At 36.3% G+C, this 72,089-nt stretch overlaps 4 protein-coding genes across 6 annotated transcripts; 2 read left to right on the top strand and 2 right to left on the bottom strand.

Annotated features, from left to right (window-relative positions):
* Positions 1–863: 863 nt before the first annotated feature.
* On the top strand, positions 864–6,243 carry LOC121976161 (organelle RRM domain-containing protein 6, chloroplastic-like). The gene is made up of 5 exons (XM_042528196.1): positions 864–961; positions 1,082–1,331; positions 5,391–5,459; positions 5,540–5,646; positions 5,728–6,243. The coding sequence occupies exons 2-5, from the start codon at positions 1,091–1,093 to the stop codon at positions 5,812–5,814; spliced, it is 504 nt and encodes a 167-aa protein (XP_042384130.1). The 5' UTR covers positions 864–961; positions 1,082–1,090; the 3' UTR covers positions 5,815–6,243.
* An 830-nt stretch (positions 6,244–7,073) lies between these two features.
* Positions 7,074–20,881, bottom strand: LOC121976160. Of its 3 annotated transcripts, none has more exons than XM_042528194.1 (7): positions 20,761–20,881; positions 19,525–20,056; positions 19,040–19,153; positions 18,572–18,637; positions 18,043–18,108; positions 8,392–8,451; positions 7,074–7,493 (listed from the first exon to the last, which is right to left on the bottom strand). In XM_042528194.1, exons 2-7 carry the CDS (start codon positions 20,044–20,046, stop codon positions 7,326–7,328), a joined length of 996 nt encoding a protein of 331 aa, XP_042384128.1. In that variant the 5' UTR covers positions 20,047–20,056; positions 20,761–20,881; the 3' UTR covers positions 7,074–7,325. The 3 variants fall into 3 exon arrangements, with proteins under 3 accessions (XP_042384128.1, XP_042384127.1, XP_042384129.1); XM_042528193.1 differs by having other exon boundaries at positions 20,765–20,860; XM_042528195.1 differs by lacking the exon at positions 18,043–18,108 and having other exon boundaries at positions 20,765–20,860.
* Positions 20,882–29,597: 8,716 nt separating this feature from the next.
* LOC121976163 (replication factor C subunit 2-like) lies at positions 29,598–52,998 on the top strand. Its single transcript, XM_042528197.1, has 12 exons — positions 29,598–29,751; positions 29,854–29,932; positions 30,030–30,109; positions 31,076–31,198; positions 47,381–47,447; positions 47,548–47,621; positions 47,701–47,821; positions 47,909–47,971; positions 48,202–48,261; positions 50,676–50,801; positions 50,871–50,954; positions 52,665–52,998. The coding sequence occupies exons 1-12, from the start codon at positions 29,708–29,710 to the stop codon at positions 52,764–52,766; spliced, it is 1,023 nt and encodes a 340-aa protein (XP_042384131.1). The 5' UTR covers positions 29,598–29,707; the 3' UTR covers positions 52,767–52,998.
* Positions 52,999–55,144: 2,146 nt separating this feature from the next.
* On the bottom strand, positions 55,145–57,102 carry LOC121976164 (bidirectional sugar transporter SWEET12-like). Its single transcript, XM_042528198.1, has 5 exons — positions 56,972–57,102; positions 56,633–56,877; positions 55,810–55,971; positions 55,542–55,661; positions 55,145–55,460 (listed from the first exon to the last, which is right to left on the bottom strand). The coding sequence occupies exons 1-5, from the start codon at positions 57,021–57,023 to the stop codon at positions 55,320–55,322; spliced, it is 720 nt and encodes a 239-aa protein (XP_042384132.1). The 5' UTR covers positions 57,024–57,102; the 3' UTR covers positions 55,145–55,319.
* Positions 57,103–72,089: the final 14,987 nt, after the last annotated feature.

The raw sequence follows: 72,089 nt of genomic DNA on the forward strand, positions 1-72,089 counted from the left end.
TTCTAATCTATCTTTTGGTTCCTTATTTTCCTGTTCCTGGCTTTTCTTTGATCTGGCGATGGGTTTTATCTGGCTTTTCTTTGATCTGGCGATGGGTTTTATTTAGCTAGAAGCTATCCTCACAAGGATTTGTTCAAAGAGGTCCTGTCGACTTTGTAAATGTCAACTCGGTTACCTCAACAGAGCTTCCTCTCAGCTATTACAGTCTTCCATTCTGCCTCTATGGCCCTCGAGATGGAATCAAGAACAATGGCGAGAATAATCTTAAGTAGGGTTGGGCTACCGTCAGGATAGCTCTGACTATGACAACTTATGGAATCAAGATTTCAAAAGTTAGTTGTCGCCCGTGATTTACCTTCTTCGTGTTAATCCTGAGATAGATTGACGGAGACATTGGGAACGAACGTATTCATCTTTTAATTACCACCAAGAATAATGACGAGAATAATCATAAGTAGGGATGAGCTACCACCCAAGATAGCTGTCTATAACGATATCATCATAAGATTTATAAGATGCAAGCATCAACAATATGCCATGTCAACCATACAAAATGTAAAGTCAAACAAATCTAAACACTTGTATAAAAAAAATAATTTAGAATTTTCATTTAATTTTTTTTTTGTCACTTTGTTGGAATACAATTAAACTCTCTTGATGCTTCGAGTCTCCCGTAACTTTATTCAAGCTCACATCATATAATATTTGATTTGAATCATAACTCTATGTTATTTATTTGGATAAAAAAATTTATATATTCTATATAATGATATGATATTAATCATTTTAAGTCTAATTCATTACGACTTTATTTTTATATTCTATTAAAAAATAAATCGTCATGCCAATATTAAAACTCATATTATTTTTCATATTCTTTTAACCCCGGGTTGGTAGGATCTGCCCAATGATTACTAATCTGGTGATGAATTTCTTAAGTCTAGCATGAGCTTCACCACAGGTACGGTTTCATTTTCTTTTTTTTCACAAGTAAACGCGGGTAACTTCCAAAGTAAACAGCGTTCCTAATACATTTCTGGATTGTTTTTAAATTTTGCATTTATTAACGACGACGGAGAAGAATTTCGCCATGTCTCTGCTCCCACCATCCTCTTCCTCTCTTCTGCAATCGCGCACCTCTGGCAATCCTTCGCCGGCTCCCCAGCCAACGCGATTCCTGCGCCCTCGGCCGTTGCGCTCGCTGTCCACTTCGCTTCAGCCTCATGGAAACGGCCGCAATAAGCCCGCCCTACCAACTTGCGGATGCTCCGCCTCTGACTTGGCGATTTCCCAGGAAGCTCCATCGCCTTCGTCTAGGATCTTCATCAAAGGTCTGTTTCTCTCTGGATGTTGTCTCGAATATCACATGTTTCGTCGGCATACCAACTGTGGATTCAAAAACAACCGCAAAGTCGCACTCATCATGTTCGACATATTGTCTCATAAGCAAAAAAAAAAAAAAAAAACAACTCAAACTATTTGGATTAGGAATTATGTATGCACACTCTGCAATTAGACGGGAACGCTATGATTCAACAGGAATTACATAGAAAACCGTTCTACATGAAAGAATGAAAAATTAAGAGGCCAAAGAGAAGAGTCTATTATGTGAGAGAGAAATTATAACTTTCGACGAGGTTACTCATATTTGTAAACTAACCAAACTAAAATGATAGAGATAAAACAATGTCATGAATATTCTCTTCTAATGGAAATGCACCAAGGATATTAGATGGAGGAAAATAACACCATGCAAGAAAAATACTTCCTTTTTGTCCTCTCTTTTCTTTCTTTTTTTTTGTTTTCCTTTTTATCTCCTCTCCTCCCTCACTTCTTTTCTCTCCATATAATTATAGGGAAGGAGTTCCTTTCAATTTTTCAAGTTATGAATTTATGGTTTAATTAAATTTAATATCTTCTTAGACCCATTTAAGTTGTGTTGGGCATAATAGTGTGGGATTACTAGAAAGGGTAAAAGAGCATTACTATTTAGGATAAATTACCTTAAGGTACCAATAAATAATACAAGAGAAAACATGTTTAAAAGAGATTCATGAATTTGATGAAGTGAATGAATTAGAGTTAAGAGTTTGAGAGGTAAAGGAAGACTAAAGAAATTTGTAACTAATGTGATCAAGTGATTTAGTTGATTTGAATATTATTAGTTATTTATTTTTCTATAGAGTTCAATAAAGGAATAAAACTCATGTGGGGCTTATATAGTTGATGTCAATGCAATCAATCTCTAGGAAGTTTGACTTAAGGGGTGGCTACATACTTGAGTTGGGTTGATTTTGATCTGGTTGACAAAACCATATTTAAGTTAGAAAAAATGATATTTTTTGTTAGACAAATTTGTTATTCTCATTTATGTCAAGTGTACAGATGCAGGATTTTGATTGTAATTGCAGGTACAGTTTTGACTAATTTGGCTGGTAAGAGATTTCGGAGAAGTGAACTTTTGACATATGGAAGTTCTGGAGAAGTGAGTTGATGAAAGTCCCATAGGAACTCTCAACAAATAAAAGTTCCAGAGATGTGAACTCGTGACAGGTGGAAGTCCAAAATGTTTAGGTTTTGGCAATGGAAGTTTTGGAGAAATGAACTTGTAGTAGATGAAGCCTTGGTGAAATGAACTCCTACAGATGGAAGTTCGAAATGTTTAGGTTTTGGCAATGGAAGTTTTGGAGAAATGAACTCCTAGTAGATGAAAGCCTTGGTGAAATGAACTCCTACAGATGGAAGTCTAAAATGTTTAGGTTTTAGCTATGGAAGTTTTGGAGAAAGGAACTCTTAGTAGATGAAAGCCTTGGTGAAAGGAACTCCTACAGATGGAAGTCCCATAGAAGTGAACTCTTGGTAGATGGAAGTCCTAGAGATATAAAGTGGAAGTTCAAGAGGTATTGGAAGGTTGAAGTCTTGTAGGTGTGAACTATTAATGGACCAAATTCTTGGAGGTGTGAACTCTTAGAAGATGGAATTGGCAAAGGAAATGGTAGTTCTAGTATCAAAGATGACGAAGAAATTGCACTTGAATAGGTTTCTCTCAAGCAAATGGTAGTTTTGGTGGTGGTGCAATCAAGTGTTCATAGTATACAGGTGAAACACTAAAAGTGAAAGTCAAATAAATAGTAGTCATGACAATAGTGCAATGTCTAGCCTTGTGAGATTGACTAGGACAATCCCTACTCATTCCACAATTCATTGTAATTTGTTTATATAATCACATGATGCAATTCTTATGGAGCCCTCATGGGAATATGTTGTCTGTAAAAAACTTAAAGTCATCTTGCACTGCAGAAATAAAAATTTGTTATTAAATTTATATAATATATGTAATAATAAAAGGATCATATACTTGAAACTTGCACAGATTAGGAAATGTAGTTGCCTTAAAACTTTTAAACAACCCTAAACTCCTATGAGTTCACTAGAGCCTCTAGAGTTGATAAATGACTTCTTTTTATAATTTAAAGTAGTTTAAGGCCATGTATAGGACTTTTGTTCAAAAAACTGCTACATTGACCTAAACTAGTCTATATTCACAAACAAACAATCCTATGCATTAATTGGACCCTTTGAAGTCAATATATTTCATTTTAAAGTAGGTTAGGACCTTGTGGAAAAGTTTAATAATATTGCTATCTAGCTTGAAGCTATTCTAATTATAAACAAATACTCATATGTAGGAGTCAATATATGCCTTTATTTTTCATTTTAAAGCAGTTGAGGGTCATGTAACAATTTTGAAAAAACAAAACGATTATTGAGAAACACACTGTTATGTGTTCCTTGGACCATCTGAAGTAGATATCTGACTTTGTTTTTTTTCAATTTAGAGCAATTTAGCTACGTGTAGAAGATTTATTCAAAACTCTTACATAGTCCTAAACAGCTGTAAATTTACAAACAAGAGTTCGTATGTGTTTCTTGAACACTTTGGAGTCAATATATGCCATCCTTTTCCATTAACATTTTAGGTTCGTGTAGTAGCTATGCTTAAAATTGTTAAATGATCCTAAACTACTATAAATTCATCACTCTTATGAGTTCACTGGACCTTTTAGAGTCAATATATGACTTTCTTTTTTCAATTTAGAGTAATTTAGGGTCATGTAGTTGTTCAGAACTTCTACATGACCCTAAACTTCTCTAAATTCAAAAACAAACACTTCCATCTATGAATTTACATGACCACCCTTTGGATTTGAGATCTATTTATTTTGTGATTTTTATCAAGATTTATAGAATATAAAAGAGTTTCTGAATGAACAAGATCTTCAAATATATACATGAAAATGGAGAAGAAACAAAAATAGAAATACCACCTGAAGAAGAACGACAGTGTAGATCAGAGAAAAAAGAAGAGAAGTCTAGTGGCAACAGAGATGAAGCGATGCTTGCTGCTTTGTTGGAAATCAATGGGTTGCAATAATATTTGGGCATCTTTTCTTTGATTCGACAGGTCTTAAATCAGGCGAGGATAGATTTAGGTTTATTTGAGCGAGTGGATGAGAATACACCAGTCTAAGAAGGTTGAAAGGGGTATTTTCGGTAGTTTACATAAATAGGGACACCAGGGATGCCCTTTTTATCATAAAATAAAAAAGAATGGTGATTCCTTTAAATGGGATGCCCTTTTGATGTTAAGCATAGACGAGTGAACTGCTATTATTTTAAGCTTGAACATTTTTTGGTAACGGTTGAACTTGATCATTTAAATGTGTTCTTTTATTCAAGTTGTTTGTGACAATTGGTGGTAGAATGAACCTAAATTCAGGCATTGTTAGGTGTTGGAATGGGCTACATGTGTGATGATGTAGCCACCATTAATATCACATTCTATCTATAAGGGATAATTTTGGATTATGTATTGGACCTTAAGTTTTAATAGAGATGTCAAACCTTAAGCCAGGCAAATTTTGACATTCCAATTTTATCTCACATGATAACTTGTTCGTTAATAACACAACTCTATAAGCTTAAATGAGAAATTGCTACTATACTCAGGGGCTCACAGAGTTGATAGTATTTGCATGTATTTTATACAAAATTATCAGTAGTTGTTACAACAACAGGTCGGTTTTATGGATCTCTACACTATTAGGTTTGATCTCCTATTGTATCTTCATCTATATTTAAATGAATTTTATTCTATTTTATTTCTGTTAACCATGTTTTCTTTGGTCTTCCTCTTCCTTAACTAATGTCGTATTTGTCATATTCTCATATCGCCTAACTGGGACATGAAAGTACTATGTTGATATTCTACCATAATATGGTTCCCTTGTAGGTTTCTTCCTCAATATTTTCCGGTCCTTCCTCTCACTCACATGACTGTTTACTTTGACAACTTGCCCATTATTTTGTCATTTTAAATGATAATGCAGGACTATCTTGTTCCACATCGGAGGGGTTTTTGGCAAAGACATTTTCATCCTTTGGTGAGATTAGCAAAGGTAAACCGGCATCAACTTTTGTTTGAAGTTTTAGAGGTACTAATTTGGAAAGCCATCTAACCATTACATTGCTCTTGCAGTAAAGATAATAACAAGCAAAACCTCAAAACAGTCTCTAGGACTTGCATATATTTGGTTTGCTAGCGAACAAGAAGCCCTAATGGCTGTGAACGAGATGGATGGGAAAGTAGTTATCTTTTTTAGAACTTGACTATGGTCTCTCAGAAATACTACTTTTTAAAACTAATTTTGAGCCCTTCTCCTCCAGTTTCTTGATGGCAGGTTCATTGCTGTTAAAATCGCAGATGTTGAATCGCCCTCTAAGCAAGTAAGACCTAGACCATACAGATTCTGATTTGTATTTGGAAATTGCTCCACATACACAAGAAGATTATCAGGAACGATGTTATCTTTGAACTAAGACTACCCATTTCAGGTTGAGATTTTATATCGTTTTGGTTGAACTTACCTTAATGACATAGATCTCGCTTGCATGCGATCTGTTCTTGTTAGCTACTGCCTCAATAGGCTCTTCAGTGTTTTTGTCATATGGATAAAATATGAAAGAAGTCTAAATTATAAGTTTTTTTTTGAGGATTTTGGTCTCTTGTAAACAAAAAGGATTATCGACTAGATTCATCTCTTTGAAGGGGAGTCCAGGCGTAATGGTAAAATTGTCATCATGTGACATTGAGATTATAGGTTCAAGTTGTAGAAATAACCTCTTGCAAATTGTAATGTAAGACTGCATACAATAGATCTAATGTGAACCGACTCTTCCTCATGATCGTACATTGACAGGAGCTTCATATGTTTTTTGTGTGTTTACAAGATTCATCTCTTTCCTAACAGCTAAAAATTTTGAGCTTTGATACAATTGTGTTTACAAGATTTATCTCTTTCCTAACAGCTAAAAATTTTGAACTTAGAATGTATCAAAGCTCAAGAAGTTGGGTCGGAATCTTATTTGTGTCAAAAGAGAGAGAGAGAGATCAGGAGATCTCTATTTAGAATCTTTCATTTGCCAAAAGTATTAGCTTTAGTTCATATGTTAGATTTGGTCCATCAATTAAGTATATTAATCCTCAGATGAAGGAATATTAAGGATGCAATATATACAAATTGATCAGTTTTTTTTACAGCTCAATCCTTTGAGGTAGAGGATTAATCAAATTACTTAAAACAAAATCATGAGTTGGACTAAGTGTGCCGCTTGGAAGCTTACCTGGGAGGATGCCATGTGTGTCAGGTTTACTGATAAGTCTGCTGATGTGGAGATAAGCCATGTCGAATGAGCTCGATGAGTCGGATAGAGGACATTACTTGGGGTATCAAAGCATTACATATAACAAATAAGAAGAAATGAAAAGTTATTATATCCACCATTAGTATACTACAATTGTTAACTTCTTCCAATATTTTCTACCAAAATTTAAACATAACTTTAAAAGAGTTGTTTATGAATGAAACATTGTATTAATTTAATTTTTTTAAAAAAAAAATGCCTAGGATGAAAAAAAGGCACCTTTCATTTTCATTTTTTTTTGTCAGTCGATCCTTCGCATCCATCTATTCAAAATAGCCATCTTCCCACTTGCTTTAAGAAACAGGACCTAATGAAAAACGTATATCGTCAGATGCTAGAAGAAGAGATGTACCAACATTTCATGGTCACAGGCATAAAACATCGCTTAAACCTCTAAATTTAACACCCCTAATTATCAAACACTCCATGCATGTGTATAGTCTCCCTCACAATTTGGAAGTTACGCTTCCATTGTAGTTTAACTAGTACAAACTTTAGAGCCATCAAAATTTTGTATGCTCAAGAGTGTCATTGTAACTCGATGTGGTGTTCCCTGGCTTCTAATCCATCTGAGGAAGGGAGTTTGCCAGAACAGTGGGCAAGACAACTAGACCCTTGCTTCCGAGAAGATCTAGTGATGCCGGCATGTTCGACTCAATCAGATGCCCCATCATTTCTTCAAGTGGTTCACCAGATAAGTTCTCATGGAGCAAGTAGTGTCCGTAGCCCTGCAGAATAACCAAAAGCTTTTTCAGTTCTGGTATATTATACCTTTCAGATGCAATACGAATGACAGTATGAACAAAGTTAAGATTCCACAACATCGTATTCCAGATATCGTGGATGCAATTCACAATGATGAAAGGGGAAAAGGATCTTCAAAGTAAACTATCATGTCATTCAGTTACGAAAATATTAAGCATGTTAGAAAAATAAATGTTAATTTCTTTAACTGCAAGCAAATAGAAATAAGTTATTAGAAGTTTTGAGTTATCCAAGAAAATAGCAAAGTAGATATGACAAACACTGATATGTTGCTATCAAAATAGACAGACAAAAGACCGCTGGTTGATTAGATGCATCTAGGCACTGTTTTCTCATTTAACCTTAATTTGTGATTTCTTTCCTGCCAACAATGTGTGAATAGAACAGTCCAAAAGAAGAAGAAAAATGTGCATAGTATAGATGCCAGAAGACATCTTAGTAACTGCTAGACATGCGTGCATAATTATGCATATGGATCTATGAATCAACATTAAACTAGCAGAGTAACAAGGGTTCATGGAACACTTTGAACAAGGCAAATAGCCGAATAAAACAGCAGCAAAAGTCTATCCTTTTCAAAGATATTCTCATATTAGTTTTGCATCCCAAGAGATGATGTTAAAAAATTTCAAGTTAATTATAACTGAAGTTGTGTCATAGACAAAATGACTTTTGCACATGAATTATTTTGAGCTGTCAAGAAAAGTTTTGCAAATGAACCTATAATCTACCAGTACTTCCAAGAGGATAGAAGAAAACTTAGATTAATTGTGCTAAATAATTTCTCAACTGTACAAGAGTGAAAAGGAGGATAAACAGTTGACATATTAATGGACTAACAACCCAAGAGTAATGTAGCACCTCAACATAAACAAAAGGGTACTTTTCAGCTTCCCCATTTAACTTGTTCTGGCTCAGCACCTGCCATATATCGACATAGAAAACATTCAAACTTGATGACCTCAGCGTTTACTTGAAAAGAATATAAATATTTCGATTCAGAATCCAAAAGGGCATGAACATGAACTCTAAAGACTTGGCTTAGAAAGACAAAAAAATGCCTTTAATATAAACAAGCATACATTTTATAAGAATCCGATTAATGTTTCATTAGTCCCTTAACTACCACTAAATGTACCCTCTACAATATTCATTTTAGGCCGTCACCGATTGACAGAGTTGGTACCTGGATGGGTGTTTGCTCCAATAGGTCTTCGGGTTAATTTCCAACGGATACAAAATACCTCGTTGGATGGCTGACCTTCACCATGCAAAAGGTCGTTGCGTTAGGAAAAAATGCCCCTATGATTTATTGCTTGTCGTGGGACCACTTGGGGTGAGCGATATCATCTTTACTCTAATACAATATTCATTTTAGGTTTCACCCAAGTAACTCAAAATATCATAAAAAATCTGTCTAAGATGTTACTTGTTACGATGAGATTATAATCTGTTATTTAAATATATTTTTAAAAAACACCCATAACTTGCTCCTATCAAAATCATTATCGACTCTAGAAATCAAAACCTGATTGTCTCCTCTCAATATCTCATGGTCATTCAATCAAGTGAACACTACGCCCCATCCTCTTCTCAAGACATAAAATCGATTGAGCCCTCACAGCTTCGTCCATAACCTTTTCATCATGCAAAACCGCTATCCATATGTGTCAGATGCTGAAAAATTGGAGAGCAGCTCACAATTGTTCTCCAAATTCCACCGTCAGACACAGTCAAGCCCTTTATCCTCTACGATCAAAGATTTCCTACTTCCTTTCTCTCTGAGCAAGACTACTGATGGAAACAGTAATCCTTAAACCAGAAGGTGGGATTCCAGATCTCTATCCTCTCCTTTCCTCTTAGGGTGTTGTAGATCTGATGCTTTGTTTGAAATTGGGCATCAATTGTAACTAGGGGATTAATGCCTACTAAGTGTACTATTGCTGACATATTACATTGTATAAAAGCATCAAGCTCAAGAAAACTTTTCTTTCTCTATTTTTTGGAATTCTACCCTACCTGTGAATACTGACTGAAATCCTGCATTTTATCAAGGTGCGAGATGATTTGTAGATTAGCTTGCAGTCAAATTGATAAGATTGAGCTTTTTTGGGTTTTTGATTTTATACAAATCAGCATGGGTTCATGACTACACTTAGTGGGATAAAGGTTTTGGTTATTGTTATATTTTTGTTACGATTTCTTGTTTATCCTAGTGATTATTTGTATGATTCTTGGTTTTCTATTAGTACATTGTCTCCAAGTGGATCTTGATAAGTGGAAATTACACCCTAGAAGTGTGATAATTTAATCAATTGAAGACAATTGGAATACCTTTGTTTTATAAGATCTTGAAGTATTTTGGGCATTAGGCCTGCATAATATATTTTTCCCCCTATGCTCAAAATGATCTAGTGTAGATCTCAGATAAACAAAATTGAATGAGTCAACTCAAGCTCTTGGCAATTTATTTTTCCCTGGTCTTTCATTTACGTCCTTTATAAGACTGAGGGCAACTGAGAGTTGCAGAGGATTGCCCTATTACCTCTAGTAAATGGGTAATATTAGTTAACTTTCGGAGGTAATACATCAAACTCGTCATAGGTCATAGAATAGTAGTGTTTTTGAACCACATTATATTCTTTTTTATTAGTGTTGTCATTTACCTATTATTATTTTCATTGCATATATATTTTGGCACAGTCAACTGATCACAAATGAGCACACTTGAACACACGCACACTTGAACACTAACGTTATTACTCTTTGATCAGATGCTTTAGCTAGAGGTGATGACAGATGTTTATCATTTCGTTATTAGATCGTGTTTGTCCACAAGATGTTAGTGCACAGAAATACAAATCATAACACGAACACAATCAAACAAGCATCAAACCAATTTATGTGGTTCGAAACTCCAATTCCTACTCTACGACTTATGATATGTTGATGGATCATTCCTAGAATCACTGATATCCTTTCTCCTCTTCGAATACCTTACAGAAGAAACAGAGAAACCTCTTACAATATCATATTTTTTATAATAATGCAAAGAAAGATACACGTACAAGAAATAATAAAATGATACAAGTACATAACCTTTTCATAAATGAAATCTTACCTTTGCTTGCCTGGGATTGTTCACAGTAGCCCTGGAATGCAACATTCTCCCTACAATAAATCATAATTGTTGTGTAGAACACCTCCACAAAACCTCTTTTCTAAGGCTTCTGTTCATCCTAGAAGCCATTGATCAGACTAAGGGGGCGTTTGGTTTAGGGAAATAGGAGTGGGGAATGGGAATGGGAATGAGAATCATTGATTGTTATTGTTAATGTTTGGATTATAGGAATAGGAATGCAAATAAGGGAATGAATCCTTGAAATTGGGTAATAACTCATTCCCATGTACCTCCCCTTCAATGAGTCATTACCCTATTTTCATTAATCAAAATATTTCTTTATTCCAAAAATACCCTTGACCTAAAACTAAAATTTTTTCCCTTCATACCAAATATCAAAATATATTTATTTATTTTTTCTTTCATATCACTTCTCTCTCCTTGTTCTCTCTCATCATATTTTCTCTCTTATCTGCCCCCACGGGCGGGATCAACTGGTTATGACATGGATTCTTGCAGCATGGGTCAAGAGGTCGAGGGTCTGCGGCAGCAAATGCGATAACATCAATATCTGTCCGTGCTAAACCCTGAGACCGCCATGTCATAGCTGGGCCCGTATTCACCGTGATTTACTCCCTCTCATACTTGTGGGGCCGGGATGAGGGGGCCGCTGGGTTGGCGGTTCCAACCTTTGCAGCATATTTTCTCTCTTATCATTTTATCACACACTTTCTCTTTCCTTAATCTCTCCTATCACACTCTCTTTCCTCTTTTTTTCTCATTACACTTTCTCTCTCATCATACTTTCCCTCTCCTCAATCTCTCCCATCACACTATCGTTTCTCTTTTTTTCTTATCACACTTTCGCTCTCATCACACTTTCTCTCTCCTCAATCTCTCCCATCACACTCACTGCTCTCTTTTTCCTCATCACACTTTCTCTCTCCTCAATCTCTCTCATCACACTCTCTCCCCTCATTTTTCTCATTACATTTTCTCTCTCTTCATCCTCTCCCATCATACTTTCTCTCACATCATATTTTCTCTCTCATCTTCTTTCATCATGATCTCTCCTATCACACTCTCTTTTCTCATTTTCTCTCATCACACTTTCTCCATCTTTATTCTTTCTCATCACACTTTCTCCATCTTTATTCTTTCTCATCACACTTTCTCTCTCATCAGACTTTCTCCCTCATCATTCTCTTTCATCATATTTTTCTCTCACATTCATCTTTCTCTCACATCTAATTTTTTCTCTTATTTTCCTTTAAGGGTAAAAAGGAAAATTTTGATTTATTCCGATAGAAAATATGGAACTAACCAAACATTACTTTTAAGAGTGATATTCATGCTCATACCCATTCTCATTCCACAATACAATGATTCTCATTCCGATTCCTATTCCTAGGAAAGAACCAAACGCCCCCTAAATTGCTACCCATCAATCGATTAGAGCGTGAGATCCAGTCAAGTCTGAATATTGCAGTTATTTGTTTCTTGTTTTGACATCAATTAACTACTTCATCAATTTCAGTTGATTGATCAACAAAAAACATTCCTATTGCTCGCTTCTATTTGACTAGTGACTTCAACGGAGACAATTCTTGTTGTTTGCTTCTGCTTTACCCTCAATCGGCTGACCAGTTGACTCCTCCACTCAATTGCTATCCAAATCAGTCGACTGCTCTAAACCACAAATCCTAAAGCATTTTGTGGTTTTGGGTTCTTCAGTAGATCCCTTTAGTCGAATGCACCATTAGTTCACTATTGTAACCTTGAATCTGACCAAACCAAAACTTCATAACTTTGAGTTCATCAATCGATTGTTCCATTTCACCCATCAATTAACACTTGAATTCCAGCCGCACAAAGGCTAAATCCGTGTCCTGCCAAGAAACCTCATATCTCTAGAACTCCCTCGTCTACCTAGTACAAGTCACTTCATCCTTGCCTAGTATTCAGTTGACCTTAACCTACTATGACTTATTTTGCCTAGAAACTCCCCGGTATCCAACCGACTTCGATCTATCAAAACTTCCACTTACCCAACCTCAAGTCACCCTTAACTCATCAGAACTTTCAATGCCTAGAATTCACTCCTTGGGACTTCACCGGTCACCCTTGAGTTGTTAGAACATCACCACCACCAAGCATTCAATCCTCATCGACGTGAGTATACTTCACTCACTTACCTAACATGCAGTCCACCGCGACCATAACCTATTAGGACTTCCACAACTAAACATCCAATCACCTTTTGATCTACTCGAACTTCTCTATGCTAACTCATCGTTAGACTTCTCCAATGCGAAGTATTTAGTCTACCCGACCCACTTGGACTTTCTACCTACTAAATTTCTAACCAATCATAACCCATCTGACTTCTTATCAACCATGACTCATTTGGAGTTCTTCCAATGTCAAGTATCCGCAATCAATCTTGACCTACTTGGCACACCATCTCCCATCATCAAATATGTCATTCAAACATATTGCTCGAACATTGAAACCCAACCCAAATGATTTATTTGACTATTTAGATCAACACTTCAAACAATGTATGATATTTTCTTTTATCAATGTCAACCAAATGTGATTGGGAAATTTGGGATCTTGATCACTTTCTTTTTAAGGTATTTAATCTTGAATCTATATCAAATCAACACTATGTGCTTGAGTATTAGATCTAAATCACACCAATATAACTAATGGGTAGAAATCTTAAATTTAAATCACACTAAGTCATAGTATCTAGATTTGTCAGATCTAGATTAAGGTTCAAATTATTGTGGGATTTACATTGAAGAATGAGAGCTTAATAAATTAAGGGTTTTTTCATTGTTTCTGTTTCTCAATTTTCATGGTGCATAGGAGGGAAATTGACTCCTAATTGTGTAAGACGACAATTCCACCAATAAGAATTTTACGCAATTTCTCTATTAAAATTAAGGAGAGGAGGAGCTCTTGTCGTCCAGAAACTATGAGTCACACTTTGGTAACATTATTCAAAAGAATATTTGAAACATCCTATGTGCCACCTAGTAGATGAGATTCAAATGCAATAATTAAAATTCTTCACACCAAGTAGCCAGGGCTCAACCTGCAAGCAACTAACCAACTAAATAAGGTAGGTAGCTTCATCGCTTGTGAATTGTTGTAGCATTAAGCAATTGACATGAAATCTCTAGTGTCCTCATAAGATTGTCATGATACTCCATTTTGTCTAAGAAAGTTAATGATAATTCCCAAGCACACTCACTTTCCATACATGATACATGTCGTGTTTCAGATGTGCCAGAGCATTGCAATTTCATAAGAAATCTGAATGAATACATTATGAGGGTAAGATCATCATTGATAGGACAATAATCATGTGGCTAAAGAATGATATCATATATAAACTCAAAAAAGAAAGGTTTATCGAGGCATGGAGGGGAACATACAATATGCTACATGAAGTCCATGATTACCCCTCATACAAGGAACAAGATAAACACCAAGAAGATAAAAGCCCTTAAAATTTGTTACTGTGTTGAGGAAAAAATAATCAAATTTCCAAATAGCTACACCATATATTGTTAGTGCTCGAGTGGTTTGACCACCAGTTTGATGTCAGGTAATAGATTTAAATTCGACCTTGCGTGTTATCTAATGTATGTGTCTAAGCGTGCTAGGACTTAGGAATATACACAAGGTTACAAAATGACTTAGGGTTCATGGAAGCTCGGAAAAGGGTGGTATAGGTCACTTGAGAGACCAAAGGGCAAGAAATATCAAAGGCAAGTACAACTAGAGAAGAAGACGCAAACAAGCGAGAATGATGGTACGAGAAGGGAGCTAATGAGCTCGGTGCATTCGAGAGACGAGATACTTAACAGAAGAGTATACTAGTAAAGCGAAAAGGAAGCACAAGTGAGCCAAAAGGCTAAAGCATCCGCAAGACGAAACGTTGGATGGAAGATTGCCTAGGTATATTGTTGTGAGATGAGTTGAGTGAACCTATATTTGGGCGACAGGCAGAACTCAACTTAGGTGAACTCAATCTTAATAGACTAGAGTCAAAGTTCTGGGTAACCTGAAGGATTATCCGATCGACTAGAACTTCAATCAACCTAATCTATTTTTTGGTAACCATAATTGGAGTTGACTCAATCAACAACGTGATCTAGACCAGATCCAGATATCGATCAACCTAAATGGCATTCAGTCGACCGGAAGAATTACGCGGGGCGTGATCTAGATGGGAACAAGTGATCAAAGATCTAGATTGACCGGATGATTAGTTGACTTGAAAGGGCATCCAGTTGACCAAATCGTGCCATGTCAATATGATCGGATAAGCGAGACTCTTTCATGGATGAAGCTGACAGAACAAGTCAGCCCCATGTGGTTAACTGGAAGGGCTTCTGATCAATCAAACCTTTAACATGTCAACAAGCTCGTGACAACAATGCACTTTGTGTAGGTCTATAAATGGGACCAGAAAGCTCAAGGCGGAAACAACAAAACGAACAAAAAAAAATCTCATTCTCCTAGTGCCTAAGCTCTAAGTGTTTTTACTTATTGCCTTGTATTACTTGCTGTAACAATTGCTATTGTAAGAGGTTTCTCCACTTTCGACATTTTATTGAAGAGGGGAGAAAGATAGTGGACTTTGTGTGCATAAGACCATGGACGTTGCAAACCTGTGGGCTGTGAATGGCTGTGAACCACGTTAAATCATATCCTGTGGTATGTGTTTTTTATTTACATGTTTACTAATGTGTGTTTGTCCTTACTAAAAGCACAGCAAGAGAAAGAAAAGTTTTAACTTGTCGGTGCACTATTTACCCTTCCCCCTCTAATAATCCTATCTAAGGGTTGTCAACACCCTGTCATATATAAGCCTCCAACATAATAAAAAATAGTCAAATGGGAAATAAAAAATAATTATTTAAATAATTTGTTTTGCAAATCATAGTTTAAAATCTTATGTTGCATCGGATAGGAAAGTTGAAAGATAATTGTAGTAAATTATTGAAGTATAATAGCATGTCGTACTCAGGGTTTCGGCACACATCAAAATGAATTTAGGTAACTTCTTTTTAACTTATTTCACCAAAATTCTAATTCAAATGATTATTTAATTGATATAGCCTTCTTTCTAAAAGTAAGTCATTTAATTGCTATGATCTTCTCTCTAAAAGTAAGCAAGTTATGTAGAAGAATATATGAGCAAATTTTGGATAAATTCAACTTGACAGACCTAATAAAAAAATAACAACGATCATTTTTAATTCAATTATCTAATTAATTTAGTCTAAGTAAAAAATCTAAATGGAAAAGCTTTAAATCATTTAAATTCATATATATTCATTTTATCTGTATTAATATATGTCAAAGTGCATCAAGTGTTGAGAACAAAATTTTAATTCAAATGACCATTTCATTGCTAGTCTTATTTTTAAAAGTAAATAAACTTTCACTAAGTGAAAGGGTATCAAATGAGTAAAACTCATCTAAATTCATCTCGACATTTCAATGTGTATCAAAGTGTACCAAATGTTGGTAAAACACTATACCCCTTAAACTGGGGAAAAAACCTCCAGTACAGAATATTTGAGATTAGATTTGTTATGAAAGATCAGTTAATTTCACAAGCAAACTAAAGTTAATAAGAGTAACCTCATGTGGGCCTCAAATTTTTGTTATGGAAATAAATTAGGGTGAAGCAACTTACCTAACTGTGTTTAAAGGAGATGTTAGTTATCTAAGCATATCTGAATTCTTACATATATCCTTTTCTTTACTTGAGATGAATAAAATAGTGTTTGAGAATGTCAAAGATTGTTTATGATGGTTGCAGTCTCGCACAAAGGTGAAACCTTTTGCTAACGTTTTAACCACATGAACGACAATAACATAAAGGTGGTTGTGGGGAGAAGATGAGTCTACTCTAAAGTTATAACGACCTAGTGTAGGAATTAAGGAAAGTATAGTATAAGAGGATGAAAGTAGAAGGAAAGGATGATTAGAGATATGTGTATTATAGTTGTGAAAGGGAAAGACAATGCAACAATTGGTACACATGTGATATCATGAGAGTAATGAACAAGAGCTCGCTAGGAACAATAGGGATTGTAGCTTGGGCAAGTGACAAAGAAAAGAGCAAGTGAGGGGAGACACTTTGAAATAGGAGGATTTTTTATGGCCTCTATATGATTGTGTTTACTAAGATAACAAGAGGAGTAATTTTTGTTAATTCAATGGAGGATGGTAAGGCGTGAAGCGGGTATCTTTTCTTTGAGAGAAGAACTGGAATGTTTTAACAAAAAAAATTGACCACAAAGTTTGAATGGAATTAGTAGAATTGTAATGGTTTCTGTAAGCATGTACTTTGTCCTAGTAATTTTACATCAATATTATGGCATTGTTTTGACCTATGTTCCTCAGATTTGGGTATGAGCATCTAACACTAGTGCCAATCTGAGTGTCGTATGTGGAGATTTCTAAAAAATTTAGCAGAGTTCTGGTGTCTGACACCAGTGTGGTGAGGTAGTTGAAGAGTCCAAACATATAAAGGTATAATAACTAGCAATTTTCTGAAATTCGCTGGTTTGGTGGAATTTCTGGTCTGTTATCTTTTCCCAGATTCTTCGTGATAGAAGGTGTTCATTTGAGAAACAGAATTCCTAAAACTATACTAATCACAATAAAAAGGTGTTCATTTGAAAATTTAAACTCCTGCAATTGATTTTGTTCATTCCTTTATTAGGATAAAAGGTGTTTATTCTAGCTAAGCTGGTCCAATTAAAATCCAGATCATCCTCCAGTTGGTGCTCACTCTACCTTTTATTGACACTTCTTGTTCCAACTTCCAAGAACATGTCATGTGGCAGTCTCTCCTTCGACCAAATTTTGTTGAAGTTGTTGCATAAGTGTTGAGAATAAAGTCTTAGGCAGATTGAACTTTAGGCAATTATGGTTACATCATCATGCCTCAACCTATCTCAGTGGTTATCAGTAACTATGTTGGATTGCTAATGAGGAAAATTTCATAGTGTAGGTTTTAAGCACCATTTGAACTGCCAGACTTCAAATATATTTTTCTGTGTTCAATTCTCATAAAATTCAAAGAGATGTATCCTACAACATCAAAAAGATGCAATATAAGTTTAAAGATACAAAACTATAGGAATAAGCTCATCTCAAGAATGCATGAAATAAGTATATGCAAAAATACTACCTTGAAGTATATAATCATACAGCTGTTTATCAGAAACTTTAAAGATATGGCACATCATTAATGAACTAAAACAGTGAAATTCACAAATCAGAAATTCTAAAATAGAAAAGCAAGTAATCCACTAACCAGAAATTTTAAACAAAAATAGAGAGAAAATACAAACCTTAAGCTGAAGCTTCAAAAACTTTATATAGTCAATCACGTCATCCAACACGGTTTCATTCGTATCCTATATGAGGTAAAGGTAAGGCTTCCCTTGATTGTCGAAAGAAATGTATAAATCTATCTAAACTTCATAGTTCTTGAATGTCAACCTTTTTCTGTAAATTTCCATTAATTATTAGTGTAAAAAGTATTTGTTGGACTGAGAAAAGTAAAATCCAAATAGGCAATCAGCAGGGAGCTGTAAAACTTTGTACATCAGAGAAACAAATACAAAATAAAGAGAAACAAAGTAAAATAAATATTTAAGTGCCATGTAATATCAGACACACTGACACACACAGGAAACAGAATATGTAAAAATATGAGATTACTAATACATCATAAAACACTTCCAAATGCTGGATATTAAACTTAAACAGTAAAGTCTGCTTGTACACATATGCCATCCAAGCATAAGGCTCCAACACAAATACATGAAAGCAGTATCAATGAAACACAAGTTGCACAATAATTCTAACTTATCTCACCTGGTCAGAGAAAGGCAGGCTATCTTGCAATGCTTTAATTCCTTCAGCAATCCTGGCTTTGCGGAGCTGTCAGTACCATATTATAAGATTTTTCATCAAGAGAAGAAGTTAAGGGCTCATAAAGCCAAGTCAAGTTTCATAACATGTTGAAATCAATCCATCAATTCAAGCAATGAACCTACCAAGCAGGCAATCTGAATGGACAGCCAACCTGGAAACAATTGGATGATCTAATATCTTAGTTAAACTTAGCAAGATATTCCAGCATCATTTCATCAACTTCTTTTTTGGAAAAAGGAAGTTCAGGAAGGTTGATGTATTTCAATTGCAAGTAAAAAGATGTTTGTGTGATTCAAATTTGTAGTTTCAGGTTGCCATGGTTCCATGATCTGTATTACTTAGCATAATTTGATGTACAAGTGCACGTCCAAAGGAATAAATTTCCTAATTTTGTGCAGAGAACAATACCCTGCTATTTGTAGCAGCTCTAGCTCTAGCTTCTGTTGAGTGAGCCTTTTCCTTAGAATGAGTCTCAATGGCATTCTCTCCTCCACCAGAGTCCTCTTCTGTTGAAGCCTTACTCTGTTGAAATCGCATATGTGATTACACAATTGTATAGACAGATAGTTGGTGTGCAATTTGTTTCACTTCTAAAACATGTTGACTCAACTAAAAGAAAATGAGACAACTATGTATGTTGGAGGGAATCAATTACAATTTTATGTCTTATACAAAGGCTTATGAGAGTAAGGATATCTTAGGCGAGGTGATAACAAACCCCAAATAGTTGAAATTCACTGTTTTGTGTTGCTTTTCTAACTTTGTTGCTGTGATAACATTTCTTCTTTGGCAACTTGCATTAGATAGGAAAATTGGTACAAAGTGCTTCTTTGAACCCTTTTTATTTCAATACATCAAGCAAAACAAGGATGTAAAGCAACAAAACATCTTACCAGAGGAACTATGGCACTCATGCTGGCCTCAGCATTTTGAACAAGAGACAATGTTTTATCAAAGTTACTTGCAGATTCACCATCCATATTGCTGATGATGGGAGAGGGCCAGTTGACTGCTGAAGAACTGATTCCACTGATGGATGAGTTTCCCAGTTGATTCAGAGGAGGATTTGTGGAGAATTTTGAATGACAAAGGGTGTTGCATGATCCAAAGCTATAGTATGTTTTAGCAGCATCCATTCTAGAAATGGGCAAAACATCACCTTTTGGAACATCCACAGGGGGAACGACATAAAGTGGCCTTGGGCTTGGATCATAAAGTTGGTTAGCATGATTTGAATATATCTGCATACAATGCACCTCTGAAGAGAGAAAAATCTGAGAAAAAGGACATGTTCCACTTCCTACAAATTGATCTGGTGCTAGTCTTGTTTGATTTGGCAAGTTGAACATGCTGCTGCTCCTGAAATCATTTAGTTTTGCTAATGACCAAAGTGCCTCATTGCTACCCTCCTCCATGATGCTATTTCTGCATAGTCGAGTAAAAGAAACAACATTATAATTCACTTAAACCTAAAATTTATAAAATAAGAATGGGATTTCTTTTGGCTCTTAATTATATTAAAAGAACATTTGTAATCTTGACGTTGGGGAATAATTGATGAAAAGTCGATTTCCATACTGGGTTAATAGGGAGTCAGCAGCAATGTTAAAATAAAATAAAATAAAATAAAAAAGGTTGTCCCATACAAGACCTTAACACATTGAGATTAAAATACAATATCCTGAATTTAACTCTTATAAAGCAAGAACGCATAACAAGGGATACCAATTTCTAGTTAGATATGGAAAATAAAAAACTGTATTCACATTAATTATTTTGCTTAGCCTCCAACTTTTAAGCATGTTTTGATCGCCTGCAACAAAATACCATAAGAGACACTCCCCGTAACAAGTGCTTTACAAATGAATAAAAAAGTACACACAAAATCATGTTATCTAAATCGAGACCAGGGCATCAGAAAGGCACACAGAGAAACAACATCGATTAGAGAACTCTGCGGTTCGCCATCGGGCTTGCCTTCAATGACCGTAACAATGAACACAAACACGATGAGCCAAACGATACTAAAACTTTAGGATCAAAAAAAGGCAACCGTTGGAGGTAATAGTCGATCAAAAAGGAAGATAGATTTTCTATTAAAATGGTAGGAAGAGAGATCGGAGGCGTACGAACGAGAGGGGATGTTCGTTGCAGCGCCGATGGGAAGCTTTCTAGGGTTCTTGCTTGCTTCCTAGACACTCTTCTTTTGGACTAAGCTTGCAGCGTACGGAGCGTAGTGGCTAGCGCACCGTTTATATAGATAGCAGACGTAAATAGACGAGCATGGGAGGGAGGACTCGAGGACGTGGCTTGTTTTTGACTTAATTACCCTCATTTTCTCTATTTTCTCTTAATTTATTTATGATAGCAGGGTTGTAATTATAAATTTTTTAATGAAAAAGGAAAAAATCATGAGAGTAAAAAAGCGGTTTTGTTCAATTGACAGAAAACTCTATTGGACGAACGAAAATAAAAATTATGAAAAAAAAAGAAGAAGAAAAGAGTTCATGATGAATTTATTTTTATTTACGAATTCGTAAAAAAGATGAATTATTTTTCTTTTTTTATTTACTTAATGGATAAACTGATTTATGAATTCATCAGTTAATATGTTTTTTTTAATCATTTTTTAGTCTCCATCGGCAGAAAAGAATTTCCTCGTTCCCAACTCTATACATGTTTTATTTCCACGCGAGGCCACAATTATATTTTTTTCCATTTGTTATTTTTTATTTTGTTTTGACCTTTTTCTTATGGATTTTTTTCTATTCTTTTTCTTTCTCATTCCAGAAACAAAAGGTAAAAGATGCAATTAAGATGTTATAAATAAGTATTTTGCTGATTAATAAATATCTTAATTAGCTGGTGTAAAATTATGGCAATACATATATTAATTTTACAAAAAAAAATATAAATAAAGATATATAGTGCTAAATAATTTAAGAAAAGGTGTAGAGTCGGTAGGATAAAAATCTAATTGTTGTTATTATTATTATAATGAGATGAAAAAAATTAATTCAATTTATTTGTCACTCACGTTTACTATTTGATGCTCGTCCACGTATTATCTAAGCATCATTATAATTGCATGCCTAGACATCGTTGTTCAATATAATTATTGACATATATAGTTACAGTTGTGGTGTAAAAAGATGCTTAATATTTATTTCAGACCCTCCTTTGTTAAATAATAATAAAAAAAATCTCAATTAATTTTATTGATTATTCCTAAAATAATCGATCTAGTCCCACAAAAATTTCCACTAACCATCAAGATAAATCTAGAAGTGCACGTAACAGTCAACCTAGAAGTCCAACATCCTTTGATTACGCCCCCTCCCCATTTGAAGGAAAAATTCAGATTCGAATCTTGGGTATAGGAGGGACAACCTGAATATCCTACTGTGATATTATGGCCCGAGAGACTTTCACTAACTGTCTTATGGTAACAAAAGGTGAATACGTTCGCTCCCAGCTCCCCCGTCAACTCGTCCTGACGTCCCAGGATCAATACGGAGAAAGTAAATCACAAGGACTTTCACTGGCTATCTTAAGATCTTATAGAAAGAAGATAAATTATGGGTATTGAATGGTATCCTATAACTTGTTCGTAGGGAAATAAATCCTTGAAAATTTGAACCTTACTCGATCTTGTGATATAAACCTAACATCTGAGTTAGGGATGTAAATGAACCAAACGGTTCACGAGTTATTCGGAGCTCGATTCAATAAAAACCTCGTTCGAGTTCGTTCATTTATCTTATCGAGCCGAGCTCGATAGTTTTATCGAGCCAAGTTCGAGCTTAAAGATATTCGGCTCGTGAGCTCGCGAACATGTTCATTTGTAGGCTCACGAGTCAAAAAACGAGCCTTAAAACGAGCCTTAAAACGAGTCTTAAAACAAGCCAAAAAATGAACTCTAAAACGAGTTAAAAAACGAATTCTAAAACGAACCTTAAAATGAATCGAGCTCGAGCTCGAATATAACTTAAACAAGTTGAACTCGAGTCTAATACTATTCAACTCGATTCAACTCATTTACATCCTTAATATGCGTGTTAACACAACTACACCTATGAGGGTACCTCGTTAACACCCGCTCGTAGCCTTATTGATGATAGTCATAAATGACCTTGCCTCGCTTGCTTGATGGATTACACATCACATGACTACTTGTAATGCTCATTGCATGCAAATAAGGGATCCCCTCTCTTTGCTGAGAGGAGCCAGCAACTCTCTTTCATCCCTATAATTTCGGATGGATGCGTTAGTTTAATCATGTCCTAAATAGTAAGTGCATATACAAGTATACATTAACTGATTGAGTTTAGTGCTAGAGGAGAGAGTGAATAACACAATAAGAAAAAACAAAGGTTTTAAAGAAAGTTGAGCACAACAAATTAAGCAAATCAATTTGAAATGGAAAATGTAGATGTAATAATAAAAAGATGGCTCGGCTCTTATAACTGAGTTTCTAAATTTTTACTATGCGGTCTATCATTTGTAAGGAAGGTCAACCTTCAAAAGTCACAAACTTTTTTTTTTTTTTTTTTTTTTTTTTGCAAAACCTTTCAAAACGAAGAAACCTTTTTTTAAAAAAAAAACTTTTACAATATGACTAAAAAAAAAAGTGCATAGAAAAGTTTTGCAACAAAATATAGAGCTTTGAAGTATAGTCCTTAGCTTAAAATCAAATAATAAATAATTAATAAATATAAATTTACATCGGAGAAATCCGATAATAAGAACTTTGTTATAGGATAATTGCTCCAAGGGTATCGAATTTTTCAATTTCTAACTATGAAGTATTTGTAAGAATTTTTCTTTTAAATAGGACATGCAAGCACGTGGGCTTTTGAGTTATCCACCATGAATACTTTTCGATTTACCTTTACAATCAGTAAAAAAAATTTCGTAGAACTACATTGAACATTCTATATTTGGTATTACCTTATTCAATATTTTTTTATTATAGAATATATTTGTTTAATTCCCATGCAGGCATGCACCTCCTTTCATAGTTGTCCAAGTAATCATATATAAACTTTAACCATCGTTTTGAATTGATTTCAATTAACTCCTTTAAGTTATCAGTCAATTAGAGCTTAGATTATGCCCCAGTGTGCACAGTAGTAGGGCATCTATATAATCTCTCAAGTACTCGTGATTTGATTTATAACTGTGATATACTATAGGACATTTTTCTCCCGTAAAATTATCTATTTCTGAGCACTAAGAAATCCACTCGAACTCGAGATAATTTCCTGAGAACTTTGCATTACTTCCCGATCGGTCATACATCCTCCCGAGTACTGTGACTTCATTCCCGAGCACTTGATGACCCATTTAGACTCAACTACTTTGATACTCAGCATTCAACAATCGAGCACTTAGTGTCCCGACTCGATAACCCGCTCGAGCAATTCAACATCTTGACTCAGCGCTTAATTCGCTCAGCCTCAGTAGTCGGGTGACATCCTAACTCTAACATGGCTTCCCACTCAGACTCGTGAAGCAAATACTCGACCACTTATCGGTCAGCTTCCCACTCGAACTCGAGAATCACTTGGTAGTTAGCAAGTGAGGTCTCATTCATCCTAAGACATCTCATCCTTTTCATCGGCAACTTAAGATTATCAATTTAGGTTATCTAACAGATAAGTTTAGAGTTAAATTTATTATAATTTTCAATTCAAAATATCTCATATATCTCCTGACAACAAGATTGTCTAACAAACCCCTCACTTATTTAAAAGGAAGAGCCTAAGAAGAAAGGCTCATTGGTTTAAGAGAGGAAATATTTGGAGCTTGAGAGATACTTATCACCCCGAAGTGAAGATCAAGGAACCAACACTTCTTTTAAGAGGGAGAAGAAAAAAGGCTATTAACATCAAACCTATAAGTACCCAGGTTGATTTTAATGTGATTAACCGAGTTAAGTTAGGTCATGTGTCTTTTGATGTCTTGTGTCTAAGTATGCAGGAACTTAGAAATATAATAAGTAGAGCAAAAAATACGACGAGAGAGAAGGATGACACAGGAAATGAATTGACAAGCTCGGTGCATCCGAGAGATTAAAAGCTAGAGAAGAGTACACCGGTAGACAAGAAGGATGTATGCGGAGCGTTCGAGGGACGAGAAGCTGGGAGGAAGTCTACTTGAGGAAAAAGATGAAGCTAGGTTCAAGTGAGTTCAACTCTGGTCAACCGAAATATCACCCAAGTGAGAAGGCGAGTAAAAGAGGTGAACTCAAAGGTTCACTTGAAAACCTGAGGCGCCTCAGCTGTTTGGATGTGCCTCAGATGCCTATCTGTTGAAGCTGTCGAGCAAAGGAGTCGAGGCACCTCACGACAATTAGAGGCGTCTCCAATCTGTGGAGCACGAGGGCTCCTTAGTTGATCCGAGATGCTTCAGATGAATAGTAGCCAAGGCGCCTCCATTCAACCAAAGCACCTCCCATCAAGCAGAGTCATTGGCAGATTATTGTATTTAGAATAAAATTTTATCCACACTGGAGGAGCCTCCGAGCCATGTCAGCCAATGGTAACATTCTCTCGAGAGGCAATAAAAAGTCCTCTAGAGTTAGGAATTAAACAACAACAATGGTATTAATTTCTGTAGCAATTCCTTAGCTTTCAAAGTGTGTAAGAGGCTACTCCGCCTTTAACAAATGAGCCTTTTAGTGAGTTTTTCAATTGTCTTGGATCAACAACCATCTAAATTATAACCAAGTATATTTTGAGTCTTTTTAGTTTTTAAGTTATTGCTTTTATGTTAGTTGTTTATTTTAATTAATATTTTATCCTTGCTCTGTTTAAAAAGTAAAAGATTGATTCTAATTTTCTTTTCAGGGTTATTCACTCCATCTAGCCAACATACCAGCACTCACAAAATCAACAAGAAGCATCGACATCTAAAGTCACTAAAGATGAGTTATCCACATTATCTTCTTCTTTTAGCCATGGATAGGAAGAAAGTTCTACCCCTCCCTACATCAATATTCCAACACATGAAGGTCAACAAATTTCAATTTATAAAAAATAAAAATAAAGTTATATCTTAGAACATTCATCCCTTTCTGCATTTATACAATAATTATTTTAATGAGTTCAACAAATAGTTTGATCCCGTTTGGAGGCGTTGGAGAGTGGACCACCGGTAATGTGACGTGAAAGTTGACTTGCTAAAAGAACTCTGGGAATCACCCTGGCTGAGGAACCCTAGGAATTTCTTATAGACAACAACAAAGAAGAGGGAAGGAAATCGTCTGTAACCAGGACAAGAGGTCTCTGGCGCAACTACTCTAATGATCAAGTCAAAAGGCAGAGATGGTGCAAAAAATGGGAGAAATGAGAACAAGTATGTGGGTGTGCGTCTACATACCTGCACCAGTAAAGAAGAACCTCTCTTATAATGTCTCTCACATTCCCCACATTAATGAGACATTGTTTTATTGTCAGATAATGTGTCCCATCACCATGTTTATACTGTATTTAGTAGTCACATCGTAGGTATGAGGAGGGTATACTGCGTGATGCGGTGAATAAGGTGGGGCATCCCAAAGTCAAGAGAGTCGCTTGAGGTGGTGGTCAAAGTCAAAGAGGGGGTCAACACTCAGGACTAATATGGTCACATGTCTTGGCCATATGGTCTAGCTGATCGGGCATCTGGTCTGATCGGATCCCGAGCCCACATTCAGGGTTACATGGTCACATGTCTTGCCCATATGGTCTAGCTGATCAGGCATCTGGTCTGATCGGATCCCGAGCCCACATTCAGGGTTACATGGTCACATATCTCGCTAGAATGGTGTAGTCGATTAGACCACTGGTCTTGCCGGATCTCGAGTACCCCAGGATGGATGGAAACCCAAATTGTATTAATGTCATTCAGAGACAAGTCCTTTGGGCCTGATCGGATATGCTAGGCATATGACTAGATCGAACTCTTTGGCCGAGAGAAGATCGAGTCCTCGAGAGGGTCCTGTAGGATCGGAAAGGATTTAGATATTTCTATAATGGTATGATATTGTCCATTTTGGACCTAAACCCTCATGATTTTGCTCTTGGGCTCTACCCAAAATGCCTCATGCCAAATGGAGATATCTTTCTCTTATAAACTCATGATTTTTCTCATGTGTTTTCAATGTGGGAATATTGTACCCACATGGTTCAAGCAGATCATAACTCTTGTGCACAGCGGTTAAACCTTCTGGCAATCCAGGCTCTGATACCAATTGTAGGATCGAAAAGAATTTAGATATCTCCATAATGGTATGATATTGCCACTTTGAGCCTAAGGCCTCATAGTTTTGCTCTTGGGCTCTACCCAAAAGGCCTCATGCCCAATGGAGATATCTTTCTCTTATAAACCCATGATCTTTCCCATGTGTTTTCAATGTGGGATTATGTTTGCAACCTTGCAACCCCAACAGGTCCTCATTCCTTAACTCACCCAACCATGTTCACGAACGAGGTTTGATCAGGCAATAGAGAGGACTCAGTCAGCCTACCATCAAAATATATTAATGGCACATCAATCGACCCAACATTCCTTCATGGCATTTTGTGTAACGGTTGTTAGAGAATTAAGGGAATATTCCGTGTTCAAGTTGTACATCGAAAACTTCTATCTTGCCAGACATAGAAACAGTGGATCCATTTTGGGAAAGGTATCAGAATGTATGAATGGTCGGTCATTTTTTTGAAATACATCAATGTTTGTGCATACAGGGAAACTAACACTATAAAAAGAGTCTCCTCCTAAGGGCACAACTATTCAAGATTACGTATTCAGAGTCCGTTATTTATTGCTATTGTTCATTGCATTCCTTTCCTCTCGACCACATGTTTAACTAGAACATTGGAGTACCTATGCCGGAGATCCCTTCCTAGCTTAGTCACTGACATTTTTTTACCTCTACGCTCCTTTTTGACAGATAAGATCATTCAACACCCTCTACTTCCAGCTCAAAGTCTTCTCATGGTCAACATTGAAGTCACCTACCCATCACATCATCTTACCTGATTTCAAACAAGATCACTACATATCTATGCACGGATACTATCCTCTGCTTTTCTGACAAGCTCATATGCTGTATTAATGGTGAGGTGGGCTCATGGGTCAAGAGATCTATTGGGCTGTCTAATCAGAAGATGGACCCTTCACAGAGAGCCTACTGTTTTATGAGGCCTAAATGAGCTGCAATAATATTCCCTGAGAAGGGCATAAAGTCTCAAGAGAACCCAACGAGCTAGTGTGGGAACTTTTATGGCCAGCCCTATCGACAAAGAGTCGAAGGAGGTAATGGAGAACAGAGTCCCATGTGTGTGTGACAGAGTCAAGAGTGGGGCCTTTAAAGGGTTTGTCCAATTAGTGGAGTTGATTGGGATAAGACGGTCCGACAAAGCCGAGAGTGGGGCCTTTAGAGGGTATGTCCTATCGGCAAGATCGATCGGGAGAAGGAGGTCCGACAAAGCTGGGAGTGGGGCCCTTAGGAGGCCTGTCCGATCGATCCTACCAATCAAGAGAAGGAGTCCCGCAGAGTTAGGAGTGGGGCCTTAAAGGTTCTATTCGATCAGTAGGACTGATCGGGAGAAAGAGATACGATAGAGTCAGGAGTGACGCCCTTAAAAGGTCTGTTCGATCAACAAGACCGATCAGGAGAAGGAGGTTCGGTAGAGCCAGAAGTGGGGCCTTTAGAGGGTCTGTCCGATCAGTAGGACTAATCGAGAAGGAGTTCCAACAGAGCCGAGAGTGAGGCTCTTAGAGGGTCTGTCTAATTGGCAGGATTGATTAGAAGAAGGAGGTCCAATAGAGCTAGGAGTGGGGCCCTTAGAGGATCTCTCTGATCGGTAGGACCGATCGAGAGAAGGAGTTCCAACCGAACCGGGAGTGGGGCTCTTAGAGAGCATGTTCGATCAACATGACCGATCAGAAGGAGGAGTTTGGCAGAATCGGGAGTGGGGCCCTTAGGGGTCCTACCCGATCGATAGGATCGATCGGGAGAAGGAGGTCCTATCGATCGGGAGAAGGAGGTCCTACAAGGTCAGTTGCACAACCTTTCGACCCCTCTAGGACTTTGACCCGCACTTATACTGATTTGTTGACCCCTATTTCCCATTGGAGGGTCCTTCCCTATTTCCTGCATCATAGTTTAAGTTAGATTTGTTGTATTAATTGATATGTGTGTGATGCTCGGCATGTCCAAGGTGGTTGATGGTTCACTTGCTCGAGGTCCATAAAGATTGGAAAGGGATGACGAGAGCATCTAAAGAACAACCGAATGAGGAGCATTGAAGCAAGATCGAGCCAAGGAGATGCACTACATAAACGAAAGTGTGAAGGATGACATGATTGTATCGTTCAATCCATCTGAGAGACAATAAGCTTGATGAGAGAAAACCTTATAGTTTGGAAAGATTCTACAGATATGTGAGTAGGATGACCTGTATAACAAGGGATATAGGTAAATGCTAACTTAAATAAACTCGACCTTAGATGTTGTCAAAGTCAGGGTACTAATTGACTAGTATCTAACCATTTAGGGTATGATTGTACCAGCTCAAATTAATGAATCAAAGGAGCCACAAGTTGAATGGGAAGCAAATGAAAATCAAAACTCAATTGTGGATAGGATAGTTAATAATGAAAATGAAAAAAATAAATAAATTTAGTTAGTTTTATTGACTAATCTTGAAGATGATCGATCCGACTTTATAAATTTTTTTAATTGATTATTAGAATAAATCGAGAAGCGCTTAGCTTAGTATTATTTAATTGTACAATAAATAATGAATATGAGAACTACATAGTTAATAATGAAAATGAGTACTACATGGGAGAGATCTTTTTCCCGACTACATCAGAAATTGACAATTTTATTACAGCATGACCAACCTCGCTCAGCCTAGGGCTGCATTATTACATCACGGTGTTTAGGGAAAATTACTAGAACATGATTTATGGCTTTTTCATTGTTATATTTTCAGTGGTGACCATTTTGGGTCCGACCGAATCATGAAGGCGTAAACCCCTGCCGTCGTCGCAAGCCCTTTAGCTCCTGGCGAAAGCGATATGGCACCACTTCTCCCGAGCTCGCAGCCATGGGTGGAGAAGTAGTACGACTCTTTCCTCTCTTCTCTTCTCTTCTCCTCTCTTGCCCCCTTCGCTCTTGTTATTGAACCCCTACTGGCCGTGTTGCTAACGCTCCGTTAACGCAGCCGGCCGAAGCAGGTGAAGGATGTCGCCCACCAGGATGAGGTCGTCCGAGTCCTCACCAACACCCTGGAGACTGCTAGCGTGAGAACTCTTCCCACGACCTTTTATTTTCTTTATCCTGCGAGAAGAAAAAACCATTTTTGATTTGATTCAGAGTGTTTTTTTTTTTAAAATACAGTGCCCTCACATGCTCTTCTACGGCCCACCCGGCACAGGGAAGACCACCACTGCACTCGCCATCGCCCACCAACTATTTGGGTAGTTACAATCTCCTCACATTTTCTTGCATGCTCCTTCACAGAGGTGCCTGGTTAATTGATCTACATTCCCCCCTTGATTGTTCTCTTATGGTTACTAGGATAGCCCTTTAACTACTTGTTTTAACACTGTCTTGATTAATCAGAGATGACATCCTAACAGTAAATTTTGATACATTCCTCATGTTTAGTTTCGAAAGGTAGCTCCATGAACCCTTACACCAGAAAAGGAGGGGCAAAATTTGTGAATCTTCATATGACTAATGAAGTTGCTTTAAGGTTTAACTTAAACACTTGTTTTTTTTAATGCAAGTGATGGACACTTTAGATATCAATCATATTCATATGCATACTACTCGTATATATGATCTATTCTATATTATCGATTGATATTGATTGTTATATTCATTGGGCATTGTATGATTGACATACACTTTTTCTATGTCAAGATATGAATTGAATGCGTTGTGTAATATATTTTATTCATAGGTGTTAGTCATTATTATCAATATAAATATATAAATATTTTCAATATTGATTGAATATGCTTCTGCATATATCTTTGCAAATCTTTATACGCTTTGTAGTGAGTCAGTGCATACTGTGTCTGCCCACTCTTTAAAGTTTGTCTACTTATTTGAAATTAGGGTATAGTTCATGTAGGATTTATGTACTTTTACCTCTCTGTAATCAATCTATCATGCTGGGAATACATCAATTATGTTGCTTTTATTATACTTGGTGAAGGCGTATTCTCTTCCTTGAATTTTGATACATCAAGAGTGAATGCTATGTCAAGCTCTAGGCGTGAGTCATAGAGAATTCTCAAGATAATCATTTCAACTCTAGTTCTTGAATCTACTTGTCAGAAGTCTCTAATGTTTATTTACTTTGATACCAGCATAAATTTTTTTACATTTGCATGAATTATCTAAAGCTACCCCTTTTTCTTCTATGCTGTCAATAGGCCAGAACTTTACAAATCAAGAGTTTTAGAACTCAATGCTAGCGATGATCGAGGAATTAATGTTGTGCGAACAAAGATCAAAGCTTTTGCTGCTGTTGCTGTGGGTTCAGGATCTCATCAAGGGTATACAACATTTTTCTCATTAAGAAAACATAATAAATATAGTCCTCTGTCTTAATTTTTAGCTCTCAAATTTGATTATTCAATTTCTTTTTAAGAAATTAAAGAATGGGTAATTAGATTAGGTTAGTAACTTGGAATTTAGGCACACTTTTGGGTAAATGACTACAATTAACAGAAGCTGCAAGGGTAAAACTTAACATAATTTATTTGAAACAAAGTAGGTTGGAGAAATTGCAAGAAAATAGGTAATGCTAGTTGCAAAATTCTGTACATTGGAGACATTACAATAAAATTGGACTGGGTCTCGTGTTGGATAAGGATTACAAGGATAAGATGGTCAAAGCTAAGAGATTTAGTGATAGAATTATTTTGATAAAATTGATTTAAAAGAAATGAGATACTAAAAATTAGAAGTGCTCATGCCACTCAACTAGGATATAATATATAATAAAAAGGAAATTTTGTGATAATTTAGATAAAATTATTCATTATATGCCATTGTTATGTTTCCTCAACTAACACTTGTGCCTTAGAGATGGATGTGAGCAGGGTTAAACATGCAACCTAGGATGATGATCGTAGTGTTAGAGGTATTAAGAGTAAGTATCAACGTTGATATAAGTGTCATAGACAAAAGGAAGCTTGTGATTATTGTTATATATCAAAGAGTTTAGTTGAGATTGATTTTAATCGAAGTTCATCGTTCTCTCAATACTCTCAACTTTTTATTATAGTTCTGATGCATCACACGGTGATCCATCATATCAGAGGTCCGAACATTTGTTTATCCTTATGAATTAGTTCCAATTTCACTGGTACCCATCTAAGTGCAAGTACAATTCTTAGTGACAAATTGAGACATGTCGATGGATGTGGAGAAATCAATATCAATTCTAAATACCTGACAATAATTATTTGATTTAGGTGTTACAAAATTATGGGGTTGATCTATGTTGGAAGAACTCAATTCTGTTTGATATACAACACTCCTTTTAGTATTAGCAAGGTAATATGTTAAGTAGTTACTAAACTTATCCATTTTTTTTTTTTGTATAAATTTTAATTCAAGTTAGTGATGTACCAATTTTTTTTCGAAAGACAAATATATTTATTTGCTTATATTTAACAATTTTAAATTATTCAATAGTTGAAAATTTATATAAACCATGTTTTAAAATCTTGTGTCATGTCAAGTGATATGAATGAAATATATCATTTCGATAAATTACTGAAATTTGATATCACTCAATATGGACAATGTCTCATTCCTCTACTTTCTCTCTTTTCTCCTTTAATTTCCAATTGGTCACTGACATGTTGCATCGAACTATTAGCACGATACTGAAATAGTATTGTTATAGTCGAAGACGGAAACTCTAGTAAGGCTTAACATTTTGAACCTTGTATAAAATTAATATAAAATCAAGTACACCATAGATTTTTTTTTTAAAAACAAAAAAAACATATAAAGTAAGCACACATTTATATTCGCTTAGGAATTATACACACACATACACAATGTATCACACACACACAATGTATGAATTATATATATGTTTATAACGTATATGATCTCGTCCGGGAGTTGAGAAGGGTGGACCGTCGATGGTGTGGTTGGAATGTTGATCGAACCGGCATGACTCGGAGGGAGAAAGGGGTGTGAGCTGTCATCTGGGTTGACCAAGTCGTCAGAAGGCTTCCTGTCAACGCTACCTGCAAACAACGACCGGGTTGCCCTGCTCCCTAACACTCTGATGCTCGAGGCAGGTCCAAAAAATATATAAGGAGCAATATAAATAGTAGAGTAATGAAATACATGAAGAATAAGCATGGGGAATGTACCCTGGCCTAGGGAGACACCCTCTTGAAGACCGGTGAGCTGGTTGTAACACCGATCGAGTCCTCATGACCCGAAAGAGTAGATGAATGTGAGCTGGATGAGGAACTGGAATTGGGGAGCCGAGTACCGTAGCATAACAGTGGCTCGCAGGCCGGATCATAATAGTGATTCGTAGGCTGGAATGTGTCGTCGGCACACAAGTTGGAACACGACACGCAGGCTTGAACAAAGTGGACAAACAGGCCGGAACACAGGAACGACGTGAAGGCCGGATACAGGTAAGATCGGAGAATAATGGCAGCAGGGGCTCGAAGGCTCGATTAACATCAGAGGTAGACTACAGCGTGGAACTACGCCGGAGATGGTTGGATCTACGCCGGAGACAGCCTGCAGTGAAGCAATAAGAGAGGTGGTGTCTGTGGTGTTGGAATGGAGAGGGAGAGGGTGCCCGGAGGCGGCCGCTGGAGATGGCAATGGTGTTGGCATGGAGAGGGAGAGGGTGCTCAGAGGCGGTCGTTGGAGGTGGCAGCGACCTGGTGCGAGCACTGAGGGAGAGAGGATAGAACCCTACTTAGGCACTGACGGAGGTGTGGAAGACGGGGGCGACGCATGAGCCGTCGTGGAAGTGGCTAGTTGAAGCGGTAGCGGAGATCGACAAGCAACAAGGGAGGCGGTGAGTACCCACTGGCGGCGGCTTGGTCGCGGGGGAGAGAGAGAGAGAGAGAGAGAGAGAGAGGGTGGCGCATGTAGCAGGGGAGATTGTCTCCGGTCTACAGCGTCTTGCGCGTGTGAGGGAGCAAGGAGACGATGCGAGGCGACAGTGTGCCTAAGGCGGTGGCATGCATGAGAGGCGACATGCATGGCGACGGCGAGAGGTTGTCGGTGTTCTTGTGAGGACGCGGCTGCTATGCGGGGGCCATGCGGAGGCTGTGACGAGGCAGTCGATGAGGCGACGCTGGACAAAGAGGTGGTGGCGCAGTGTGATGGCGGCTCCTCTGCATTAGAAAGAGGGAGGATCTGATGGCGTGCATCAAGTCTCATGCGTGAGAGCGAGGGGCTGCCTACATTGGATGTGGTCGACGTTGGAGGTGGTGAAGATGGCGTCAGCTTGCGTGGCGGTGGTGGCAGTTGAAACCACAAAGCCCCTCCCCTTTTTTCTTCCAAGCTCAAAGACCTAAAAAGAGGATGCATGGAATGACTAATATGTCCTCCCTCAGTCTCCCTAATCCCCGTGGGGCCCTTTCGGTACATCTGTATCGCAAGCCTCCCTTCAAGTCTAGTCTAAGGAGGTGCGAGTCTGACTTACTAGACAACCTGTCGTAAAGGCTGAATCGCCTTGAATAGCTCGTCGTATAACATTGAGCGAGTGGTTATGGCGAGGCGGAGCGGGCGACGATAGCGGTGCCGAGCGAGTGATGAGTTTGAGCGATCGAGGATTTGAGATGAGTGCCGAGCATGTGGTGATTTGCGAGCAGTGCCGAGCGAATGGTGATTTGTGAGTAATATTGAACGAACGACAATGTATGAGGAATGTCGGGTAAACGGCGATATACGAATAGTGCTACGTGAGCGGGGTTTAGCCATGAAGAGGACATACCGATAGAGATATTCTGGTTCGAGACTAGTGGCAATACTAAGGTCCAAGACCGGTGGAGATACTCTGGTCCGAGACCAATGGAGATAGCTTGACCTTGAACGGGGGAGGTTGAACCTTGAAGAGGACATACTGATAGAGATACTCTGGTATGAAACTAGTGGCAATACTTCGGTCCGAGACCGGTAGAGATACTTTGGTCCGAGACCAATGGAGATAGCTTGACCTCGAACGGGGGAGGTTGAACCTTGAAGAGGACATACTGATAGAGATACTCTGGTATGAAACTAGTGGCAATACTTCGGTCTGAGACCGGTAGAGATACTTTGGTCCGAGACCAATGGAGATAATTCGACCTCGACGGGGGAGCTTGAGCCCTGAAAAGGACATACCGATAGAGATTTTCTAGTCCGAGATCAGTGGCGATACTTCGGTCCGAGACCGATGGAGATACTATGGTCCGAGACCATTCGAGATACTCCGGTCTGAGAGCGGTGGCGTTACTTCGATCCGAGACTAGTGGCGATACTCCGGTTTGAGACCGATGACGATAGCTCAACCTCGAACGGGGGAGGTAGAGTCCTGATCTTAGTGGATGTGGAGCCCGTAGCAATATGAGAGAGCAGCGCCCCTAGCACACCTGAACCCCTAGTCACTGATCGAAGAGTGAGGCCCCTAGTCCGTAATCGGAGAGCGAGACCCTTAAATCCTGATCGGGAAGCTGTACCGCCAGTCTCTGATCTGGGAGCTGTGCCCCTAGTGTCTGATTAGGGAACTGTGCCTCTGGTGTTTGATCAAAGGAGAGCTGTGTCCCTAGTATCTGATCGGGGAGCTGTGCCTCTGGTGTCTGATCAAAGAGGAGCCGTGTCTCTAGTATTTGATCGGGGAGCTGTGCCCCTAGTCTTTTATCAATGATCTAGGGCCCTAGTCTTTGATCATGGAACTATGACCTTACTTTCTTATCGGGGAGCTATAGCAAATCCTGTGGCCATAAAAAGGGAGCAGAGCTCGTGCGTACCTGATCGAGCCGTACTGAGCGGTTGAGAATCCGCCTTGGTCCCTTGACTCTTGAATACTCATGGAGTCGGGGGGAGAATATAATAGAAAAACTAACTTGTTGACTAACTGAGGATTCAATTCCTCGACTTTCGATTATCCGTGGAGTGAAGAGAAAATAATGTAATCGTCGAAATCCTCTGAGACCATGATGATGGCAGAGAGCTTTCCGGCATCATCTGTCTTCACGATCCAAATCAGACGAAGAGGTTTCCACCGACGACGCTAAATTTGACCCTGTTTGGAAGCTAAGAAGGGTGGACCGCCGGTAGTGTGGTTGAAATGTTGACCGAACCGTCATGACCCAGAGGAAGAAAGGGGGTGAGCTGCCATTTGGGTTGACCAAGTCGTTAGAAGACCTTCAGTCAACGCTACTTGCCAACAACGATCGGGTTGGCCCGGTTCCTAGCACTCTGATGCTCGAGGCAAACCCAAAAATATGTAAGGAGCAAGATAAATAGTAAGTAATCAAATACGTGAAGAATAAGCATGAGGAACGTACCCTGGCCCGAGAGGCGCCTTCTGGTAGATCTGTGGGCTGGTCGTATCGTTGATTGAGTTGTTGTGACCCGGAAGAGTAAATGAATGTGAGTCGGATGAGGAGTTGGATCTGGGGAGTCGAGGGTCGGAGCATAACAGTGGCTCATAGGTTGGACCATAACAGTGACTCGCAGGTCGGAACACGACACGCAAGCCGGAACATAGCAACGACACGCAGGCCGGAACACATCAGCGACACACAGGCTGGAACACAGGAACAATGCGAAGGCTTAAGACAGGTCAGATTGGAGAATAATAGCAGCAGGGGCTCGGAGGCTAGAGATGGTCGGATCTATGCCGGAAACGACCTGCGGTGAGGTAGCAAGAGAGGTGGTGGGCTGTGATATTGGCATGGAGAGGAAGAGGGTGCCTGGAGGTGGCCGCTGGAGGCAGCGACCTCTAGAGGTGGCAGTGACCTAGCGCGACCATTGAGGGAGAGAGGACGGAGCCCTACTCAGGTGCTAGTGGAGGTGTGGAAGAGGGGGCGACTTATGAGCCCTCATGTAGCGGTCGGTTGAAGTGGTAGCAGAGATCAACTAGTGACGAGGGAGGCGGCGAGTACCCACCGGCGACGACCTGGTCGTAGGAGAGAGAGAGAGAGCGAGAGAGAGAGAGGGCGGTGTGTGCAGTAGGGGAGATCGTCTCCGGTCTATAGCGTCTTGCGCGTGTGAGGGAGCAAGGAGACGGTGCGAGGTGGCGGTGTGCCTTAGGCGGCGGCGTGCCTTAGGTGGTGGTGTGCATGAGAGGCGACGTGCGTGGCGGCGGCAAGAGGCTGTTGGCATTCCTGTGAGGATGCGATTGTTGTACTAGGGCCACACGGAGGCTGTGACGAGGTAGTTGACGAGGTGGTGCTAGACAAAGAGGTAGCGTGAGAGGCAGCGGTGCAGCATGATGGTGGCTCCTCTGCATGAGGAAGAGGAAGGAGGATTAGGCCTCATGCGTGAGAGTAAGGGGTTGCCGGCATTGGATGTGGCCGACGTCAGAGGCGGCGAAGGTGGCGTTGGTTTGCGTGGTGGTGGTGGCGGTTAAAACCACGAAGCCCCTCCCCTTTTTTCGTCCAAGCCCAAAGACCTGAAAAAAGGATGCACAATGGAATGACCAAAATTCTCTACCTCAATCTCCCTAATCCCTGTGGGGCCCCTCCGATACATCCGTATCAGTATACATTATATGAGCAAGTCAAAATCTTCGTACTTTCATATGAAATCTAATGTTCTCTACATTTTTTAACCAGATTTAGATGGCACATATTCTTGAAATATAAAAGATTATATGAATAATTTGAAGTTGTGATTATTTGGATTCACTAACATCTAGATAAAATAAGCAAATTCCAGTCATAAAATCACAAAATTTGTGACAATTTGAAATTGAAGATCAATATTCATGGCCTCTATTTGCAAGTCCTCAAACTCAATGTTTTACAATAAAAGTTCAATTGATTAAGACTATTTTATTATTTGCAATAATAATAAAAGTAATTTTTTAAAATTTATACCTTACTAATACAACAACAACAACAACCAAGCTTTTTCCCACTAGGTGGGGTCGGCTGTATGAATCCTTTTACGCCATTGAGCTCTATCTCCTATTATATCATCATCTATATTTAAATAAATTTTATCTTGGTTTATTGTTGCTAACCAAGTCTTTTTTGGTCTTCCTCTTCCTCGTTTGATATGCATGTTTATCATAGTTTCACATCGCCTAACTGGAGCATTTATTGGTCGTCTAAGTACATGTCCGTACCATCTTAAACGTGTCTCTCGGAGTTTTTCCTCAATAGATGCAACTCCGACTTTCTTTCTAATGCTCTCATTTCTTATTTTGTCCATCCTCATATGTCCACACATCCATCTTAACATCCTCATCTCTGCAACTCTCATCTTCTGCTCATGTGCTCGAGTCATAGCCCAACATTCAGCTCCATATAACATAGCAGGTTTAACTGCGGTTTTATAGAATTTACCTTTAAGTTTAAGAGGTACTTTATGGTCACATAAAACACTCGACGCTCCCCTCCATTTCACTCATCCTGCTTATATTAAGACATCTCTCTCAATCCCTCCATCATTTTGCAAAAATGATTTTAAATATTTAAATCTCTCGGTTCCGAGCAACTCGTCCTCTCCTATCTTAACAATTGTTTCATTAGTTCTAATATTGCTAAACTTAAATTCCATATATTCTGTCTTTAATCTACTGAGTTTAAAACCTTTCTCTTCTAGTGTTTTCTTCCAAGATTCTAGTTTAGCATTTACTCACATGTTTCATCTACCAAAATAATATCATCTGTAAACAACATGCATCATGGTATTATGTCTTGAATGTGCGTAGTGAGTTCGTCCATAATTAGTGTAAAAAGATAGGGACTTAGAGTTGATCCTTGATGTAACTCTATCTTTGTTGGAAATGCTTCCGTTACTCCGCTTGAAGTCTTTACTCTGGTCGATACATCCTCATACATATCCTTAATTAGTTTAATATATGTTACGCTAACACTTTTCTTTTCTAAAATTTTCTATATAATTTCTCTTGGGACTCTATCATAAGCTTTTTCTAAGTCAATGAATACCATGTGTAGATCTTGTTTTTGCTCCCGATATTTTTCAATTAATTGTCTAAGAAGATGTATAGCTTCTATTGTCGACCTTCCAGGCAGGAACCCAAATTGATTTTCTGTTACTGTGGTCTCCTTCCTTAATCTTTTTTCTATTAATTTTTCCCAAAGTTTCATAGTATGTCTCATTAGTTTAATACCTCTATAGTTTGCACAATTTTGTACGTCTCTCTTGTTCTTATATAAGAGAAATAGAGTACTTATCCTCCATTTGATCAGACATTTTTTTCGTTTTCAATATCATGTTAAATAATTTTGTAAGTCATTCAATACCTTGTTTCCCTAAGCACTTCCATACCTTTATCGGAATATCATCTGGTCCAACGACTTTTCTATTGTGCATCTCATTTAAAGTTTGTTTTACTTCTGAAGTTTGAATTCTATGATAAAAATTAAAATTTCTATGCTCATTTGACCTACTTAAATTACCTAAGTTAAGTTGGTCACCTAAACCTTCATTAAAAAGGTGATGAAAATACCTTTTTCACCGCTCTTTTATTTCTCCATCGTTTACTAATACCTATTACATTCATCTTTAATACATTTTATTTAGTTAAGATATCTTGTTTTCCTTTCTCTCACTTTAGCTATTCTATAAATGTCTCTTTCCCTTCTTTTGTATCCAATTTTTGATATAACCGTTTAAAAGTTTCATTTTTTGCTTCACTCACTACTTTCTTAGCTTCTTTCTTGGCTATTGTATATTTTTTTAAGTTTTCCTCGTTCTTATAAATATATAATTCCTTATAAGCTATTCGTTTTTCCTTCACTTTCTCTTGTACTTTCTCATTCCACCACCAAGATTCTTACTTAGTGGTGCATGTCCCTTTGACTCACCGAGTACACTCTTGGCTATTATTTTCAACTTTGATGTCATCTTATCTCATGTTGTATTAGAGTCATCGTATATTTCACTTAATGCTTGTACTTTTACCTTCTCCTTAAATATATTTTGTTTTCCATTCTTTCACTTGCACCACTTAATTTTAGGAATTGTATATATTATTTTTCTATTGATACTATGTTTGAGGCATATATCCAACACTACTACCCTATATTGGGTAGTTAAGCTTTCTCCATGGATGACTTTGCAATCTTTACAAATCTTTCTATCATTCCTAACCATAAGAAAGTCAATTTGCGATTTATTATTTCCACTTTTGAATGTGACTAAGTGTTCTTCTCTTTTCTTAAAAAACGTATTAGCTAATATAAGGTCATATGCTATTGCAAAATATAATATAGTTTTCCTTTCCTCATTCCTCGTTCCAAACCTATAACTCACATGTACTCTCTCATATTCCTTATTTTTCACTCTAACATGCCTATTTATATCACCTCCTATTAAAATCATTTCATTTGGTGGAATATTTTGTAATATTTCATCTAAGTCCTCCCCAAACCTTGATTTGGTAACTTAATCTAATCCTACCTGTGGTGCATATACGCTAATTATGTTCATAGTTTCTTTCGTCACTATTATCTTAAGGGCTATAATTCTATCCTCTTTTCTAACTACTCCTACAATTTCATCCTTTAACAAACTATCTACAATAATACCCACTCCATTTCTTGCTTTACTCTTTCCAGTGTACCATAACTTAAAATCCGAGTTCTCTATCATCTTTGCCTTCTCGCCTGTCCGTTTTGTCTCTTGTACACACAAAATACTAATTCTTCTCCTAATCATCATATCTACTACCTCCATTGATTTATCAGTGAGAGTTCCTATGTTCCATATTCCAAATCTTAGATTATTAGTTTTTTTATCATATTTATTCTTATCCAACCTATGGTGTGAGAACGCTTGCCTATTTAACACTACACCAAAGTTCTCATGGAGATGTAGCGGTCCTTGCTGAGACGTTACAGTCGGACCCTCTTGCATATTTAGCACTACACCTGAGTTCTGGAGATGTAGCGGTCTTTGCCGAGACGTTACAGTCGGACTCTGCAATGCGTTCCTTCCGGGGAACAACCTAGCATTAGCACAATAGCTTAATGGATCCATTCATTGAATATTTGCATAGTTTGACGCTAGCTGACAATCTAACGCAACCCTCCTCCTTTATCCGGGTTTGAGATCGGTCATGACCGATTGTCATGGGCGGAGTTTATACCTTACTAATAGCTTTTGTAAAAATTTAGTAGGCATCAAATATCGTAGGAGATAATATCAAAAACATAAAGTGAACCGTCAACACTTGAAATATGACATCAATAGTGAGCATCTATATTAATCAAATATTAATAAAATGTTTTTAAAATAATATACACATAATTAAAAAAATATTAAAATCATATTAGCTTGACACAATATGATTCCAAAATTGTATCATTTTAGTTGAGAATTGAAGCTCCAACATGACTCGAAATTTTGAAACCTAGTTTAAGATGCAACTACATTCATTCTCCAATCTTGGATATTCTAATGGAAGAAGTACAACCAGTGTTCGAAATCTCGGGTTAGGCGGCCGCCTAGGCGCTGCGCGGCATGCTGCCGCGCTGGAAACCTCCAACGCGGGTGCCCTAGGCGGCTGGGCCGCCTAGGCGGCTCTCGGCGGCCCGCGGCGGGCCTCGGCGGAACTCATCGGGCCTCGGCGGGCCTCGACCGAGTTATTTAGGTTTTAAACGTTTAATATTTTGTTCCAAATTTACTGTTTACATCTTCGCCGTGCGCCTTTTCGTCTTCCAAATTTGTTGTTTCGTCCTCATCGTCGCTGTTTCGCGGTGCGCCGCTTCCAAGGCTTCGTCGCTTCGGGCTCCGATAAGTTTTTTCGTTAAGTTGTTAACTGTCGTCGCGCAGTCTCCGGCGACGCCGGACGCGTCCGCAGCCGCCGGAAGCGTCGTAGGACGCGTCCGGCAGCATCTCGTGAAGCTTCCAGCGGCACTGGAAGCTTTCCGCGATGCTTCCGGCGCCGCTGGAAGCAATGTCGGACTTCGCCGGACGCGTCGGACACGTCCGGCGGAGCTTCCGGCGGCGTCGGAGGTCTCCCGCGAGGCGCCGGTGGCGGCCGGTGGCGGCCGGTGGCGTCCGCGCCGTCGTGCGAGTCGCGAGAGGGGGACGGCGTTTTTTGTTTTTGTTTTTTCTTTTTTTTAGATTTATTAAATTAAAACAATTCCTAACGGGGATAATTTCAAATTCAATAATAGGTTGGTTCGTAAAACCTAATAAAAATATCATCCCAATTAAATATATTTTAAATTTATTTTTTTTAAAATAAATTGTATTAATTTTTATAAAAGAATTTTGAATATATAAAATTATATATATAATTAAGATTCCATTATTAATTTTATAACTTATATAATCAGATTTAAATATATAAATAATATACTTAATTTTTTTAAAAAAATAATATTAAATATTAATTTATATATTAACAGATTTAAAAATTATAATAAATATTATCATTTATCAGATTTAAAAAATAAAAAATATAAAAAATATTTTAAATTTAATAAATATAATACATATTATTAATTTATGTTTTATATAAATCATATTTATAAATTTTATATATTATTAATTTATATTAATCGGATTTATAAATATTAAAATTATATTAAAATTTTAAAAATTCTAATAAATATTATTAATTTAATAATTTATATAAATTATAAATCAGTTTTAAAAATATGAAAAATACATTAAAATTTTAAAAATTCTAATAAATATTATTAATTTATATAAATCAGTTTTAAAAATATGAAAAATAAATTAAAATTTAAAAGATTCCAATAAATATTATTAATTTATAAAAGTATAAAACAGATTTAAAAATATACTTAAAATTTAATTTATTTAAACAAATATCGAATAAATTTTATTAATTAGATTAAGATATATAAAAAAATATTCTCAGACTTGTTAATGACTTAATGTTATTGAAATATTTTGTATTGTATGTCTGTATGATATAATTAAATTTTATTATCATGTTAATAACTTAATATGTTATGTGATTATGTCTTGTTATATATTATTTTTTCAGATTATCTGTTAGACTGTTATCAATGGCAAGCAATCCATCTTCGACAGCATCTGTCACTCAACCCGAATCTGGGATTCTTAGAAGAAAGTCAAATGACATCGGATGGGAGTTTGGGATATTGATTGATCCTAAGAACCTCGACAAAATTAAATGTAAGTTATGTGGAAAAGCAATGTCAGGAGGAGTGTATAGGATAAAGGAGCACAATGGAAATATACCTGGAAATGTATCTGGTTGTCGAAAAGCATCTCAAGAAGACAAAAATAAGTGCAAACAGGCTATTTTAGAAGGGAGGAACAGAAAGAAGAACAAAATAATGGAAGAACAAAGTTGTAGAGCAGAGGTGGCTATTTCCATAGATGAAGAAGAAGGTCTTGAAATTGAAGGGATGGATGGAGTTAAAAAACCTCTTCCACTTGGCCCCATGGATAGATATGCATCAGCAATTGCTCCAGAAAATGCAGGCTCCAGTGGAAGTAAAGTACTTCGGCAAAAAAATATAAATGAGGCTCTTTTCAAAGAGAGAACTCAACAAGTTCAACAATATGTTGGGAGATGAGTTTATGAAAATGGAATCTCATTCAATGCTGTTGATAATGATAGCTTCAAGCAACTAATGGAGGCAGTGGGTCAATTTGGACCAGGATTCAAGCCTCCAACTCAATATCAACTTAGGGAGCCACTATTGAAAGCCGAAGTTGAAAGAACAAAACAATTGCTGAAGAAACATGAAGAAGAATGGGCAAAGAATGGATGCTCGATCATGACAGATGCATGGAGTGATAGAAAAAGAAGCATCTTAAATTTGTGTGTTAATTGCAAGGAGGGTACTACATTTTTAGAGTCTAAGGAGTCTTCAGAGGAGGCGCATACAGCTGAACTTATTTTTGAGTATGTTGACAAGTGTGTTGAACAAGTAAGAGCTCAGAATATTGTTCAGATTGTTACAGACAATGTCACCAACAATATGACTGCAGCTAAATTGATGAGAGAGAAACGACCCAAGATCTTTTGGAGTTCATGTGCAACTCACACTATTAATCTCATGCTTGAAAGTATTGGCAAACTTCCACGATATAAAAAGGTGATTGAGCAATCCAAGGCTTTTACCATTTTCATCTATGCTCACCATAAGACTTTATCATTGATAAGAAGTTTCACGAAGAAGAGAGACATAGTCCGACCAAGAGTTACCAGGTTTGCATCAAATTTCCTCACATTGCAAAGTTTGATTGAAAAAAAAAGCTAGTTTAAGGGCCATGTTTACAAGTGATATGTGGGAGAAATGTAAATGCTCAAAAACAAACAAAGGAAAATTGGCTTACTCTACAGTGATAAGCATGAGTTTTTGGAATGGTGTGACACTTTGTTTGAAAATATTTGCTCCTTTGGTAAGAGTTCTTCGATTGGTAGATGAAGATAGAAAGCCATCGATGGGGTTTCTATATTGGGAGCTTCTTCAAGCTAAAGAAGATATCAAGGTGGCTCTGAATAACGTGGAATCAAATTATCAGCCTATCATAGTCATTATTGAGTCAAAAATGAAGGATAGACTTGATACATCATTGCATACCACTGCATTTTTGTTGAATCCTTATTTTTACTACAAAGATAGTTCGATTGCTCTTTATGAGGAGGTCGCGATGGGGATTTTTGAATGCATGGAAACTTTGCATGCCAATGAGTTAGATTTACAAGATACAATTATTAACAAGGAATTTCCAAAGTATAGAAATAAGACTGGGTTATTTGGAAAAACATTGGCAGCAAAAGCATGTGAAAAAAATGATGATACATTTGATCCATGTGCATGGTGGAGTACATACGGTGCTCACACACCTAACTTGCTAAGGGTGGCATTGAGGATACTTTCATTAACTACAAGTTCATCGGGGTGTGAAAGAAATTGGAGTACATTTGAAGGAGTAAGTTTTAAACTTTCAGTCTACTCTTTAATTAAATTAGTTATAATTTTTAACGTCTATACTTTATATTCAGGTACTGACTATAGTATTTACTTTCTCTGTTTTTTTAGATTCACACAAAGAAAAGAAATAGGTTGGATGCCAACAGGTTGAACAATCTAGTATTTGTCCAATTTAATGCTAGATTGTTGAACAAACAAAAAAGAGAAAAAGAAAGAAATGTTGATGTCCTTCTTGCAAAAGATGCTTCAAATGCACAAGGTTGGATTGTGGATGGTGGGGAAGATGATGAAGTTGAACTAGGTTCCGGGCTCACTTGGCAAATGGTTGATGAAGCAAGTGGAGCAGATGAAAATCTACAACCCCGAAGAAGCTCCAGAGTGAGAGAACTCCATGAAGGTGATTTTGAATCCGAAGAAGAAGACGAGGATCACAATAATGATATTGAGTTTGTGTCCGATGAAGAACAAGTTATTGAAAATTATGGAGAAGAAGAAGCCGAATAAATATGAGTAGAGATATTATTAGTTTCCCAATTTTGAACTCATTTTGTTAAGACATGATTTATGTTATTTAACAATTATATTTTGCTTAGTGGTTACTAGTTCACAATGCATTGTAATCTTGAATTGAACTATTGCTACTATTTTCCAATGTTCTACTGTTTAGTATATGATTATGATAACTTACTGCATGTTCATTTTTTGGTATCGGAAAGTATGTATTTATTTCAGCATACATAGTTAGATCTTCATTGCTATGAAATTGTTTAAGACAATATTTAGATTTACATATAACATTGTCCACAGTCCATATGAAACAAGGGATACCGAGGAATCCGCCTAGCGGCGCCTAGTCCCCGCCTAGGCGGCCTAGGCGCTAGGCACTGGTCTGCCGCCCGACTAGCGCCTAGCGAATTTTAGAACCTTGAGTACAACATATAAGGGATTGCTGGGGGTGTAAGAGGTAAATAGACTATTAGTTAAAGAAGTTGATTTATAGATTGACAAATTATAAGACTAGAGATGACTTGTATAAAATAACTTAAATTATGACTAAAATGCCATAATTAAAGCATTCAATATGCTTTATGATAGTTTAGAACTGAGAGTACAGTGAAAGACATCTATAGAATAGCAAAAGTTAGGAAAAAAGGTAGAATCTTAGTCAATATTAAATGTATATAAGATGAAAAATCAATTATCGATAGAAGCTGTAGAAGCATTCTACAGATAATTTGGTTTTGAAGATTGAAATTATAGAATACTTAGAAATGATAGATTTTCATATTATTTTAAATCAAGTGCGGTTAAATAAGTTTTAAAGAAAAAATAAATGTAAGTAAAAGTGTATGTCTAGATGATATTCTCATTAACGTTTGGAAGGATTAGTAGATTAAGGAATGATTTGGTTAATTAAGTCATTCAATAAATTTTAAGATTTAAGATGTTTGAGGAAATTTTGAATTTTAATCTCTTCAATGTCACTGATGCCAATCTTATATGGTGTTGACACTTGACACACTTCTAGTAATTATATTCTTTTGTAGCTTGGTTTTCTAAAATTATAATTTGATTTAATTTTTTAAATTAAATGAGTTAAGTTGGAAAAATATGAGTAAAATTTATATAGATTTATTGGGAGCACATTAATGATATAATTTTGGTAAAACTAGAAAATCTAAATGAAAAAGGAAATCACATTTTAAATTGTTTCCACATATTTCAATTTTCAATGCATTACAAAGCGTATTAAGTATTATGGTATGGTAAAACTTAAATTTAATTGATTATCTGGTTACTATAGTCTTAATTTTAGGAACAAATAAGCTAAGTGAGACAAGTGAAAGAGAATTAAAGGTCATCTAAATTCATCTCGACACACTTTGAGATGCATCGTGAAGCGTGCTAAGTGTTGTGCCAACATGGTGCCAAAACGATACTTTTCTGGCCAAATATTGAAATGTCATTATGGAGCACTTTTTAAATCTTGCTACAACCCACCATACTCTGAATTGACGTGATGCCATATTTTATGAACTGAAGTGTTGAGTTATTAGGAAACAACATCTGCAAAAAAGGTAATGGAGTAAAGATAACACTACTAAGATGAGTATGTAGAATTGCTAGAAAGGATAAAATATAAAATACTTATATTTAAGAGTAATGAGATGTAACTCCAATAAATGATAGAATAAGAAAAATATATTGAAATAGTATGAACTTGCTCAAAGACAATCAATAGATTCAATAGCAAGAATAGTTGACTCTATTATAGTGGAAGGTTTAAGAGGTAGATCAAAGAAAATATTAGCTAATATGTTAAAAGTAATTTATTTAATTTTAATTATAACTAGTAATATTACCTTGCATAAATTCAATGGTGGGATAAGATTCATATATGCTGTTGAATAGTTGGGACAAACATATACTACATACTCAACGATGAAGATGAATTGCTCATAAGGTAACATGAGAATTTTGCTCTCTATCTTCATTGGCTCTGTTAGATTGATTATTCAATCATTTGGTTTTATTTTTTAATCTCTATTTTCTGTGTAATGCAAAATCTGTTTGTCGGTTTCTTTTACTATTATTTTGTCATGTTAACAGATATCCATGTCCACCTTTCAAAATCATTATACTTGATGAAGCTGATTCAATGACAGAAGATGCACAGGTTTAATATTTCATTTATTCTTCTATGCTTGATTTTCTTGTAATACCAATATAAATGCTCAGTTTTGAGTTTTTGAATATGCTAAATATGTCTGATATAGAATGCCTTGAGACGTACCATGGAGACTTACTCTAAAGTTACTAGGTTCTTCTTTATATGCAATTATATCAGCAGGTTGGTTCTTTAATCTTGTTTTGTCTGCTAACTTGGGTTCTGTATAATAGTTGATTGATTTCTCTTTATCTGAATATAGGATTATAGAACCACTAGCTTCTAGATGTGCAAAATTCAGGTTCAAGCCTCTTTCTGAGGATATTATGAGTAGTCGTATCTTGCACATTAGTAGTGAAGAAGGCTTGACTCTTGATTCCGAGGTCTGCAAACTTTTAGTTGAGTTTTCTTGTTACCTAATTGTTCTGCTGGAAGGTTTTGCTTGCTTATATGCTTAGCAAACTGACCAGGCTATTTCTGCATTGAGCTTAATCTCTCAAGGGGATCTTCGCCGTGCTATCACATACCTGCAGGTGTTCTCTCACTTCTCTGGGATTTTCTTTTGATTTTATTTATTTATTTTTAATACAGCTCATATATTCTTCCATTCTTTTCTTTGTATTGTTTGTGATCATATTAAAGATGAGAAAGGGGGTTTGGTGGTGTTGATTACATTGGATCACTGGCTAACATTTTATTAGTTTCTTTCTATGTTTCTTTATTTTTTCCCAGAATGCACTTATGTTTGTTTTGTTTCTTCCAGAGTGCAGCACGATTGTTTGGGTCGTCCATTTCTGCCAAAGACCTAATTAGTGTTTCAGGGGTATTATACTTTCATTTGTTAACTTTGGGCTGTGCAGAAGGTTGCCTTTTTTATTACTAACAAATTGTGGTTATTGTAATTCTTTTATTTAGTACGATTACAGCCAAACAGAAACTTCCAGTCTTCCACTATAACTTACTTTAAGATAATCAATATAAATGGGAAGCTGTTCTAGTATTTTTAGATGCTTAGTTTAAAAAATGTTTTGTACTGGTCATCATGGATAAAACATCTTGTTCCACCTGTGAAAGAGGTTGCTGCTAGTGAGGCTAGGCTATATGTGGCAAGAGTTGACAAGCACCGCATCTTTCATTGAGGGACTACCATTCATCAACTAACACATTGCATTCCGTCATTTCAAATCTTTTGTTGAAACAGACACCAGGCTTGAAACAATCAACATGCTTTGTTCCTTTAAGGATTGATATCTCAACATAAAACAATACCTCAAACCTTGCTAAGATATATTCTTAATCAAGTTTCTAGGTCTTGGTGTTATAAATCATTCTATTGTACCAATTTCCTTATCGATACATGTCTCTATTTTAGCTAGGATAATGTTTTGTGATTGATTTTTTAGGTTCTTCAAGTCATAGGTTACCTTTGTACGTATGTGTCAACTATATGTATATATAAAAATGTAACCTTATCTGGTCCCTAGTTTTCCTTAAGCAAGTTCTAACATATGTAAAACCTAGCTTGTTAATATATCAATTCAAGGATCTTTTAAAGCCTTGGTTAGCAAATACAGTTACTGATTATTTAAAGTAACAAATGATGCAGTAATCTATATGATTTCATCTTTATCTGGATAAGTGGAAATTGACCTCCATATCTTTGTTTATCTCAGGAAAATACTAGATAAAGGCAATATGTATAGTTGCCTGATTGTCATAATCTAGCTACCCAGCTCGGTATTAATTGTTAAGTCAGAAAACTCGTGGCAAGATCTTTAGTGTTTTGCCCCTACACTTGATCTGGTCACAATAATATGTTTTTTTTATTTATTTATTTATATTATTTTAATTTCTCTAAGATAATAAATTCCGTCCTAGAAGACAAAATCTTGATGGAGATTACCATTTATAGGAGATCTTGTCCAATTTACATTAGAGTACTTTGACACGAAGATGGCCTTAAGCTAATTTGAGAGGAATGTTATGAACCAAAGTGTAAATTCTTGGGGGCATTGCAAATCTTATGTTTTACAAAGTTTAATTGTAATTTTAGTTTGATTAATAATAAACATATGTAGAACAGATTATCATGGAAATTAATCCTTATAACTTTATCAACTTATAAATTGCAGAAGAGAAATATATATTTTACCAACTTAAGCTTTAGGTGATTGTTTTAATGCTCATAGACAGTTTAAATTTTGACCCAAGGCTATATTCACTTGGAGTAATAAATTCAAGACATTGCCCTTTATACTTTTTATAGCCGTCTATGACACTAAAAGGCATCTACAGCAATTTACTCACCTAAAGAACACTCAAAACAACCCATACGATATGGAAAGAATAGATTTGCCATGCTTCACCCCAATAAAAAAATAGACTCGACATACTTAACAATTTAAGAAAAAGTTAACAACCCAACTAAACTATACAAACAGATTTATAGGCAAACGTTCCTATCCTAACCAAAGAAAACACATCCAAAGACAAGTTAAACTTCAATTCACATAACCAAACATAAGAAAACACCAACACCAAGTTAGCATAGCATGACCTCAAATTCACGTACTATGATTCAATTCACTTAATAATCACCATAACACTAAACATAGTCACCAAGCAGATACTAAAAGACAAACACACTAGCATCTTAAGTCTATGATCACACATCCTTCTCTATCGGCAAGTGGTTCCCTTCTTTGGGTACCTTATGGTCTTGTGCTCCTTCCCACTTGTAAATCTAGAGACAACTACAACATGGGTATATGTTTGGTCATCATAATAGTTTCAAAGGTAAATAGGCTTTTAGCCAGTGACGATGAGCCATTAAAATCTTATTTGATAACAAAGGCACCATGCAAGCATAGATGACACAATAGTGATTTGCCTATGCGCTGAGTGTTGTGTATTGCTCCTATCATAGAACGATAAGTCTCAACTGTGCCGATACTTGGATAATCTACTGCTGGATCATTGATGTCAGTAAACATTTCTATCTTGTCATTGGTTGGACGGATGGCTAGGGTGAATTTATAGATTTCTCTGTAGTGCTGTGTTGAGCACTATTTTTCATTGCATCATTGTTCATTCACTCAGTAGTTTCATGTATCGTGTTTATATAGTTGACCTAAAGTAATGATGTTACACTTGAGAACAGAATATTTTCTTTGACCCATAGATGATTGATCTTGATATCTCTGTGATTAGCTTCCACTTTCTTCTGCTATGGCTTAGGTTATCCCTCATGAATCAGTTGAGGCACTGTTTAGAGCATGTAGATCTGGCAATTTTGATGTTGCTAACAAAGAGGTTAACAATATTATAGAAGAGGGATATCCAGTCTCCCAAATGCTTTATCAGGTAAATCATCATTTTCCTATTAGCAACACTATTCAATCATTCTTTCTTATGCATTTTTGGTTATAACAGTTGTTAGAGGTGATAGTTAATGGTGATGACATATCCGATGAACAGAAGGCAAGAATCTGCAAGAAATTTGGTGAAGCAGATAAGGTTAGACTTTCTGCTTCTATCTTATGAATCTTTACTATTGTTGTTATAAAAGCATGATTGACAGCAGAGGTTTTCACAGCATAAAGTACCTTAATATGCAAAGGCTGACCTAAGAGATTACTTAGAAGCAATCTATCACATCAAATCCCAAACGTGATGTAGATAAAGATATTAGTCCAGGCTGTTGGACAACAGAATACAAAATAATAACTTAAACACAAACACAAGCATAACAATACAAACACATGTGCTTTACATGGATGGATTGATAGTCCGCCCTTGGACTCTTACTCCTCAGCTATGATCCGTTGGTAAATTACTCCCGCTAGACCTCTATCTTTCTCCTTAGAACTCTTATAGAAGTAAATCTCTTCCAATACCATACTTGTTGTTACAACAATACAAGAGGAATATAAAGATGAGCTAAACAAACAAGAAACAAAATGAAAGATTAGAATAATTGCATTTTTCTCTTTGCTTGTTTGCTTTCTTTTTTTCTCCTGCATTCATTTAAGAATCGTCTACAAAAAGCTCCAAGAGCTAGGCTGAAAAACCCTAAGCACAATGGCTCCTTTTCCTATTGCATTAGTCGACTGGTCACCGGTCGACTAGTCATACATCAATCTAATGCACAATCAATTGGTTACCAAATATAAATTCTATTCATTGGCATTCTAGTCTGAGTTGGTTATTTGATTGCTCTATCAGTCGACTGAATTCCACATTAGCCAACCACTCCAGACCACAAACATCCTAAACAAATAACTTTAGGTTTTGGGTTTCGAGTGTTCCATTCGTTGACTGCACTATCTGATTCTAACAAGTCTAAGCTGAAATATTATTGTGCCAAAAGATCCTATGCCTTTGGAACTCCCTTGTAAGTTGACGTCGTTTTCTCAGGACTTCATCCTTGACTTTAACCTATTACGACTCGCCGTGCCTAGAGATCAATCTCTAGGACTTACAATGCCTAGAGACCAATTTTTGTGACTTTCAATGCCTAGAGATCAATTCTCTAGCATTTTCAATGCCTAGAGACCAATTCTCCTAGACTTCATCCATTGCCTAGTGTCAATCAACCTTGACTCACTAGATTTTCCAATGCCTTAAGCTTTAAGCAGTTTGGTTTATTTCAACTGTATATTTCAACTCGGCTGAACTTTTCTCTTCTTAATACTCTAGCTAATTTTTCCCCAACCGAGGTCCAAGCTAGAGCCAGGGTCAAGAATACCTCTATTTTGAAAGAAGTCGTCGGGTAACATCATGGAAATTTTTGAGCGAAGAATAAGAGATGAAACAGACATTTCTCAGAACTACTTTAGTCCATATGATTAATAATGCTGATGTTTATTTAATAAGCTATTGAAAAAAATTATTGGAGGAAGGTGAACTTGAATTTTTTTTATTGACATCCAAAAAATATTATCATATATTCCCTAAACAATCATTTTGGTGGGATTTAAGACGAAAAATAATATCCAATAAGTATACCTATGCGATAAATCATATGTTTGATAATATAGTTTTTAAGTGATAGAACTAGGAGTATTGTCAATAAGCCTACCTTTAATGAGCATCTTTTTGCTTCATACCCTTTGCAAATATTATTTTCATGCAATTTATTGCCGTCATTCAACGATAGACTAGTGTAGTATTTCATATCAACAATATATCTTTGTTGTGGAAGTAAAACGCTTGATAACTTCTCAGTGCTTAATTGATGGAGCGGATGAATACTTGCAACTTCTGGATGTCGCCAGTAACACAATGCGAGCTCTCTGCAACATGTCAGAGGAGCTGCGTTTCGATTAATCAGTTTGGTTTGTTTTTAACTAGTTTGTCAGATGCAAACTAAACTTTACTGAATGTTAGCTAGAGAAGGCTTATGGCATCTTAGTGTTCATTGAAAATGGGATCTGATGGTTTATGTCAATTTGCTTTTAACTGATCAAACAACTATAAAGCTCCACTGTAGGATTCATAAGCTGTTAATCCATTAAAAATGGGATTTTTGGTCAAAAAAACCCATTCATTCTCTATTAAACCTGACAATTTCAGATTCATTTATGAAAAACAAGTTGTCATATCTCATATCTACGAAGGACCTGTAGATGCCGTCGTGGGTAGGGCTGTAAACAAGCTGAATCTAGCTTTGAGATGTTCAAACTTATTTGATAAGGTAATCAAGTCGAGCTGAGCCGAGCTTAAAATGAATCAAGCTTTTGAAATGAGTGTTCAAACTTGGCTTGATTTATTTTTTATGAGCTTGAGATTGTTTGAAGCTTGACTTGAGTTTGGTTCGTTTAGATGTTATCAAGTCAAGTTTGGCTTGAGCTTGGTTCGTTTAGATGTTATCAAGTTCTCAATTCAAATTTGTTTGATTGTTTGAAATTTTTAGTTGTTTGATTAGTTATTGAGTTTGATAATTTAAATTTATTTATTTATTTTATTGTTTATTTAGCATATTGAAAATAGTTTTATTAATAAATATGCTTCGTGAATTTTGTTCATGAACGTTGTTCACGAACATTGTTGATGAACGTTGTTCATGAACGTTAACGAGTTGAACACATATGTGTTCAAGCTTGTTTATTTAGCTTAACGAGTTATTTAAGCTTGTTTGTTTAATTAATCTTATGTATATTGAACGAATATAAACAAGTTTTTACCAAGTCGAACATCAAGTTTATTCATTAATACTTGATTCATTTACAACCTTAATTGTGCGTGTGGTATAGTGATAAAATACTTAGAGGAACAATAAAAGAGGACAAGGATTCGAATCTAAAGAGGATGCATATTAAAGGCCATCTTTTGAGTGTGTGATAAGCCGTGTTTTGAATTTACCCTGTCTTTGACTAGGGAGAAAGTCATTTATTTTTAGGATTAGTCCGGCAAAATTCGGAATAGAGGAGGTTTTAACTTTTTGTTTCATGTGCTTCAATTTTATTAACAAAAAAGATTGAATCATGTGGCAAAAAGGTGAAATTGTTCGTTCCCAGTGCCCTCCCCCCCGCACCTGACCTAAGGTCATCACGAGGAAGGTAAATCACAGCATCCAACCAACCTCTTAGATATGATGGCCATCACCTGGATAATTGCATTGTTGGAATTTTATATTTGTTATCTTGGTCGAATTTTTTGGAATAGTTATGGATTGATAATGCATGTGGAAAGGTTGTTCTCAAGATATTATATTCTGGAAATTTTAATTATAATTTTAATAAATTTATATCGAGATTTATTGAGATTTAATAAAATTTAATTTTAATATGCACCATGTTAATTAAATGAATAAGATTAAACAACGCAGTAATAAATTTTAATATTTGTGTTTAGTTTATTAATATTAATAAATAGAGATTGTGAAATATTCACAAAAAATGTTCATCAACAAACCTCTTATTGTAAATAAAAAAAAAATCTGAAAATGAGTAAATAAATTTATAATATCAAACTCATTAATTAATTAAATAAATTTAAAAATATAAAAGTTTCAAGCGAGTGTTTATGAACATATGAACCAAAACAAGTGTAATCTAGTTTAAATTAAATTCAACTCGTGGGAAAAAAAATCAAGCTAGCCGAGCTTGAGTAAATTAAAGAGGCTCAGCTTGAGCTCAAGCGAGTTTCTAAATTTGAGCTGGGTTTCGAACTTTCAACCTGTAACAACCTTATGAAGCGCTCTAGCTACAAATATCTCCTCAACTTATTATTTACAAATATCTCCTCAACTTATTACTTAATATTAAAGTAGTAACTATTTTAAATATTTAAATATTAAATTAGCCGAGTTCAAATAGGCTCGATGAGCCTTCGAGTCAGTATTAAATGGGCTCGAGATCGATTTGAATATTAAACAACTCCGAGCTCGATTCGAGCTTTGACCGAGCCGCTCGTGAGTGAGCGGCTCGACTCATTTACATTACATCCCTAAACCCAGTCAACAATCCTTCATAAGAGGTAATGGTGATTTAAAACAAACTTTTGATATTCCAACATAAAGAAGAAACTATGGGACAAAATGGAAGCTTTTCTATTTCTGAATATCATTCCATTTTCTTCTTGGAGAATCACCCCACCCCACTTATTCTGCAGTACTGACATTTTATGTGAGTTTTGCAGTGCTAATCACTAATCAAACCCTAAACATCCAACCAGAAACTAATCACGTTTTTTTAAATAATAAGATTACTACTACTAATAATAATAAATCAAGAGTTACAACCACAACACCACAGTATGCTTTGTTGTTGCTACAACAAAGCACTTATTATTACATTCCACTAGAACACACAACTCTAAGTAAACTGAAGAATTTCTTATGCATGGCATTGGCTGAAGATCATCCCTCTCCTCTCGGTGCTACACTTGGTCTCCATTTTCCGTATCCTTCACAGGGAGCTCCAAGTCGGCAGGCGCCGCACCGTCCTTGTGATGGTTCATGTAGACCAAGTATATGATGATCTGAGTGACTCCCAAAGTGAATCCAAAAACATTTGGTACCTGGAGAAAAGAAAATCAGACGATGATGAAATTCAGATACTCTTCTACTAGAGTAGAGAGTAGATAAGTTTAATACTGCACCGCTACGAATAGGTCTCGGAGAAGAAGGCCATAGCTGAACCATGCGACCGCGGACAGCGTGAGGAAGAAGGATAGTGTAAATGGCATGAACTCCACGCTTTTAGTTTTTATCACCAGCCTCTGAAAGAAGAGATGGAATCACAATCAAATGATTAGCATGGTTTATTACAATGCTATAGCAGTTATATATATATATATATATATATATATATTTATTGTTATGCTTCATTCACTCACTCAGTGATTAAGAATGGGAATGCTTGCTTACTATGATATTGAGAGGAGCTACAAAGACGGCGACGGCGAAAGAAGCACAGATCCCTCCTGTAATCTGAGCTCGTTTACTTGGCTTGATAAATAAGTTGCTGACGAGAACTAGACAACCGAATATTCCCAAGTTGATCGACAGTATCAACTTCGTCGTATATGCCTGAGCCGAGAAAAGAAGACATTTAATAGCAAACCCAACCAAATGGAAGAGGAATCACTTCAGTAACCTCGTTCACAATTATTGCCTTAACCTCTAAACAACAAGATACAATTAAGAATTCAGTCAGTAGTTTAACGATCAAACTCCCTTAATTTTTAGATGATCCAAAGGAAAATAAGAAATAGGTAGAAAATAAAGCAATTTTTTTATCTATATCATTAAAAGAGAGACTATATTAGAACAACACTTTATCTATAATTTAATATAGAATTGATATGCTGAGCGGTCGCGTGTGCACTTGAGGAGCTTGAGTTCAAATTGTTTTAGCTTGGAGCAACTTTGTACAAAGCATTTTCAAGATAGTGTTGCTTTGTACAAACTAACACTACGTTGGAACTACTTTATACAAAAGTATTTTAAAATAGAACAACTTTGATTAATGTAATTAAAGTCAAAATAGCACCATCCTTGCAATAGTTTTGACTAAATTAGCTGCACATTCAAGAAGTTTTGACCTTGCTTTAATTAGTCAAACCTTTTTTGTCTTGGAGCAACTTTGTAGGTGGAGCTATGATAAAATCACAGTCGGAAAATTTAACAACTTTGTTGTTGTTGTTGTTGTTGCTGTTATAATTTACTCGAGAGGAAAAGGATGAATTACCCGAGATTTTGGCGCAGCGTAAACAATGAAAATGGCGAGGTAAATAACTTCGACTGCACAGACGCCAATGTTGATGGTGAGCAGGAGAACGTCGGCGGTGAGGAGGCCGTAGTACACCCACATGGTCGCGCTGAACAGCCCCACCACGTACGGCACCGAGTCGAATGACTCGGTCGACTTCTTCTTGCAGATCCTGTAAAACGTCGGAACCGGAGCCAGCACCACCATGGCCGACAGAAGATTGCCTGCACACAGCAAAAATCGATGAAGCTCGACGTCCTCGTAGGTAAGATGAAGAGGAAAAAGAAGAGAAGAAGGTGTGTGAATTAATTAGTTCACCTAAGAGGCCGACCAGCGTACGCAGAGGGTGTGCAATAGTAATAATCAGCATCTTCTCTAGCTCTCTCTCTGTTTGGAGGGATGTTGGGAGAAAGGAGAAAGTAGCAGATGGTTGGAGCTTGCTCGGTGCATGGAGTCTCAAGTCTCGAGTGCTATTTATAGAGGGATTAGCAGAGGAGAGGTGAGGGCTATTTGCCATTGTATGACATAGTTGTTGTAGCAACTATGACATAAGTAGTTTTTAAGTGATTTTTGTAGAGTTGAAATGATTTTAATTAAGTTTAAGAAAATTTGATAGAGTCGATATATAAAAAAGCAAGTTGAGTTGGTTTACTTTAACAAATTATACCATGTTTAGCAACAACGTTAGCATAAGAATATTTTTTAAACGAGAAATATATTGGGATATTATTTTTATTTTTATTTTTTTCTAAAATATAAAGTGCCTAATTGCCTTGTGAACTTTCTAGTGTACTAAAAAATGTGAAAAAGGACAAAACTAGGTAAAGGCCCAACTCTATGTACGACGCTTAACCTTTGCACGGATGATAAAGCACTTACTCTCCTTGAACTTTATCATCTTTGGTGCGTTTATCCAATTTATTATTAACTTTTCTAGGGCATAACAAGCTTATCATCTTTATTATATTTCGACTATCTTTTTTTGAACAAGTAAAATTATATTAGGAACCAAGTAAGAAAATACCATCTAGAAGTTCAAAGATTTAAACACATGCATGCGTTTGAATTATTATAAACATCTAGTCAAGATCGATTCAGCAAATCTCTATCAAAATTACAACGGATCTTAAGTTGTCGAATGAAATATACATGGCATAGTCAAAATCCTCATCTTTACAATAATATATCCCGAGCCTCTAATATCCATTTTGAAGACTCGTATAAAATCCATCTAACAGTGTTCATCTCCTAGTCCACAAGGCCCGACTGACTGGGCAACTGAAGAAGAGATGATCCTAGATATGTTTCATTTTCACGTTGACATTGATAGGGGGCAAGTCTTGCATGACACATAAAGTCTAGTATAGTCATAACAAAAAGTTATACTTGGGTATAATGTTCGGCCTCCAAACCATTGTAGTCTAAGTTGAAAGAAGGCATATGCATATGTGGTGACTCGTCAAGACGAGGCATACTAAGGGGGTGTTTGGTTAAATGATGGGAATGACTATGAGTATGAGTTTGATAGTAGGATGGAATTAGAATAGGAATGGAAATGAAATCCATCAAGTTATATGAGTTTGGTTGATTCCCATAAATCTAATAATCATTTCTAAAATGTCATTCCCAAACCCACAATCCAAACACTATTTTTTACTATCATTCCATTTCCTCATTCCCAAATCCATCAACCAAATACCCCCTAAGTGTCCTAGCCGCCACTTAATAAGCGACGAGTCTATATGTGTTCACTTGTCATGTCCATTTATCTTATATATCTGCTTAGATACATGTAATGAATCCATTACACTCATATATAGCATGTCTTTATGTTGTATGTTCTCTATAAGGTTCTAATCAAAGGCGTAAGAATACCGACTAGACTAAAACCTTATTGACTAATTAGTCAATGCTCCTAGGGTATAGTGACCATATAGTAGATTTATAGAAATAGACAAGGGCCGATTCTCGATGAAGTCGACAAAAATATCCTCCCATGTGGTGGTCTGTTCGGTTTCCTGATTTATCTTTCTACAGATAACTGTGTGGCTGATCATGTGAAACATTCGGGGTCAGAATATGACCTTTTACAGAAACATATATAAGGCTTTAGTCAACAATGCTAAATTCTAGGCATGCAAATCTCGTAGTATATAACCTCTCTCATTCTTTGAAAGACACATAGTGACCCAAAAGATTGGAGAATACTTGAACGCCCACACAACAGTTTTGTAGATGGAATATAACTTGTATGTCTATCACGCCATTGAGGATCGGTAGGATAGACAGCCAGAAGCACTCAATAGCCCCTGACTAGCTCTAATTTTCCAACTTAAGAGAGAGTGCGCCTCAACTAGCTAGGAAGTAAGCCGATCCATTACTATATCAATTCAAGTGTCATGTCTAGTCGTGTGTAACCATTATGTTGCCCGATCAGGAATACCTAGGTATTTGAAGGAGAAAGTCTCAATTTAGAAGTCTAATATCTCTAGTAGCTAATCCCTGATAGACTCATGGAGGTTAACTTACTCTTAATTGTGGATGGTGTAACTATCCAAGTTAATAAAATTACCACATAATAAAAAGGCGTGCGCCACAATCTACTCAAAGTTGCTTCAATTGAAGTAATTAATTTTCACTTAAGTTACTATAACATTTGATAAGTTTTTTTCAAAATACAAAATGCCCTTTTAATATATTTTTAAAGATGAGCACTGTTTTGATGATGATGATAATAATAATTATAATAATAATAAAAAAAGTCCTTTTAATTGTCTGCCAACTAAAACTTCATAATTGAGATGATAGCATAAATATTTGGTAAGACATCACTAATGATGAGTTCTTTAATACTTAATATCTCTCAGTGAAAGCTTAAAGCCAAAAGCTAAGCCACTCTATCTTAACTTAATTATCGTAAATGCATGAATTTCAAATCATATGTCTCATCAGTCAAACGTAACAGCTTGAATCATCAAACAAACAAGTATATCTATTATTTATCTATCTATTTATCTCGACCTCTTAATTACGAGTGCGTGCATGGTCAAAGATAATGTCACATTCATGATTTGTGAGGTAGGCATTTGCTAATGATCTATCTATCCCTGCATTATCGATCATTAGATTATCAGTCTGGACAAGCAGCACTAAGAATGTTATCTTAATTATACATGTTAATTATTGCCACAAGGACATTGCTCACTGGATGTCGTCTCCTTCTCCTCCTTCTCCTCTATTAAACAAGAAGCATCAGGCACTAGAGAGGAGCTAGCCCTAGGTGTCACTAGGAATATGCATGCAACACTGAAAAAGAAAAGAAAAGAAAAGAAAAAAAAAGAAAAGAAAAGAGAATTTCAATCTGATAAAAAAGTGTGCACCACAATGCAACAGAGATATGTATGTCTGCATGCTCATCTGTTTTATCACTTTTGCCAAGAGGACAACAAACTTTGCGTATGTTTTATTATTTATAATTTATTTTTTTTATTTTTGACAAAAACCAAAAGGGCTGTTGCGCACATTATCGTTTTCGTCGAAAGGACATCCGTAGTTATCATTTTCCTCAAATAAATTAAAAAAAATAAAATCAAAATAGTACTGTGACTCAAACTCATGATCTCAAAATCAATAATAATTTTAGTATTGAAGTATATTTTTATCAACTTTGTGAAATTATTGAACATCAAAATCATTTTAACTTATTTAAAATCGCTTCAAAATTATTATAGCAGTTTGTCATATTTATTACATAATTTCAATGTGGCTTCGACTAACTTGTGATTTTAATTAAATTTAAATAATTTAAATAAATTAATAAAGAGTATTTTTGATATGTATAATAGTTTTATTTAAGTTGAACTAATTAATTTATTTTAACACTTATTTTATATAGTCGTTTTTTAACTGTGGTAAAATAAGAACATTTTTTGAGATGATCAAATTAGTTTGTTGATGCCTATTTTTGTCCAAAAAAAATGTCAAACTAGTTCCATATTTAATTTTTCAACTTAAAAATATGTTTATTTTAGTGTAATTATAGCATCTATTACAATATAGAGTAAAATTGCTCTGATTTATTAAAAAATATGTCAGGACTATATCATTTTCGTCAAAACAAACATGTATATCAAAATAGTGTCCCTATTTGATTTTTCATCTAAAAATAATTTTATTTCAATACTAATATAGTAGTTGTTGTAATATAATGATAGTCTGGTATCGAAACTCTCATCAATATATAATCACGTGAAAGTGATTTTAATCAATTTCAAATAATTTTAATAGATATTATCTCTCTTTATATATATGGGTGTATATTCTCACCCAACATGCGTGCGTCGTGATAGAGGGGGGCCAATGTAGTGTGTGTATATATATAGATATATAAAGTTCTAATATACTGCACACCCTATTTGTACTTATCTATGGATGACTGAGTGAGATTTCGAGTGTCTGGATCATTTTCAGACGCCTTGAGTCAATTTCGAGCACTTGGGGCATCTGAAATGATCTAGACTTTCAAAATCTCGCTTAGTCGCCCACACAAATAGGGTGTGCAGCATATTAGAACTGATACGTTACACACTAGCCGTGCGCAAAGTGCTTGTGCGATTGAGTAAGTTGGAGCGTCCGAAAGTGAGTCGGGGTGTGTGGATTTGATCTGATCTATATATAGAGAAAGTCTTGATATCATAAGATATACTTATCTTATGTTACTCACTTTGTGAACACTATATGTAATTTTTTAAATATATATTTTTTAAATTTCTTTAACTTTAATATTATAATTCAAACCCTAAACTTTAAAGACTAAATCTTAAATTTTAAACTCTAAGCTCTAATATATGCATAGAATAAATAGAGGATGAAACTTTCCTAGAAATTGAACTTCAAAAAATAGACAAATATTACAACAACAGGGAAAGAAACAACTACAATTAACTAACAATGATATGAATTCCAACAAGAGACACAACAAAGTTTTTTTTTTATGATTTAAATAAATTCTTTTACATGCCCATAGAAATGACAACTTTTTTAACCTCAAAAGAAATAAAAGAATTTCAGAAGAAACATTAAATATTTGATAATGATTGGGAATTATACTTAGATGAAGAATGAAATATAATTACTAGAAAATAAACTATTTCAAGTGAAACACAAATTCAGAAAACCATTAAAGCTACCAAGTGTAGAGAAAATATATAAACTTTAACAAAAGACTTAAGCAAATTATCTATAGAAAATATTATCCCTAGTAGATAACCCAAAACTTATTCTTTCTTAACATACTACTTAACACCAGGAATTTACCATGAACACAAACTGAACCATTCACAGGTTTCTCACAGATAGTAAGAAGACAAACGGAGTCAAATACGACTTTTTGGTTAGATAATATCATGACTAGATGACATAGTATTTCTACTTATGTACTTAAAGATTTGATAGATGTAGAAAGAAACTTAACAACTTTCTCAAATGAACAACTTAATTCCCTAAATCCTAGGAGATTATACAATCAAGGAATATTATCCTTTACTACATCACTCTATCATCATTATAGAACCTAACCACTTCATCTTCCAGATGGAAGAGAAGAAAGGCTGAATCTTATGATTGAAAAATCAGCAAGAGCACTTTTACAATGAATTGAACCTCATGAACCCAGCAAAATCTACTATTATATCTATCATGTCCAGACCACCAATACTCCAATATCTAGAAAGTTCTATGAGAACTATGGATTATGGACATGACCACCCACCAAGAACAGAAATAACTCCATATACAAATAATAATCCCTTACTTCTAACTATAGGGAAAAGAAGGCCACTAAAAATTACTTATTTTGAAAAAAATCAGTATTTTTAAATATAGCTGAGTGTGACGACCCCTAGATGCATGATTCCTATCTAGAACAATGGATTATCTCTGTTAGAACAGATTACCAAGTCAGACATGAACTTGATATAGAAACGGGTGAAGCCATGATACGTATAAGAGAAAATTACTTAGGTGATATAACTAGAGTTGCATGGGAAGCCTACAAGGTAAAATTTCCATAAGAAATAGCTCGTATAGCAGCGCAGGGAAATAATATCTTAAACTTTTATCATATACTTTTAACAATTAGAGATGTTAATACATGATTAGATATACGACAAAAAGAAACAATGAGAGACTTAGAACAACTTCAACTATTCAGTTGGAATTGAATCAAACCTTTCTATAATAATTTTCTAGTACTTATTGTAGTTTTAGGAAATTATTGTAATCCCAAATTTGGCGAAAGACTTTTTAGTAAATTACTAGGAGACTTAGGTAAAGAAATTTACAAAGTCTGGACAAACTTGAAAATAACACCCCAATATGATAACATAGGAGTTCGAATCCAACATATCATTTCCATACTTAAGAAAAAATATACTTATATATAAATACAAAAATAACTTAAAAATCAACAATATGATTTATGTAATCAAATATATACTCCACAACAATAATGATTGAATTAATATAGGTACAAATAGAGAAGAAGGTCAGTTAGGCGAGCCAGGCCAGCCATTTAGCCTAAACCCAAAATCAAGCCTAGAAAGATCTACTATTTAAGAAAAAGTAAGGAAAAGAAGCCTTATTTAAACAAAGATAAATATGTTGGGCGAATTAACCAAAGAAAACATATGCCAATACTATGATTTGTTTTGCCTATAATGAACCGAGACATCTATTTTCTACATGTCTAAACAGAAAAAACCTATATACAAGAGAGGTTAAATTAGTCTCTTGTACTAATATGGACTTAATAGAAATACAAGAGGATGTGTTTGATACCTCTTCTATCTACTCTATTGTGTCTATAGAGGATACAAAAGAAATAACTACTTCCTCTTATTATAGACCCATTAATTCATAGACACCCCATATACCTTGACAGAAAAATATGAAATCTTTAGTGAGACATTCTATTAGAAATTGAGGACTTAACAAAATAATGGGAGGATTTGGACCTAGATAACATCCATGAATGAACCCTATAGTGTTCCTCATTTCTTATCCAGGTTTTATCGAGCCATAGACAAAAGAGGAACCTATAAGCTCTGTAGAAGACAAATATATAACATTTGCTTACAACAAACGTTTAACATCCTTATACCTACTACTCAACAAGTACGTGGGAGTACAAGAAATGTGCTTCTTAAAACAAGAGTCTCAGTTTTAGAAACTCGACTCAATCTACTAGAAGTCGAGCTAGCTAATCTCAAGCAATCCTCTGCCCCTATACCTGACAATGGAGGTAAAGAAATTGCAATAAATGAACCAACCTTAGATATTGAATTAGTTTTCATAAAACTTCTAGTATTTGTAATACTAGACAAACTACTTATATTAGAGTTCATTGTCTAGTCAACATACACATATATGAATTTACACTACATGTCTTTCTTGACAATGGAGCTACTAATTCAACAATTGATGAAGCCACTATACTCTCAATCATACCTCTAGAACTCATTAAACGACCACTAAACCACTAGTTAGTACCCGGTTTGATGGTCAACAATTATCCTATTATAAGTTTGTCACCAATAATCACTTAAGGTTTTATACGAACCGTGATAAATTTGGCTCCTCTCTCACTCTACCTAAACTTTGGATTATACCCCTTCCCCATCCAAATCTCCACTTAATTTTGGGACTTAGTTTTCTCATTACTCAAGATAGAGCTTTATTACTTACAAAAGACTATTCTATTATTCTCTTTACACTATAGTCTCTTCGATTGTTTCTGACTACCCCTCTATCATGCGAAAGTGTAGTGACACCCTTACAATCCGAACACCCACACCTATTCCCACTATCACTAATAAGGATCTACCTTCAACATCCACCTCTATTACTGATAATGATACATGTTAGTGTATATATAAGACCTCTTGTAAAGGTTCTTATTTCTTAATGCAGGAATTGTCATGTGCATTCGCATGCCAAGAACTACAGGAAAACTAATAATACTTGGTTGTACAAGCCTTTATAACAAGGAAACTTTTATAGAAAATCCTAGTAATTAACTTAGACTTAGATCTTCTAGAAGAATTACTTTTCCCCATATATTTATTGCACTTAATAAAGACACGAGCATACCTAGATTTTCTAATATCTCGATTAGAAAAACTAGAAGTCATAGGCGAAAATCCTATTGGTGCTGGAAGCACCAACTAATCGAACTTGTGTTTTGATATTTGACAAAGGTTTAAAGTTAAGTTGTGTTGTAATCTAATAAGTTTAACTGATTATGCAGGAAAGTCTTAAGTGATCTTAGGAAAGGTGCAAATCCTAGTTGAGGCTAGGTAAAGAAGTCCTAGTGGACACTAGGCAGGTGGAAAGTCTTAACTGCGGCTAGACAATGAAGTCCTACAAGTCTGTAGAATTGGGCAAAGTCTTGACAGGTTGAGGAGGTCGAACGAAATCCTATGGTTGAGGACACTAAGTAAAAGTCCTGGGGGTTGCGGACACCAGGCGGAAGATTAGATGGTTTGGGGTGTTGGTGCAGGTTGCACTAATAATTTGATTTTGATGTATGACAAATAGGTTAAAGTTAGATGTTTTGTTTGTCTAACCTGTCTATCAAGTGTGCAGGAGTTGACTGGTCTGAAGGACATGACACCAGGCTGAAATCCTACTAGGTCCACGGGATCTGATAGCTGGAAGAAAATCTAGATAGGTCCGCAGGGCCCGATATCTGGCGGGAAGTCTAGTTGGGTCCACGAGACCTGACAATCGGCCAAAGTCTAGTTGGATCTGCGGACCTGACAACTGCGGGAAGACCTGGTGGGCCAAAGGCAAGTCAAATGACTATAGTTGGTAAGTGGAGGTAAGCAACTAGAGGAGAGATCCAGTGAGAACGTCTTCCCAGTTGAGGGAATTATAGGTGTCGGTCCAACTTAGGTCCATTTTGAAAACTTAAGTTGAGACCTTGACTAGATCCTGATTTCGAGGAGACAGGATCTAATTACTACTATTTTACTGAATTGGGCTAACTTTATTTTACAGGATATACTTATTTTGTTGTCCAGGACTAACTCTTTTTTACAGGGAAGAAGGATGGAAAAAAGGAGTCCGGGCACCCGGAAAGAATCTGGACTCCCGAAGTCTAGGCACCCGGAGTCTAGGCGTTCAGACTCAAAAATTCATCCAGGAGCTGAGTTGGAGTGCATTGACTTGTTGAGCCATGTGAGCATGGTCAAGGCGCCCGGAGGGGTTCCAGGCACCCGGAATGGGCCTATATAAGGGCCTTAGACTAGCAGATTCAGAACATCAGCTATTACGACTTTCATATTCAAGTGCTGCTCCAAAAAGGCTCCGACGGCATTGAAAGGCTGCTCCGAAGTTTGAGAAATGAGAGACTTTATTTTCCTTTTTGCTTGTCGGTAACTTTGTTATTTTCAGTTCTTGTACTCAACTTTTGTAATACTTTTACGAACTGATAGTGATTGCCCAATGAAAGCACTCGATGAGTGTGGGCCTTGAAGTAGGAGTCGTCGAAGGCTCCGAACCAACTAAAAAATTACTTGTGTTAGCGCTTGGTTTCTCTATTTTCTTTCCTCCTTATTTCCGCTGCATAACTTGTTTTTAGTCATAATTTTTGATGAACGCTATTCACCCCCTCTAGTGTCTTTCTGATCCTACACGGGGTTCAGACGTCCAGCGGAAAATCTTAATGTCTCGGATGCTGAGCAAAAGTTTAAACGGTCTAGAGAACTAATTTAATAAAAGATAAGCTCTCCTGAGAGGAGTAGGTGAGGATGTATTCCTTGTATAGGGAACAATAGGCATCAGTCCGACCTAGAGTTTTAGTGAAGCTCAAAGTTAGGATAGGACAGTCCGAAGACTGTCGAAAACTACCTTACTTTATATGTTATTACTTGGTTTTCTAACTTTGTGGTGCAGGGATTGAAAGTGCAAAGTGGCGGGAAAATAGGGCTCCAGGCGCCTGGAGCTTGTCCAGGCCCCCGGATTTTCGAGCGCTCGGTGATGCTCTAGGCACTCGGGACAATGGCCTTGCAGGAATATAGTAGGTAACCAGCCTTTGTCACCAAGGCACCCAGATGGCTAGGCGCCCGGAGTTGCTCCAAGCAGTCGGACCGATAAATTCATCCGTAAGCTGAGTTGGAGCGCGTCAACTAGCCAACCCACGTTAGCGGTCTAAGCACCTGGAGGTGGATAAACTTCATGGATGAAGTTTCAATGAGGTGCAGTCATGTTAGTCTTGTGTGGGCACCCGGGGAGGGATCCAGGAGCTTGAAGTGGGCTATAAAAAGAGGGTTTGACTAGCAGCTCAAGCAAATCTTCCTCTATGACTTTGTCTACTGTACGCTGCTCCAGAAACGATTCTACGATGTCAAAACGTTGCTCTGACAATCGAAAGCTCGTAAACTCCAATTTGTTAAAGTTGTCGGTATAATTTCATTGCAACATTCAGATTATTGTATAATCTTGTACTTAATTCTTGTAACCGCATTTGATTGATTAGTGATTGCCCAATGAAAGCACTCTCACGTGTGAGGCTTGGAGTAGGAATCATCACAAGCTCCAAACCAAGTATCAAAGTGTTGATGATTGATTTCCTTTACTATTATTCCGCTACATTTTCTCTATCGATTGTTTTTCAAAAAACGTAAAAAGTCATGAGCACTATTCACCCCCTCTAGTGGAACGATCCTACAAATCTTACTAAATATTTGGAACAAGATAAAATATACTGCAAATTAGTAATAATAAACCTAGACCTTACCATAAAAGCCCAAGACTTATGATGCACTAATTGGAAAAATAAAAGAATGTACTATGTATATCAAACAATTACTAGTTCTCGAAGCAATCCAAAGATCTACTTCTAGGCATAGAATTCTGACTTTTATAGTAAATAAAGGATTTGAACAAAAATGTGGGCAGTCCAGGATGATTTTTAATTACAAAAGACTTAATGATAAATGTTAGGAAGATGTATATAAGATACCTGACAAAGATCAACTTCTAAACAAAATACAAAACTCAAAATGATACTCAAAATTTGATATGAAATTAGAATTTTGGCAAGTTAAGATGCATCTTGATTCTATAGAATAGACGACCTTCTCATATCTAGAAGAATACTTTGAATGGTTAGTCATGTCATTTGGACTTAAGATAGCACCTCAAATCTTCCAAAGAAAAATATATAATATATTTAGAGATGTCTCTTTATTCACATGTATGTAAATTGATGATATCTTAGGTTTCTCAAAAAAAAAAGATGAACATTATGCTCATCTTATATGATCTTTAACCTATTTAAAAAATATGATCTTTTAGTATCCTGCAAAAAGATGAAACTAGTCACAAAACATATAGAATTCCTAGGAGTAGAAATCGGACAAGGAAAATTTTCACTTCAATCTCATATTACTTTCAAAATCTTGACTTTCCCGGATAAAATGGAAGATACAAAAACACTTAGAGTTTTCTTAGAACTTCTCAATTATGCTCAATAATATCTAAAAAAATATAAGAAAAATTAGCAGACCATTATACAATAAGACGTCAAACATATGACAAAAATATTTTAACTAACAAGATATGAAACTAGTGAAACAGATCAAAGTAATGGTTAAAAGTATTCTAGTCTTAATACTTTCACTAGACACATATTACTTGGTGATAGAAATAGATGGATGTGAATTAAGATGGGGGGTAGTATTGTTTAAAAAAACCTCAAAATATAATCCTAAAAACACTGAAGCTTTATGTAGATATGTTTTAAGAAAATACAAAGAGAAAGGACATCTTACTTCCTTAGATTATGAAGTCTTAGCAATAATTTATTGTCTTGATTCATTCATACTTTTCATTTGCAATAAACAAAAAATTACCATTAGAACCGACTATGAAGCAATTGTGAAGTACAACCAGCAAATAAAAGGATTAAGAAAAGCTCTAAGCACAAAACGATGGTTAAAAGTTATAGGCACAATCATAAACATAGGTTAAAAATCCTCTGAGAACATATTAAGGGAATAAATAATTCCCCATTAGATACTTTATCTAGACTTTTACACTAACCTTTAATGGATATTTTAGGATTAATGGATAGACAACGAAAGGTGTAAACTTTTGCCATGAAAACTATGAGGTTTGACAATTAAGAACTTTAACAGTTTACAAAATATGAGGATCAATTCATTTCTCCTCAAGAGAAAGACATGACCATATACAAAACTGTTTACTTGGCAATATCTGGAATATCCCAACAATACCAAGAAGTTTCAATTAAAATATTGTTATAATCAATGAATTATCAAATTACTTCTTGACAACAATACAAAAATCGAATGCGAAGAAGTACTCTTGTTATGTAGTGTTTTCTGAAACATAGGTAGGAGTTTACTATTGGACCCTTGGGCGACAGGCTAGAGAGGGATGAATAGCCCTGCAATCAAAAACTGAACATTCCTTGAACTTTTATAGCTTAATTAAAATGAACACTTGCATAAATAAAAATAATAGATAAAAGAAGAGGCACGAGGGATTTACTTGGTTACAACCGGGGAGGTTGTTAATCTAAGAAAGTTGAAAGTGCACTAATCTCTCCTTCAGGCGAACAAGCCTCTTTACAACAGCTAATGTAGGATCGAAAAGAATTTAGGTATCTCTATAATTTGATGATATTATCCACTTTGGGCCTAAACCCTCATGATTTTGCTCTTGGGCTCTACCCAAAAGACCTCATGCCAATGGAGATATTTTTTCTCTTATAAACCCATGATCTTTCCCATGTGTTTTCAATGTAGGGCTATGTTTGCAATATTGCAACCCCGACAATCCCCCCCTCAAACAAAGGACCACAAGCTTCCCACGTCCGATCCTCGACTCACCAGGTCTTCTGCCCCTCAGTCTACCCGACCTACTAGGACTTCCTTGCCTAGCCACAACTAGGACTTCCTGCCTGGTGTTTGGTCCTCTTGATTCGAACATAAGAGCCTCCACTTTCTTTGTTGGAGGTTAATATTGTACCCACATGGCTCAATCAGACCATAGCTCTTATGCACAGTCGGCGATTAAACCTTCTGACAGTCCGAGCTCTGATACTAATTGTAGGATCGAAAAGAATTTATATATCTCCACAATTACATGATATTGTCCACTTTGGGCTTAAACCCTCATGGTTTTGCTCTTGGGCTCTACCCAAAAGGCCTCATGCCAATGAAGATATCTTTTCTCTTATAAACACATGATCTTTCTCATGTGTTTTCAATGTGGGACTATATTTGCAATCTTGCAACCCCAACAGTTAACACACTCAATTACAGAATAGAACTCAAAAGGATTCAATTACAAGTATTGTTTTATATTTCCTAGGTCCAGGGGTCGATTTATAGCCCCTGAAAAATCTTATACTAGGCTGAAAGGCGCCTCCAACATGCTGGAAGGCGCCTTCAGCGAGGCAACAAGGGATAAAGTTTTATCCTTTGCCAACGATAAAATTTGCCCAGTTGAAGGCCCCTTCAAGTGGTCGAAGGCGCCTTCCATGAAGGCCTGAAGGCGCCTTCAAGTACTTGAAGGCCCCTTCCACCAGAAGGTTGCAACGACACCTTCAATACATTGAAGGCACCTCCAGCAGCTACTACCGAGCTCCAAACTTATCCTTTGGCTCTTTCGCTGCTCCGCTTGCTTGGGTGATTTCAGCCAACCAGAATAGGGTTCACCCGAACCTATTTTCTGGTCTTCTCCTTGAGCAGTCTTCCTCCTGTCTTCTCGTCTCTCGGACCGCTGCACACGCCCTTCTCATCCGTCGATGTACTCTTCCGCAGCACCTCGTCCCTCGGATGCATCAAATCTGTCGGCTTTCTCCCGTGCCATCCTTCTTACTAACTGTGTCTCTCGCTCAACTTCCTGTGCTCCTGAGCTCCTGCACACTTAAACACAGAGATTAAATACTAACCTGACCTAATCTGATTTGGTTGATCACATCAAAAGCTACAATAGGGTACCAACAATCTCTCCATTTTTGATGTGATTAAACCTTAGTTAAGTTAGGATAAACAACAAACAAATAACAGTTATAAATTTTTTTTTACAAGTGCACAAAAATTTGTTGTACTACCCTCCCCTAGACTTACTCCCCCTTTTGATCACATTAAAAATGAGGTACGTAAAAATAACTTTGAAAGAACAAAAATCTAAATTAAAAGTTTAAGGGAATTACAAAAAAAAAAAAATGAAAGTGTAAACTTCAAAAATTCTAGTTTATAAACAAATTTGCAAAATTAAGGCAGGAAAATAAATTCTTAGTTATTTCTAGTAGCATTTTTTCAAACAATGAAAGTATTATAATTAAATGCTTAACAGTTAGTTAATTAAACATTCATTTAAGTAATTGTCTTCTAGGCTCTGGCGAGACACTAGGCCTTCTTGGTTATTGGAACAATAACCACTTTCTAGACAAAGTCTCTTAAAGAAATTAAATATTTAATTTTCTCTCTGAAAGCCCTAATTTTAAAATTTAATCCAATATGATTTTGGCGCCCAATATAGGTTCCTTTCTACTGGATTAATTAAAAATTTCTTAGGTATATATTTCTTTGATAATTTTTTAATTTAACCCTTGTGATATCTAAAGTGGCAATTTAAACTATTATATCTTGTAATATGTGAGCATGCACGATTTTTCAAAATTTCTATTTCTATTTTCAATTTATCATTTTCCAACTTCATTTTATCAAAATCTTCTAATAGACAAGATTTAGCTAAGTTTGATTTTAATTTCTTATTTTCTTTTTCTAACTTACAACAACTTTTCGATAATATTTTTATAAATTTAAATATTTTATCCAGAGGTAGAGATCGTACATGACTTACCTTGCCTATAGAGCCTACATTAAAATGGAAGGAGGCTACCGGGTCAGTCCGTTGGTTCTCTGGCGTTAATTGTCTTGACTTTGACCTCCACGTTGGCTGCTATCTTCGCCTTTGACCACACTTGGTGGGCCCCCATTTATCACCGTATCACAAGCCTTCCCCTCAAGTCTAGTCGAAGGAGGCTGTAAGTCCGACTAACTGGACAGATAGTGTCTTTGGTGACCTCCTGCTCGGGCACTCTCTGTTCTCGAGCTTCTAATCGGATTATATAATCTTCTTAGTTGTTTTTATGCTTCATCTTACTATCTTGAGTGTGTAGCTGCCACTCGTATCTAACTTCACAAGCATGTGTTTTGAGTTGCCGCTCGCCAATCATATAGTTAGAAATCTGTGTCGATCGGGGTGGTTGGCAGTAACACTTAGCGATTTTTTCACATCTCGTCGCTTTCTTGGACGAGCACCTTGTAATAGTTGTTGATGTCATCTCAATTTCTAGGAGACTGTGCAAATCACTGGTCGTTATGGATGTGCGCGC

Source organism: Zingiber officinale, chromosome 4B (assembly GCF_018446385.1).
Source record: "Zingiber officinale cultivar Zhangliang chromosome 4B, Zo_v1.1, whole genome shotgun sequence".
Taxonomy (NCBI): domain Eukaryota; kingdom Viridiplantae; phylum Streptophyta; class Magnoliopsida; order Zingiberales; family Zingiberaceae; genus Zingiber; species Zingiber officinale.

Coding starts and splice junctions, on each gene's coding strand:
- LOC121976161 (XM_042528196.1), top strand. CDS start 1,091: ATGTCTCTGCTCCCACCATCCTCTTCCTCTCTTCTGCAATCGCGCACC. Junction 1,332..5,390: donor GTCTAGGATCTTCATCAAAG/GTCTGTTTCTCT, acceptor ATGATAATGCAG/GACTATCTTGTTCCACATCG. Junction 5,647..5,727: donor TGAACGAGATGGATGGGAAA/GTAGTTATCTTT, acceptor CTTCTCCTCCAG/TTTCTTGATGGCAGGTTCAT.
- LOC121976164 (XM_042528198.1), bottom strand. CDS start 57,023: ATGCTGATTATTACTATTGCACACCCTCTGCGTACGCTGGTCGGCCTC. Junction 56,878..56,971: donor TACGCTGGTCGGCCTCTTAG/GTGAACTAATTA, acceptor TGCTGTGTGCAG/GCAATCTTCTGTCGGCCATG. Junction 55,662..55,809: donor TAGCTCCTCTCAATATCATA/GTAAGCAAGCAT, acceptor CTCTTCTTTCAG/AGGCTGGTGATAAAAACTAA.
- LOC121976160 (XM_042528194.1), bottom strand. CDS start 20,046: ATGGAGGAGGGTAGCAATGAGGCACTTTGGTCATTAGCAAAACTAAAT. Junction 19,154..19,524: donor TGAGTGCCATAGTTCCTCTG/GTAAGATGTTTT, acceptor CGATTTCAACAG/AGTAAGGCTTCAACAGAAGA. Junction 8,452..18,042: donor TTTTGAAGCTTCAGCTTAAG/GTTTGTATTTTC, acceptor GATATATGGCAG/GTGCTGAGCCAGAACAAGTT.
- LOC121976163 (XM_042528197.1), top strand. CDS start 29,708: ATGGCACCACTTCTCCCGAGCTCGCAGCCATGGGTGGAGAAGTA. Junction 47,622..47,700: donor ATATGCAATTATATCAGCAG/GTTGGTTCTTTA, acceptor ATCTGAATATAG/GATTATAGAACCACTAGCTT. Junction 47,822..47,908: donor GCTTGACTCTTGATTCCGAG/GTCTGCAAACTT, acceptor CAAACTGACCAG/GCTATTTCTGCATTGAGCTT.